Genomic DNA, 72,089 nt, shown 5'->3' with positions numbered 1-72,089 from the left:
TACATAAAGCTTGTGTCTCTGTCTCCTGAGACTTCCATTCTCCTAGAAAAACAAAGAAGTGGCAAAACAACGATATGAGAAAGGGTTTGCGGGAATTTTAACCACATAAAAGAATTTTCTTTTAACAATACATTTTGATCATTAGCAATTAGTGAACTTTGGTTCTTCTCCCATAGTTTGGCTTTTATCCTGTGTCTGTCTGGTCTATTCTCTTTCTTCTAACCCCAACCAGTCAGGGTGGATGGCTGCTTCTCCCTGAGCCTGGTTCTGCCCAAGATTTTTCCCTCTTAAAAGAGTTTTTTTTCCTTCCCATGGTCACCAAGTGCTTTCCCATGGGGGTTGTTGGGGTTTCTTTTTTATATTGCGGCTGTAGCTCAGGTGGCAGAGCAGGTCAGCCACTAATCAGAAGGTCGGTGGTTCGATCCCAGGCTGCATCCTGGCTGCATGCCAAATATCCTTGGGCAAGATACTAACCCCACGTTTGCCTACTGGTGGTGGTCAGAGGGCCCGGTGGCGCCTGTGTCCGGCAGCCTCGCCTCTGTCAGTGCGCCCCAGGGCAGCTGTGGCTACAATGTAGCTTGCTATCACCAGTGTGTGAATGGGTGAATGACTGAATGTAGTGTAAAGCGCTTTGGGGTCCTATGGACTAGAAAAGCGCTATACAAATGCAGGCCATTTACCATTTGCAGGGTCTTTACCTTATAAAGCATTTGACGTGACTGTTGTTTTGAATTGGCATTGTATAAATAAAACTGAATTTGCTTTTTGTGTTTCTCTGTAAAAAAAAGAAAGGCGTATGGATACCTAATGTCTCTCAACATAGGCTCTATGGAGGTTGGCTGTAGCTCAGGTGGTAGAGCAGGTCAGCTACTAACTGGAAGGTTAGTGGTTCGATCCCACTCTGTTCCTGTCTATATACCAAATATCCTTGGGCAAGATACTAATCATGTCGCTCTCTGATGCACCCATCTGGGTATCAATGATAGATAAGATGCACTTAACAGAAAAAGTGATTGGGTGAATGAATTAGTTGTATAAAATGTTTTAAGTGCTCAGATGAAGTAGAAAAGCACTATATAAGAACCAGTCCATTTACCGGTTTCTTTGTCTACTATTGCTTTGCTGAGAGCAGTAAATACAATAATCTTGATCAAACTGATACCAAATAAAAATAAAACAAACTGCACAGGTCATAATTTCCTATAAAACTCAAAGTAGAAGAAGGCCGGAGGCAGACTAGTTGATTTTCACTAGCTTCAGTTAATCTGACAGCAGGCTGTAGCCTCACGAGACCATAACAATGTGGTATTGTTCTTTTCATTTGATTCACTACAAAGTGTAATTAGTCACTTAACTGAAATGTGTTTGTAAGTAAACCATAATCATGCATCTCTAAAGGATATAAAGCACAGACTTTACATAGTCTATGCTCCTAACATACACAGTGTTCACAGAGACAATCCAGCAAAATGGTTTACTCTCTGACCATTTTACCAGTTTTTCGTTTAGAGACATCAAATATTTCATTTAATTTAAAAAGAACTGATATATAATGGGAAATACATTATAAATATGGTAAATGGACTGATTCTTACATAGTGCTTTTCTACTCTCCCAGATCACTCAAAGCGCTTTACACAAGCACTTGTTTTCCTTATGGTTTTAAGTGCTTTCTAATTAAAATTCACGCACATTCACACTCCAATGGATGCATTGGAGAGCAACTTGGGATTAGTATCTTGCCCAAGGATATTTGGCATGGGGAGCCAGGGATTGAACCCACCCCTAATTATCATCTGGATTTAGTTTGACAGAGTTTGTCTCATTCAGTTTTTAATTGAAACATTGCACTCCAGGTTATTCACATTTTTAAAAGCCAAAAAACCCAAAACAATCATTATTATTCTTTCTTTGGAAATTAACAACTACAATGTCCAAAAAAGTATTCAGTCCAACAACCTGCACTCCTTTTCTCTGAGGTCAGAGACCAAATAATATAGAGACATGCACTGTCTTTTCATGTTTCATCTTATATGCTCTCTAACAGACTGTAGAAGAGAATATGCTTGTTTAGAACTGATTATATTTTCCGTATCCAAACAATCCTCTGCATTATGTATTTACTAATATGCTTGCACGCTCCGAGTATTGCAAATGCAGATGCATATTTACCATGTCAATAAACCCATTACAATAGATTTTAATTCCCTGATGCTGATAGAGGAGAACGAGGGAGAAGCAGAGAGGACACACTGCTGTAGCATGGAGATCATTAATTGCCCATGACTCTGACTGTGTCCTCCCTTTACTAGAGTGGCCTGACACTGGCAAATCAATACTCACTGTTGGCTGATTATAGCAGGAACATCCTCCTTTTGCACACGTCTGTGCCTCATCCTGATCAATAGTTTTGGTGAGGGACAGCTGTCTCTAATATATAAAGGTATTCAAAGGGATAATTATAAGGTTGTATGCAGATGATTGCAGGAATACAGAGAGTACATAGCTAGTAAGACATTTATGTATAGTTATAAATGCCTTTTGTTTTGTGTATATATTGCTTTATGGATGCTTTGTGAATTTAGGGATTGCATATAGAGACTGTCATCACTCTGTTTGTGTGCATCGTCGTGTGCATGTATTAAATTTTAATTGTAGCTGTTTGTGTTTTTGTAGCAATTATGCAATGCTATGTGTCATTTTATTTCTGCCAAGCATGTCAGTGTTAATGCCTGTAGCATTGGGAGGGCAGCAGGGAGACGTTCATGGTTTGATTGAGGAGTTGAAGCAGCATCTCAGCCTCTTTGTACATATTTCAGTGGGGCAGTTTGAACTCTTGTTGGCAGAGTTGGCACCACATCTAAGGAGGCAGAGAACTAATTTCAGAGCGCTGATTAACCTGGAGTAGTGTCCAGCTTTGTGTCCGAGGTAAAAGAGTATTATTTTACTGTTTCTATGTTCAGTACTGGTGGGCTTTTTGAGCTTTGAGTGCATTTGTTGACAAATGCAGGGGTCTGACTGGTTGGATCTGTTTATTTGTATTAAAAAAAACAGAAAAATGACTCGTAGTCTGAAAAAATTAATGCTGCAAATTTGTCCAACCAAATTACACGGTCGGTGTGTAGGGCTGAATTAATAATAAGTGAGTCCAATAAATACCTTAACACACAAAATAAATGGATGATTCTACACATCTGTTGCGTAAAGGTAAATAAATAAATGTTAAATTGAAAGTAAATCTGGAATGTAATGCTTTACAGTTAGTGCAGTCGGCTTTTCAGTCGTGTCATGTCACAACAACAGCTGCAGTATGTGTACTCAATACTGTTGAAGCCCTTAATAATCATCTGCACTTTTCATAGATCTAATAAAAAAGCATTTGATCCAATAGATCCATTGAGTAGATTTATTTTATTCGAAAAATTATCTCAAATTATCAGATAAACAGTCCCTCATGGTTTCATGATTACTTTTCTGAACTCAGACAGTAGTCTCCAAGGGTCCCAGGTGTTCCACAAGGATCTATTCTTGGACCGCTTTTATTATCTCTGCCACCCAAAACTGCAATGTACATTTTAACGCAAAAGACACTATTTTATATGCAGGAGCTCTTTTCTTGATTTGGCCATTGCAAATCTAGAATTTGCTTATGATACACTGCAAAATTCTCAGAACACACATAAATTTAATTTTAATTCTGATAAAACTAAGTGCAAAAGTCACCTATCCAGCCTACAGTCCATATCCAAATCCTTCTTGGTCATAAAACTGAACCTGTTGATTGCAATAAATTCTTAGAACACTTCCTGGATGCTAGACCCACTTAAAACATCTGGAAGACCCTTCAGAAAAATTAAAGATGAAGATTAGATTTTCATGTGCTTTATTAGGTGGCTGTGGCTCGGGAGGAAGAGCACATTGTCTACTAATCAGCAGTTGGTGGTTCAATCCCCAGGATTCTCCAGTTTGTGTACCAAAGTATCCTTAGGCAACATACTGACCACCAAGTTGTATGGTGAGAAATATGCCTCATAGCTGTTCCATAAGATCAAGAGTGTAAACTAAGATTTACAAAGGTGACCTGTGTGAAACTTTTAAGGTCTCACAAATGTGTTTCAATCCAAACACAATTACAAAGTAATTTGATCACATGAAAAACTATTTTAAAAATGTGTACATCCAAACCTGAATAAATACAGAACATTTATGCACAATTTTCAAAGTTCAGCTTCACAAATTTGATCAAATTCTCCATCAAAAAGCTTCAAAATTATTTCTGACTTTCATTTCACTCACAAAATTTTTAATTTGTGTGCATAATACTTAAACACATATTAGCTAACCCCGGGTGGGGTTTTGAGACAGATTTGATGCTGGAAGGGTTACACTGATCCACAAATGTAAGGTGTGTTCAAGTCCCAGTGGAAAACTGGGACACCAGGGTTCTTCTGTTTTCCTGCATTTAAATGAAGCTGATGTTTCTTTTTCTAAATAAGCAGAACAATTTGTTGCCCCTCTACTAAAAAAACATAGATTTACTAATTAGAGACACTAGACTGTAGGAAGGAAAAATTCCCTTTTAACAGGAAGAAACCTCCGGCAGAACCAGGCTCAGGGAGGGGCTAATGATTAAATGCAGAGTGGTGTATAAACTCCTTTCAGTATCCCTCTGGGATTAATAAAGTTTCTCTGATTCTGAAAGACACAGTGAGTGAAAAAGGTGAGTGAAGAAATATTCAGTGCATTATGGGAAGCCCTGAGCAGCCTAAGCCTATTGCAGTGTAACTAAGGGAGGTTTCTGGTTCACTTGATCCAGTCCTAACTATGTGCTGTATCAAAAAGGAAAGTTCTGCTTGTGACTTGTCAGTCAACAGAATATTTTCCCGAAAACTATTTCCCCAAAAGTCTTGTTTTACATTTGTTTTTTGGTAAACGTGAGACAAGCCTTTGTGTTTTGGTTTGTCGTCAGCAGTGTTTTTCCTCTTCGAGACTCATGGAAGCCATTTTTATCCAGTCTCTTGCTCGTTGTTGAATTTTGAGCACTGACCTTAACTGAGGCAAGAGAGGCTGTAGGTCTTTAGATGTTGTTCTGGGTTCTTTCATGATCTCCTGGATGAGTCATTAATATGATTTTGATAGCTGGGCACTCGGTTCACTGCTGTTCCTAGTTTTTTTTCCATTTGTGGATAATTGCTCTCTGCTTAAGTCAGAAAGCCTTTGACATGGCTTTGTAACCTTTTCCAGACTGATACATGGCAATGACTTTGTTTCGCAGCTGCTTAGATTGTGGTATGATGTGCTGTTGAGCTCTTTTCAATTTGAAAGAAGTGTTCAATTTAAGAGACTACTTGATTCATCAGATAATCAGGCCTGGGTTTGGCTAGTGAAATTGAGCCCAGCTTTCCAAACAAATTCTAGTTAGTTTTTTTCCAATATTAAAATTTGTTTGATGATCTGAGACATGTTGAGTGGGACAAATATCCCAAAAAATATAAATATGTCACCACACTACAGTTTCTCCTGTTAATAATGTGATGTGAGGGCAGCTGGTCGATAATCATTAAGCTCTTATGGTGTCAGCTTCTTTAGTAGACAGGATGTTTGAGATCACAAACAGCTGGTTAGCACAGGACAGTAGCCTTGCTCTGGTGTAGTTTCTCCAGCTGTCTGGTCAGAGGGTTACGAAAATATGGGTTTATTTGCAGTAGCTTTCTCCTTTATTTTAGTTGTTTTTAGTTGATTTTATGCTGTTTTATCTTGTTTTCTTTTTTAATATAGGTCTGTTTTAATTTTTGTTTCAATTTTTATGTATGATTTATTTATTTATTTACTTATTTATTTTTAGTTTTTAACTTATTTTCTGTACAGCACTTTGGTCCTGTGCTGGGTATTTTAAAGTGCTTTATAAATAAAACTGGAATAATAAACTTTATGGTGGCATCTAATTTTAGTAGAGTTTATGCTGTAAAGCTCAGTTTTCAAACACGTGGTACACATTTGCACACACTCCCTGCATGCATTGCATATTTGCCTTGCATTATACTAAAAAGCTGTAGAAACATGAAAAAACTCCACTGCATTTTTCTAATTAGTTTATTATTTTCTACATGGCATCTACACATATAAATTATAATTTAACTAAATAAATAAAATCTGTGCTTTATGTTTCATTATAATTTAAATTAAACGGTTAAAAAGAAGACTAAATGCAAATGTAGTCTTGACAGCATGTTTTATTTATGACCCAGTATCAGGTTTGCTACAAAGACTCACACTTTTATTTTTTTCATGCAGACTTCAGGCTAAGTTTGTGACAAGAACAGCCTCTTTTGTCAAATTAAGAAGGTACCAGAAGGCAGGAGGACTGCAAGACAGGCAACACGAGGGTGAAGAAGACTCGCTGCTCTCTCTCGCACACACACTCACCCATAAAAACACAGCACATCTGTGTGTGTGTGTATTTTCCACATGGCAAAGGGTAGGGTTCCAAACTGTAAGAGGATTAGCGACTTGAAAAAGGTAGCCGTCATTTAATTGAAGGCTTACCAGCAACCGTAAAAAGGCTAGCAGTCAAAGTGAAGGTATAACCCAGCCCAGAACATCCTGTTGAGACCACATTTGCCAAAGTCCATGTGTTTCCCTCCGCCCGCTTTGCCCGCCTTCCTCTCAACCTCTGAGGCACGCATCATGTTTTATCAGTGAGCCTCAGCTTCTTAAAGACGTTTACACGTTTGGCAATTTTTAATCTCTTCAGCTCACTAAGAAAGGTGCCTTCAACTCATATTATTCAAATGCTATGATCTCTGGAAATGCTCGGACCGCGAATCCCTTTTCCTTTTGCCTGGGAGGAAACTGGGGCCTTGTCAAGAGTTTATGATACATTAGGAGCCATATCTTCTCTGTATCACTTTTACTGGGATTGGAGCTACTCAGCCAAACAAGCACTGCCAGCCAGTAGGGCCGGTTCATTGTATGGACATTCTTCAACACGGTGCAGGATTTTGACATTGGGTCAACAGTGGGTCCTCGGATTATTTTTGATTACAAAAAGAGAGATTTTAACCTGCTTAAACCAGCTTGAATATGGATGACATCAATTACTCATAAAATTAAAATGTGAATGCCCTTGCTGCGTATGCACAGTACGACAGTTTAATCTAGTTGGCTATTGCTCAAAATGATGAAAGTGTAGTTGAATGTGAAACCACGAAGAAAAGAGAAAGCAGTTGTACTAATCCTGCAGGAAAGGAAAATGTGTTATTGACACTGTACACTATGTGAAATTTTATTTTCTATCAACTTAACATCTTGCTATATAAATGGTTCCTTTGTTAAATGTTGTTCTTCAGAAGATATCATTTCTATTTTCTACAGCACTTTGATATTTTTATGACAAAAATATCTGAACTAATTACTGAAACTCTTGACAGAACTCATAAAATATTTACAACTTAAAATGTTCGTTGTTGTCATGAAACAGGTGTGGACCCAGAATGGGTCTCACTCAACGTCATAGCTTTATTTGCTGGTATAAAGGTAACAAAAAACAACAGAGGGAGAGGCAAACAATATTTACACAGAAGGGAAAATTAGGACTAAGTGGCCTAAAATCAATCAATTTATTTATAAGCACATTTAAAAACAACACGGGCGAACCAAAGTGCTGTACATAGTAAAAATGTAAAAAGAACAAAGACACACAAAGAGCAAAACAAAAACTCTGTCACAATTAAAAGCTCGTGAGTAAAGATGTGTTTTCAGACGGGTTTTAAAGATGTCAAGTGTTGGACAGGGTTTGGGCACAGCAATAGCAAAGGCCCGGTCTCCTCTGTGTTTTAGCCTCCTTCTAGGGTCAATCACAAGCAACCTATCACCTGACCATAGAGTTCTATACATACCTGGGAGGACAGCTGAAAAGAAATAGTTCTTTTTAGAGAACCGGATCTTTCAGCTCCCAACCGGCTCTTCAGGTTGTTTTGTTGCTTTAATTAATTTATTATTAACAATAATATAAAATTATGCACAAAAGGAATACTAATGTAAAAAAAAAAAAGTGGTTTTATTTATATATGTTTATATATAAATATATGCGGTGGCCCCTAGAGACAAAACACGTACAAACTCCAAAACACATTTCTAGCATGAACTGAACTTCCATAACAGAGCTACCTTGCTCACTTAAATTACACAATTGAAAGCATGTGTGTATTGTTTGTGTATTTATACACAAGCACTCATATATATTCAAATAATTTAAAATATGTTCATTTACCTGTTACAACCACACACCAAATCCGGTCGTTGGTACTTCCTTGCTTGTGTAGCCACGAGGTAACAAAAGCTCAACACTGCGCCCAGCATCCTGGGGCACTTCTGTTGTCTTTTATACGTGCTTAGGAGTTCGTACGTGTTTTGGAGTTTTTACGTGCTTTGTCTCTAGGGGCCACCGTAAATATACTTTTGTGGAGGTATGTAATAACGACAGGAGAGGTCTCTGTGTCTCACTCCAACTTTTTTAACTGACTCTCCGAACTTCACATATAGTGAGCGCCAAAATCTCCACCTCAACACTTCCGTTCAACTTGGGTGTGTGTGGAGCCACCTGGTGGTCCGCCACACATACCCCCCCCCCTGAACACACAGTTAGGTCTCTATTCAGTCCAGGACCCTGGGTCTAAGCAAACGACCCGAACGACTGAACCTGGGAGGGAGAGAACAGGCAGAGGAAGGTCCATCCTGTGAACGAGGCTGGTGAAGGCGAGCAGGAAAGGCAGGAGGAGGCTCAAACGCCGGTGGTCCGGGGGTAGTCCTGGGGGGAAAACCAGAGTCTGTCAACCCCATCGAAGGAGGGCGGCCACGGCGAGGGGCCTGGGCCGGCACTACATTACTGTCCGGAAGAACATGTGCAGGTTTAAGTCTGTCAACACACACAGTCTCCCTTCGACCCCCAAAATCCAAAACAAAATGTTTCTGGCCCGGTTCAATAACCCTGAATGGGCCGTCATACAGCAGCCGCAGCGGTGTCCTGTGGGCATCGTGCCTGACAAAAACAAACTTAGCAGTCTCTAAAGTCTTTGGAACAAAGGTGTCAGGCACGCAATGGTGCACAGGACCAGGAACCCGAAGCGAGTGCAAAAGCGGGTTGAGAGATAGCACTGATGGATCAAAGCAGGGAGGAGGATTTTCGGGCAAGAATTCTCCAGGCACGCGGAGGGGCTGACCAAACACTAGCTCAGCTGGGGAAGCGCCGAGATCCTCCTTAACCGCAGAGCGCAGCCCAAGTAAAACCCACGGGAGGCGGTCAACCCAATTGCCATCCTTTAAGGAGGCGCGAAAGGCAGCCTTCAGCGACCGGTGGAACCGTTCACACATCCCATTAGCTTGCGGGTTGTATGCGGTTGTGCGGTGGACTTTAGCCCCCAGTCCATCAGCCATGGCCAACCAAAGCTCGGATATGAACTGGGGGCCTCTGTCCAAAGCTCGGATATGAACTGGGGGCCTCTGTCTGACGTAATGTCCGCGGGTGGGCCGAAACGCGAGACCCAGCTTGACAAAAATGCCTTGGCCACCACTGCTGCGGTAGTGGACACCAGGGGGACCGCCTCCGGCCACCTGGTGGTCCGGTCAACAACAGTCAAAAGGTGCGTAAAACCTTGTGACTGCGGCAGAGGACCCACCAGATCGACATGCACATGATCGAAACGTTTGCCGGGTATGAAGAACGGCTCCAGGGGCGCCTTGGTGTGTTTATGAACCTTCGCACGCTGGCAGGGAATGCACGCCGACGCCCATTCCTTAACAGATTTGCGAAGGCCTGGCCAAACAAATTTAGAGCTGACCAGTTTAACAGAGGCCCGGACCCCTGGATGAGAGAGAGAATGTACCGAGTCAAAAACATGACGACGCCAGGAAGCGGGAACCACTGGGCGAGGGCGGCCGGTGGAAACGTCACAGACGAGGAGGGGACCACTGTCCTGCATGGGTCTGTCCTCTAGTACAAGGCCCGTCTGGGTGGATTCAAGCGCGAGGATGTCCGGGTCACCGCTCTGATCGGCAGCCATGGTGGAGTAGTCTATGCCGAGAAAGACGGGAGAAACCAGCGCACGGGACAAACAGTCAGCCACATGATTGGATTTACCAGCCACGTGCCGAATGTCCGTGGTAAACTCAGAAATGGCTGCCAACTGGCGCTGCTGGCGTGCACTCCATGGATCAGAAACCTTGGACATGGCAAACGTCAAGGGTTTGTGGTCCACGTATGCGTTAAAGTGACGACCCTCGAGAAAAAACCGGAAATGACGAGTCGCCAGGTGGAGCGCCAGTAGCTCCCTGTCAAAAACGCTGTAATTGCGTTCGCTGTCACGTAGCGTACGGCTGAAAAAGGCGAGCGGTTGCCAGACACCGGAGATTCACTATGTCCGACGCATCGGTGGTCAACGCAATCGGCGCTGAGGGGGATGGGTGGGCCAGAAGGGCAGCATTAGCTAACGCTGACTTAGCATCAGAAAACGCTTGGATGCTTTCCGGAAACCAGTCAACGGAGTCATTAGCTTTCTTACCTTTTAACGCCCCATAAAGGGGCTTCAGCAGATGTGCCGCTCTGGGGAGAAAACGGTTGTAAAAATTCACCATCCCCAAAAATTCCTGCAGCGCCTTAACATTCGTGGGACGCGGAAATTCCGAAACAGCTCGGACTTTGTCAGGCAACGGAACCGCGCCCTCGGCAGAAATACGGTGCCCAAGAAAATCGAGAACGGGCAACCCAAACTGGCATTTAGACGGATTAATAATCAGTCCATGCTCCGCCAAACGCTGAAAAACCTGCCGCAGATGGAACATGTGCTGCTCCTTCGAGCTGCTGGCCACCAGTATATCATCAAGATATACAAAAACAAAGGGCAGCCCGCGCAAGACCGAGTCCATCAACCGCTGGAAGGTTTGGGCGGCACCTTTCAGGCCAAACGGCATGTGCAGAAACTCGAAAAGGCCGAAAGGTGTAATTACGGCGGTTTTGGGGACATCCTCCGCGCGCACGGGAACCTGGTGATATCCCCGTACCAAATCGATCTTCGAAAAAACCGAGGTCCCCGCAAGATGGGCGGAAAAATCTTGGATGTGGGGAATGGGATAACGATCGTTCTCTGTGACATTATTAAGACGGCGGAAATCCCCACAAGGTCGCCACCGACCATCAGATTTAGGCACCATGTGCAACGGAGAAGCCCAGGCACTGTTCGAACGCTGCATGATGCCCAGACGCTCCATGGTGGCAAATTCTTCCCGAGCGACAGCCAGTTTGGCAGGGACGAGGCGGCGCGCGCGCGAACACCGGGGGCCCTACTGTAGTTATGTAATGCTCCACCCCATGCTTCGTCACAGTGCTCGAGAAAGTGGGGACAGAGAGTGAGGGAAACTCAGAAAGCAAACACTGAAAAACGTCACCCGAATCTACTGAGTTAGCATGCACCACGGGCTGAGCACCCCAAGTCAAACAGGGTAATGAGGAAAATGACACAGCATCAATTAAACATCTGTTAGCAACATCAACCAGCAGTCCGTGAGCACAAAGAAAATCAGCGCCTATTATAGGCACAGAGCTAGCAGCAACAACAAAGTTCCACTGAAAGTCACGGTCGTGAAAGCAAACAGTCACCAACCTTTCACCGAAGGTTTTGATGGGAGAGCCATTAGCCGCTGTTAGCAATGGCCCGCAGCCCTCAGCTAGCCTGTCCGAGCAGCTAGCCTGTGCATCTTCTTTTTGAAAACAAAAAGAAGATGCACATTCTCTGTCATATGGACCTGCATGAATAAACTTTCTCAATCCTTTATCATTTGCAACCGAAAATAGTTGTGGATGATTACTATCCGGTTGTTCAGTCTGACGTCACTAGCCGTGTCTGGGTCTAAACTCCGCTGCAGGTCCATATATCCAACGATCACTATGGCATTACTGAGAGTTGAAAAACTGTCTAAAGTCTTTCATCTTTAATAAAATGATCAGCGTTCTGCTCTACCAGGTGTAACAATTGAGTTTAACATCCAGGCATCCATGAAAACGGAATTTATGACATTTAACGGAGTTAGAAGTTAGCAGGGAGTTAGCTCGCTAGCTTCTATCTAAATACAATATAGAATGTCCTGACTGCGGGGTTTTGGAAACAAATTAAAACATACAGCTTTCTTATCACTTCCAGCATAAATGAAGGCAGAAAACTAAACAGCAGTGACGTTTGTAGGGTTACTGAAGTTTGGCTAGCTGGTATATAATGATGTGCTACGTGACCGCTAGCGACATAGCTATGTTAGCATAATATAAACAAGCTAACTTTTTTTCCACTCGATAAAAGTTAACGTGAGTTTTCTCGGTGGTCAGAAACAAATGAAATCGCATGGCAGGATGCTGTAAAAGGACCAAACTTCAGCCAGGAGAACAACTGAGATAATTCATCCACAATACAAAGTTAGTCATTCATATACTGCTGCATGGGCTGGGTTGTAGTTACATCCTAAGGTTTTAAAAACTGAGCTTAAATAAATGATTAGCAGTAATAAAAGCCGAGGGAGGTCAACAGGGATCACTGACTGTTTTAGGAGCTTTTTGAGATCAAATAGAAGAAAATACAAAACATTAAACATGTTAACAACATAAAAGCCATATTAAACGCAGACTACTTTAGACCCAGAAGTAGGATTCGTCGCGTCATCACTGAACAACCGGATACCTTTCTAATGTGACATTGTTGTCCCTGCTCTCTTTCTCTCTCCCTCCCGCTCTGTTCCTGTGCTACTGCGAGTGTAACTACCGCCCCTCCCCGATCTCTTCCCAGCGCAAAGCACAAGGCTCGTGTGCGGAGTGAAGCGGAAAAAAGTACGAGAGCGAGAGGGTGAGAGAAAGAAAAAAAGAAAAAAAAAACATGAGCCGGCTTGCGTCGTTCACGTCAAAGACTCGGCTCCAAGAGCCGTTTCGTTCGTGAACGACACATCACTAAAAAGAAAGTAACTGACCTGACAGAGGAAAACTGAACATCATGCAGACAGGAAATGGAGACCAGAGAGACACGAGGACACGACTGGGGCGACAGAAGGTAAACAAATACTGAGACACAAAGAACATAATCAAACAAGAAACCAAAAAATATAAATAACAAACTTAGAAACAGAAGTGAAACACTGAACTTAATAAACAAAAATATACTTGAGAAAAGTCCAGAAAAAACAGCTGGGTCAAAGACCTCGGACTGTTACAGTTTTGCTGTTAAAATGTGTCTGGAGAAATGTGTCTGAGCAAAAACTGCACAAAAACTAACGTGTAAATATGTAGAGAGCTCCATAATAGGATTTGCCATTAGTTGTGTAGGATGGCCAAACTTTAGTCTTGTATCCACTGGCTTAACCCAGAGGAAGAGTTCCAACTCATTTTAGCACATTTTTGTTCATTATTTTGTGCGGCTAGTCACAGCACAGTAACTATATTTCAGTAAAAATGCTCTTATAGAACAACTGTATAAACTGTTTACAAAGAAAAATAGTTTGTCACTTGGCCAGGAACGCCCCTCTAAATAAGTGCTACAGTAATGTTACTTTGTGTCTGTTGGATGTGGAAATAGACGACTGAGAGCTAACTCTGTCTGACAGCGGTGTTTGTCATTTGCGGGCTGAAATCCTATTAAACCTCTTTAACTCCCACAGTATTTATTTAGTGTTGTAGAGTAAGAAATCCTGACGGTCTCCACCATGAAGAGCAAAGTGGATTACGCGTTGAGTCACTCATTCCCCCACATTCATGTTTTTAAGTAAAAGGTTAGTAGTGGTGAGAATGCGCCTTAAACACATACACAGAATCTTGAAGGCAGAAACTACAGTAGGTGGATGAGAATAAGTCTGTGAAGGTAAACCTCCAAACACACAGTCACAAACCTTACTGTAACAACACTGTGTTTTAATTTAATGTGGTCAGCACACAGTACAATGCAAAGAAAATAAACATGATGAGGGTTTATACCTGTATCTTTAATAATATGCCCAGTGTGTTTCAGTTTGTGTTATAATTGTACCATATTGCATCACGAGCTACTTATTTATGTGTGTTACTGCTCACCAGCCGGTACTGTTTGAGCACATTTTTAATAGAAAACAAATCAAATAGAAACTCATATTTTCATTTTATGAATAATGACATTATTTTGTTTTCTAAAATAGCATTTTGTATATTTTCCTCAGCATATACAGTACATTCCCTCCATACAGTCGAACAGTACTGGAAAATGTGTAAGTTTCTACCGTATTTTAAGTGATCTGAGGTGGTTTGAAGATACCTCTGCATGTTTTTGGAGGAAGACAGAGCATCCATGCAGGCACAGGGAGAACATGAATCTTCTTATTGAGAGACTACTGCACCACTGTGCTACCCTCAGTTGTAACCATTCACACAAAAGTATAGTTTTAAGAGGCATCAGTTTATATATTTAATGATATAATTAGCAATATTAAATATTCTGAGTATTAACTTGCAAGCGTTTAAATGTTGCTGATACACCAGTTTGGCAGAAATTTTACGACACTAAATCCAATTTGATTTGAGAGGAGAAGAAGTACATCATTGCGTGTTCACAAAATCTGCAAAAAAAACCTGTTAGCGCTGGTGATTTCCCTCCAGAGACACCAGTGGACAGCCTTTGTTAGCTTGCAACCGTCAAAAACACTTAGCAGAGGACGTAAAGATGGCCAGGAGGGAGCGTTATAAAAGATGAGAGAAATCTAGAGTTTTTAATAGAGAGAGCTTCACAATTTGAAAGGCTTCAAAAGAGACAGCCATGTGGCGATCTATTCCTATCTGTATCATAACCTGCCTGCTTACTATTTTTATGACCTTAGCATGCTACGTAGCATATTGCTTTGTGTAGTAGCAACACTGCTAGCATAACCCATGTTGTTAAACATGCCAAAAATTATTTGCGATCTCAAAGCAAACAAGAAACAGCCACAAACACTGACCTGTGATTTCTCTTTCTGGGCTTGAAAAAGAAAGAACATTTGTCTGTTGGTATCCATCATGCCTAATAACAAATCTAATAATATTAGCATGCAGAACAATTAGGATCCAATGACCTTAATATATCTCTGAAGTGAGAATGGTTATTTCTTCCCTGTTCATCTCTTCAGGTTCACGCTGCAAAGATACTGGTCATGTAAACATGCTGCCAACTCTGCTACTGCTTAAAAATGCTAGAGGGTCATCTTATACAATGTCACTTTAAATGCAATCTCAGGTGTGACATGTGCCATGAAATTGAACATCACTAGTCAAATCCAGGCCTTTCTCAATTTAGCCTGCATTAACTGAGGACAGAATAAGTTATTTTGTTGTTTGTAGGTTTAAATGCGCAGCCATTCACGCACAAAGGTGAGGTACAGTAAACCATATGATCAAAATTATTTACTTTTAAAAATATTTCCCACAACCATCAGGTTGTTGTGTTCAAACCTTTTCAAAACAGGTAAAAGTGAAATTTAACACTGATTACTTTGCTTTTATATTAACGTATTTTCCGCACTATAAGGCGCACTTAAAATCCTTTAATTTTCTCAAAAATCGACAGTGCACCTTATAATCCAGTGCACCTTTTGTATGAGTTCTGGTTGTGCTTACTGACCTCGGACCAATTTTATGTGGTACACGGCGCTCAAAAATCTGTCAAAATGTTTTAGCACGACTTTTGTAAGCTACGAAGCTGCTTGATGGATTGTTGGAGATATTACAGCTACCGTAGTCAGGAGCCTCGCGGATTGATACGTACTGTGCTTCAACATTATGTTGTTGTGTGTCTACAATGGCACACACTCAAACTCAATTTCAAACTCAAAGCTGTCAGTCACTTTTTGTTTCGCTTAATACAACTTCTAGTCTGAAAAATAGAGTATGTATTTTGTTGTTATGTGTGGATTTTGGTACAATCCTAGATTCTCTATCTAGCCATGAAATATGCTTTGACATTAATAAAAATCATATTATAGTGTAGACTGTAATACAAACAGTAAAGCTTCTTTTATCCATTGTAATTTAAAAATCAAAAATTTAATAGTAAAATACAATAGTAATAACAATGATAATACAATAATTTAAAGTAGTTTGCTTGAGTAATGATGTGCATTGTTGTTATTGATGCATACATAAATGCAAAGTGTAATCACACAGTCTTATCACAGTTTTATTTGACCCACATATTCAACAAAACACAAGTATTTAGCTACATTTTAGTTCTAAATAGTTGTATGTAGGATATAACCCACAGTCGGGATTTTCAGTAATGAAAATTACAGTGTAGCTGTCTGTATTGATGCCTCTAACAAATCACCCAGCTCTGGCTGTTGGACCAAACACATCTGGACAGCCTGTTGAATGTGAGACTCCTCAATCTCTAAACCTATAATTGTCACCATGATACCAGCTATGTTTGCTATCAGTATTGATCCCACACATGTGCTCGTGAGAGGAGGTTCAGCCAATAGGAACAGATGCAGGCCCGTGACCTTTAACATTAGATCGTGACCGCTCATCACTCATTTCTTGGTAGAATAGAGTCCATGTTTTATTCATAGACATTTTGAGAGAGTGATTGAGATGGACAGATGAATGCTATGATTTAGTACTATTAACTCTTAAACACAGACAATCTTGTATGAGTTGGGGTTTTTGAAGTGCAGTGTTTACAGCTGAGCAGACGGATTGATTGCAGATAAATTCTCAGTGAAAATCAGGCGGCGGTGTCTCGTGCAAAAAGCACGAGGTGCATCAAGGTTTTTATGAAAAAATGACAGAAGAGTGCCACCATCTGTCCTGCAGATGGACATATTTAGACGAACACAATGAATATTTTATGAAAGCCACAAATCAAACTGAGGATAAAAAAAATCAGCTTTCTGTAACGTATTCCATATATATTTAAATATCTGTGGTTTGTTTGATTAAAAGTGTCATATTTAAATGATGTTTTGGAATAAACAAAGTATACAAAATCATAAAATATTAGCTTAGAAAAAATGTTAAACGCACAAGAAGTGGTAATGATGTGTTAGGCAGTCTGCTCAACAGGTGATACGAAAGCAAAGACCAAAGTGCACGAATGTTTGCTGGATTACTGTCGTTAGTTTGTTGTGTCTGAACCACTGTAAGTCAGGTATTTAATTGTTTACGCGTTAATCTTGAAGCACTGATATGATGAAACACGTTTTTATTGTAATTGCAAAAGGATAGCTACCGTACTGTTACATACTCTTCAGTTTGTAATGGAGAAACTTCTTAAATTCAGCTCTAACACCATTCAGTGAATGTTCCCAATGTGTTTATTTTTAGAATCTATTAAATGAAATCATTCTACGAACATCTCTGGTGTGCAGCACATAATGGAGACTTAGAGTCTGTATCCATCCTATCAAACAAACTTATGGTCCTGCAAAGCGACTGCGCTGTACAATGCATAGTATTTTACCGCAGCTAATTAGTTCACAATGCATTCAATATTAAGGGCCCCCTTAAGTACTATTCAAGCCCATTTTCTCAGTCAATCTAAGTAGAAACCGAGTCATTAGCCCAGGCCGGTAAGCCATTGGTTTCAAATGTAACAGTCCACAGGGGGTCTCATCGGTTTAATTCTGCAGCATTATCAGAATTGTTTTCACAACATTGATCAGATTATAGCCCAGTGGGAGCCTCTTACAGCGTGGTACACACAACTTAGTCCCCTGGGTGGTTTTCATATTTACTTGCTGAGGAGAAAATGGTGGAAGTCTGCAGTGTACATCTGTACATTAGTATTAGCGAGTTATCTTTAAAGGAGACATTTTTACAAATCAATTTATGAAGTGTTTTATGTCTCCGGTTTGTCCTAAAGGAACAAGCATCGTCCCAGGCTGGCAAATACATCCTCTATTTTATATTTCAAACAGTCTGTTTTTGGGGGCAGGAGGGGGTCCCTGGCTATAGCCACTGTTAACAGAAGTGATATTTGCTTCAGTTGCATGTGTTTCATCCGCAGTGTGCCAACAGCAAGCTGTTGAACTAATGCTTATTGTATGTTTTGCAGGAAAAGTCCACGCATGTTGCATATTAACAGTTATGTTTTAACTTTTAAGATTTAACCTCTGATTGGAGCTAAAGCTTAAATGGCTCTGATCTTGACATGAGATCAGCGATAGATTCAGTTAAAGAACGCTTACAGTAAAAAGGTATTTCATGTATTTTATGAAACAAAGAGTGCAGCATGAGTTCAGTGCTGCATGTTTTGCATGATAAGTCTCCAGAATGTAATCACGCTGTGATTTACATGTGATTACACATTTTCAAAAGATACATTCTTAAAATAATTTAGCTTCAGCATGGCTTTAAAAACACAAATATGAAACAAGATTATGTGGAAATACTTTAAAAGTCCTCCTGGTTTACATGTACCCCAGGGGCAGATTAATGGTGACCTGCTTAAATACGGGGTATTGGATAATCAATGATCACAGCTACAGAAAATTATTTGCATCAGAACTGATTTTTGTAAATGGTCCGATACTGTTTACAAAAACCAACCACAGAAGTGGGGGAATAGCATGGGTCCAAGGATTTCTTTATTTGTGACCAGCTTCAGGAGACTCTTGCTTTATTTAAGTGTAATCATTGTCAAAATATTCTATGATTTTGTATGTTAACATTTTTTATTTTCTTACGTGTTTCCTGTTCTGATGGGAAGTACCTCGTTCACTTTCACATTTTGCCTCAAAATATATTAATCAAAATATTTTTACATGGATTTACACAATAATGTCAAATCCCATGACTGGGCAACATTCATAATATTACGAGCAATTCCCTGCATTAGAGGATTTGTGACAGCCTGATGGCTCACCATCAAACATTAAGGAAGGAAGCAGATGGAATTGTCTTTGGAAGCGATATCTCGGACCAAGACAGGCAAAAATGTATCCTCTCTTTAGAGACCATTACCACAACGTCCCTTATCTGGCCACCTTGAAAGTCATAAAACATAAATGGTTGCATGCACTTGTGTGCCTAAGATGAGGTTGGACGTCAGGAATTATTTGCAATGCTGCAGAGTGTGTCAGCTGTACAAACCTGGAAAACTCCAACTAACTCTGGTCATCAGCCCACATACTTGTTATTCATGCAAACTTTTTTATACAAGGGGATTTAAAAATTAAAATAACAACAATGTAATAGTAAATATTTAAATAAATATTAAAGGTGAAACATACCACTGGCCACTGTTCATTCCTTCCTCTTTTTTGGTTGAGTTGCAGGTAAATTATGAGCAACAAGCTCTGGAAATGAAAAAAGAAACTATTCATATATTTCAGTTTGATTTGACCATAAAGAAAAATCCAATGAGTAGCAGAAGTTATAGCAGTGTTGGTAATAGTCTGGAATAAACAGTTCACGCTATCAATTTGATTCGGCCCTCGGTGTCTCCTGTGTTCACTTCAACTTTTTTCCAGTGTTTATAATTACATGGTTCTGATTGGCATAAACGCAGCCTGATCCTGCACATTTGTGTATTTTATTGGTTGTCAGTATGATGGGACAAGGTGTGAAATACAGTCCCAGCCGGTTTCTTGCTGTAATTTAACACCTTCACAGTGTTTACACTGCAGCAATGAATTTGAGCCTGGTTCTACAGGATGTGAGGATGTGGGTCAGAAGAGTAAATTAGACAACAGCTATGCAGGGCCAGTCTTGCCAGTTTATTGAAATGCTTGATTATACTTATTATACAGATTATACAGCATATCTTAATTCAGGGATCTGTGCAATTTGCCAGTTTCACTTGTAGAAGGCATAAAACTCTAGGAGAAAATACAATAATTAATAATTAGTTAAAAGACAAACTATCAAAATTATTGTCTATTCTATTATTCATCTTATGACTTAGATGTGTAGAAAGCCTTGCATCAATATACAAGGAGCCGTATAGTAAACATACAAAATATACACTGCTTTGAAAAGAAGCTGAAACCCTATTCATTGATGATAGGAGCTTTTCTGAATGATACAGAACAACGCATTATTTTATCATCATTTATTTTTCCATTTGATGTTTTGCAATCTTTTGTTTCCATCTTTGAAATACGTTTTTTAATTCAAGCGTATTTTCATCCCTTCTGGAAGCAGCTAATATTACAGTCTCTGTATAATTATTGCAGATGATGGTTTATAACCTCGGTGCAAAATAAAAGATTAAAAGACAAGTTAAGATTAATATTTATATATTCTAAGAAGCTTTTTGAACTTTTGCTGTCTTCGTTTTCCTCGATGGTCAGCTAAGGACCAGGTTTTACATCTAACGTGGTAAAACCAACTACCCACTAAATTATTGTAAAAGCATGACTTCACATCCAACTGTCATTGATTTGTTTAATGTGTAGGAATGTGGTGCAAACATGTATAACACATGACAGTATAAGCAAACATGTCAAATATTTGTTTTTCAGTAATTTCACATATTGATGTTGTATTTCTGTATTTGACAGCAGGTGTTTGTGTGGTTTCATTGGTGGCTTTTTGGACCAAGTCTGCTGAGAACTGAACTAGATTTCCTAAAAACCAATATTACAGTTATTTGTAATATTAACCTGTGATTTCTGATATATTAACCTGTGTTAATTAATTTTCAAAAGGAAGACATAAATGCTCTAACTCTCAAAGTTATAGAGTTACCAATGCTTAGGAGGTAGAGCAAGTTGTTTACAATCGTTGGTTCAATCCCAGCATCTATAAGAAGTGGCCTGTGATAAAGTGCTGCTGTATAAAATAGAAAACACTCTGTGAGTTTGTATGCAAATACATGAAGTCTAGAGAAATCATTTCTAACTATTTACTGTGGGACTGACTGATAAATGTTTTCTCCTTGGAGGATGAGAGCCATGAAGTAGCTGTTTGGGACACTGCTGATTTTTCACTGCTACAAAGTAATATCCACTCAACAAAACTCAACTTACTGCTGCTGACATCTGTTCCTGTTGATACTTCCTATACTCCCTGAACTGTAGCTGGTCTATATGCCAAATAGCTGAAGCTCTTGCATAATGATGTAGGCGTTGGCCTAAGAGGTACACAACTGACATTATGCAAAAACTAAAATGACTTTAGAGGACCAGACCTTGTATATAGCTCAGCTTGCTCCATTTCCATCATTTCAGTCCATCCATTTAATTTTTGATGCAGTATGAAGGATGTCTTTCTTTATTACAGCTACCAAAGGAATTTGTTTTTCAGGTTGACTAAGATGACAAAAAACGAGTCCGTTAGAGGCTCTAAAGGTAACGTTGGTAACCTTTTGAATGATTGCTCAGATCAATCGATATTGCGTAATTGTGCTGCAAATGTATTACACCACAGAGAGAGGACGATGGACGATTACAGCAAACAAAAAACAGCAGACGTTCAGCCACAAAGGACTAACTCAACAGCATTTGTATGTGCAAACCTTGCTCAGCACAGCCTGAACTCTATCTTTTACAAGTCAGTATTCTCCACCACACTCTCAAGCTTCTCCACCTCTCTTGCTCTTGTTTTATATGAGCTGCTCTTGCCTCACCACACTGCCTGCGCTGTCTTTCTAGTGTCTCCTTCAGATTGCTGCTTTGCATGCCCAGCGACAGCCGATCAATATCCCGCCCTCTGTGTCTGGCGAGCCAGGCGTCACCGCTGAAATAACAACAGATTGGCCTGTTTGTATAGAACAGTCTCTCAACTCGTCCCGGAGACTCAGGAAACTCAATGCAAAACAATCATTTACAACAACACGGCCAGCAGACAGGCACTGAGGTGGTGGAGCTCATTCATGTAAAAGAATAGATGCTTCACTGATGCTTAGTTGGCCTTTAAATGACAAGGGCGGTACATCCAGTGATTAGGATTGGAAAGTCCACCTTGGCATTCTTTACGGTACCAAAGAAAAAGGCTGCACATTGTAGCTGAGAAAAACATGGAGGCCCTCGAGGGATAGACAAGAGCCCAGTGGAATGGCTTCAGTGTTCCAGCATTTATTCTTAAAATTCAACAACATACTTCTGATAATGCAACCCAGATGCCAGAGCTCCAAACGCAGGTGCTCAGTGGTCTAGTGTTAATTGCTGCTAATTGGTGTTGCAACACATTGAGGCATATCCGGTCTGCGTGCATTTCAGTGAGAACAGAGGGGATTGTCAAGGGCTTCAGTGGAAGCCTATAAGATTATCCAGAAGCTCTGTGCTTACCGTTTCTCTACGTTGCATATACAGACAATTTGACATTTATCAGAACAAAGATCATATTAGTTACCATCGTCTTTGTCTTTTTTGGAAAAATTAGCTGAGTGTTGTTCTTTTTCTCTCACACTCAGCTTTCCTAGCTGAGTGTAAACACATGTTGTACTCCAGGTGAAACATTAAGCCTGTAAGTGATTTTAATCAGAGTCAAAGCAGTGGTCAGTAGTTACTGGTGAGCAGTATATTCGCATTTGAACATGCATTAGAATCTTTTTTAAGGCAGGTGCATCATCATCATTATTATTATTAGCAATAGCAGCTGTAATAGTATCACATCTTATATGTAATATGGAGGGGGTAAATAAATGTCATTAATACATAAAAAATGAATATAGTGAAAATTTAACATATATATCTTTTATAATTAAATGAAGCTAAACACCAAATTTACATTTGATTTTATTTTTTTTAATTCAATAAAACATTTTTTCTTTGCAGTTTATTTTTGGAAAATCTATTCAGTAAACATTTAACGTACTGATGGGATGTGTAACAACATCACTGTTTTATTATGGAAAATGTCATTATTTTTGCCATTGCTTGCAAATGCTTAATGAGATATACAGGAAAAAGCTTTTAATGTTCCCCAGGTTAACCATTTGTAATTTGTCAGTTTCAACAGACGATGGCTGTCTGAAAACCACAGCAGAGATGTTTTACTGCTCGAATGTAAATAGTGAAGGTTAAGCTATAGTTTAACTCAGAGAACACATGGGTGGATCCAGTAAACCCACCATGACTAAGTTAGTGGTAATGCTGAATTTAAGACATTGTACCATTAAAATGTTGTCTGATCCTGCACTACAATAGTTTAATGGCTGAATCTCAATCTGTGAACAGATTTCCTTTGTTAAGTGTTTAAAACACACTTTAAAATACATTTAGTTCCGTTTTAGAGTCTCTGTGATATTCACATCGTCTCCAAGATCCCTAATGTGACCGAATACTTGAGTATTTCCAATGTGGGGAAACTTGCTGAAAGCCTGAGAGCTTTATTATTGGTCATAATCAGAAATATGGTGACTGATTTTTTTTCCAGAGCTGATCAAATATTTGCAATGTAATGCTGTCTCTGTCATATTGTATTATTGTAGGGTCTACCTCACAATATAAAAAGCACCTTAAGGCGACTGGTTGTGATTGGGCTCTGTTTAAATAAAACTGAATTGAATTTAATCCGTCCTTATATTGAAAACTGAATGATTGTAAAAGCACCCACAGTGAACTAATGTCTTACTTACTCATTACACTTGAGTACCACCTAATGTGTGTGGGGTTGTTACAGCAACCCGACTGAAAGTCCCATGACGTCATTTTGTATGTGACACAAACTACACATCAACGGAGGATGTCAAGGCGATGGTATACCTGCTTCTTGGTGTATTACTTTTTGGCCATGCCATGCCATAGGGCAGGAGGCAGGGTACACCCTGATAGATTGGTAACCATCCAGTGTGTCCCCAATTTCTCGTCATATAACAGACTCCAGACCAACCAAAATCCTGAAATGGATAACTGCAAGATTTTGAATGGAAGGATGGAAGTTATATATGACATTATATTCAAAATTATACAATGTAATTATGTAACAATCTAAGAATGTATTGAATTCCCAACTTATAAAAGAAAGAACTGAACTACTAAGAGACCTGATTAACCAGCGGTTTAATATTACCAGAATGGAACAGAGGTGTGTAGATGGAAAAAAATAAATAAATAATGACCTACGCACACGGTTTTATTTCATCACAGTGTTTTGGTCCAACTGACTTTTGTCACAGCGTAGTATACTAAGTATTGTTAATATTCTCCAATTGGTTGATAGAATTCCACTTGGTGTCCGAGTGTGAACGTATATGTAAATGATTGTGTGAGTAATTATATGAACTGACTATCCACAAAAATGAAAAGTGCATCACACCACACAAATGTACAGCATTTCATTGCTACGCATTGCTGGTAAATATATCCACATTATTAAGACAATAATTGTCACATGGTTTACTGACCATACTAGAGTGAGACTCCAGCAGCAGAACAGATGCAACAAATCTTTCTGTTTGCTGCTATGAATCGACAATAAGAAGCAGAAGATATTCACAGTGTGATACAGAGAAAATCAGAATGAGATAGCCAGCGCTCAAGAAATAGATCCAACTTCATACCAACTCTTTCATTTGATCTTAATGATAGCCATTGTATTGATGCCTTTCGCGATTATTTCCGCTTCTTGCAACCTCCTTCGGCTCGCCTGGCTGCCGGCCTGTGTGCCCAGCTCCAACACATGACTCCTTTAAAGAGCTTGAAGGGGTCTTAGAAATGGAGCAAAGCAACAGCAACAGAGGAATACAAGAGGATAGAGTAGAGGAAGAGACAGACGAGCAGGGGGAGGAGGAGGGGAGCTGGACAAGATGAAAGAAACAGCTGTATACAAATGACAGGCTTCCATACCTCCCCACCACCACCAACAACACCAACAGATCCCCCCACCCCACCACCACCTGTGGTGATGTTGCCCTGTGCGGTCATCGAACAGCTTCAAAGAGCCAGGCAGGCGAGACGAGGCGAAGCGAGCGGGCCGAATCCTCAAAGAGACAGCCTCCCTCTCCTCCTCCGCTAACACCACGGCCTCTGACACACAAACACAATCTGCCTCGTCCACACTGCACACCCTCTTTACTCCCCACTCAGTACCCCCCACCCCCCATCACATGTAAATAGCCAGCAGAAGGAATACAGAAGGAGGAGGAGGAAGGCAATGAAGTGACTTTATCACAGCCATGTACTCAGTAGAAGTGACAGGCTCTGTTGTGGGGCGAGACCAGCAAACATGCAGCATACGTAGTTTCTGCATAAGGTATATTTTTATATACCTTATGCTTGTACACTATATCATTAAATCTAACCACAGGCTTATTTTCTATGTGAGACAATAAAAAATTGTTTAGAGAGCACTTTTTTTCAGATTTTTCAGCTACATTTTACATCCATTGGTGTAAATTATTGACAGATTACATTTTACTTCAACACACTTAAACCTTGCATAAAGGAGGCTTTGATAAACAGTGGTATGTTATAGACCTTATGGATAATGTGTAAAGAAAGAGTTCTTTACACATCCAGCAGACACAGAGGACACTTAACATTAATCTGAATTTGTATATACAACTTAAATATATTGCTCTTTAATGGCTAACTGCATCATTGTCTTCACAGGCTATTTCTTAGCTGCTAGCATACAGCATGCGTATGTAGGCAGAAGGGTAAAAGAATGATGGTAGCAATGATGGCTTTGTTTGTGTCCTATGTGGCAGGAGTGTAGTTTTTGGGTCCGGTGCAGGGGAAAGCACTGTATGCACTACAATAAATGAGAAAAAACACAGTCTGAATCCGGTGTGGGTCCTCGTCTCTTTGCATTGGTGCCAAAACCCTAAGTGGTCATGTCAGGACTGTAGCCCACGCAGCTCGCGCCGCATGCGCAGCCGCTGTGCCTGCTGACGCAAATGCTGGCGGAGATTTGCTGCAATGCATCAGAAGCAGGTAGCGGCACACAAAGCTCAGCTGGACTGGCTCCAGGCCTTCAAGGGAGGACTTGCTGCCTCCGGTGATTTGCGCCATGGAAGATTTTCCACTGAAGCAGTCTTGTATGACACCTTACGCCTATCCTTTGACCAAGTGATAGAGAATGGTGGTCACTTGTGGCGCCCTGAAGGCACGCGGACCTTCATATTGTTAAATGATAGGCTTTATCAAGTGAGTCATGACACTTGCACAGAGGAGAAACACACCTAGTTAAGTGAGCCACCGGGAATCGGTATCAGGGCACATTGTTCATGTCTCGCACACTAAAGGAAATGTATGAAGTATTGGGTGTTAAATCTGTTCGGACTAGTGTGTACCACCTTAGACTATCGGGTTGGTGGAGCAGCTGAATCAGAAGTCAATGATTTGTAAGTTCATTCACAAGGATGAAGACAATTGGGATTGCTGGTAAGACCCTCTGTTGTTTGAGGTGGAGGTGCCCCAGGCCTCTACAGTCTGCTGTTCAGCAGGAAGCCACGGGGGGTGCTGGACCTTATTAAAGAAAACTGGGCGGAAGGTCCAAGCCCAGCCAAAAAATGAGATTCAGTACGTTCCGGACCTGCGAGCAAGCTGCACAGTTAGGGGAGGCTGTCAAGGGAAAATCAGCAGTGGCAAGGACCCTTTGAGGGCACACAGCAGGTAGGCGATGTTGACCATGTAGTGGTACGGTTGGACAGGGTAGGAGCTATACAGATATATCACCTCAATCTCCTTAAAGCATGGAGAGAGGCTGAAACCGCTTCTCTGGTGAGCCTGGTTAAGGAAAGAGAGGAGCTGGGGCCAGAGGTGCCAAATTCCACCATTCCCACCTCCCTCCATTGTGAAAGCCATCTGCATTGCAAAGCATTTTGCAGATGTGTTCCCTCCCTTGCCCAGCCGCACGGCTTGTTTGGAGCCTCTGCCACTTTCCAGTGCCTCGTGATCTGGGTGCTGCGTGCACACGCTGCTGCCTACCTGGATGATGTTATCATCTACAGGGACACCAGGGCAGAGCATGTGCAGTGGATGGCTGCGGTTCTGAAGTCTCTGAGGCAGGCGGGGCTCACGGTCAACCTGAAGAAGTGTGCAGTTGGATAGAGGAAGGTACAGTATTTGGGGTACCACCTGGGAGGCAGGCAGGTGCGTCCACAGGTGGAGAAAATGGGCGCCATTGCATCCTGCCCGTGTCCTAAGTCCAAAAAGGAGGTGAGGTGGTTCCTGTGGCTGGCCGTTTATTTTCATGAATTTTCGTGCCCCAGATCTGGTCCAGTGGATGGAGCGGTGCCATTTGTGTAGGTGAAAAAAAACCTCTTTTCAATATTACCTCCTGGGACGCTCATTCACCCTCTGCTTAGACCACGCCCCGCTGTACTGGCTCCACCGCATGAAAGATGCCAACGCACCCAGTGGTATCTGGCTTTGCAGCCCTTTAAGTTTAACGTGGTCCATAGGCCGGGGGCGCACATGGTTGTGGCTGATTTCGGCCAGATGGGGCCCCTCAGGCGTGCATTGGGGGTGTGGTCTTTGGCTGGAGGTGCAACGGGTTCAAGGGGCAGTGTCGAGAAGACTGATGGGGCACTGTAAGCCCTACAACCAACAAGGAAAAAACAAAATGCATCCGGTGTGGATCCTCGTGTGTTCACATCCTATCTTTACATTGTTTATATACATTTTTACTAATCAATACTTGACTGCTTTTATTGATGTAATTTATTGATGAACACAGGAATGCAACAGACTACCAAGCTAAAATCTAACAACAGACGGGAAATCTTGTCAAGAACCCAGATGTTACGCAGGAGGGGGTAACACAACAACTCCAGAAACTCGGTACAAGTGTAATAACAAAAACAAGTTTAATGGCAGCTTTCTCACAAAAACAGTAACCCAAATTCATACATGCGGGGGAGAAAGGGACAGTTAGGTTGTGCCAAAAAAAAAAAAAAAAAAAAAAAAAAAAAAAAAACACCAAAAAGACAAAACCAAAACTTAGCTGAGCTCTTATCCTAGAAAATCAAGAAAAGGAAAAGACCCTAACCCTCAACTCAAAACAAGCTCAAAATTACATGGGTGGCACCAACCTACTTACCCTAGTGTTTCTAACAGAAAGGACTCTACGTGAGGAAGTGTATGTGGTCCCCAGACTTACCTAGTCCTCTTTACTCCCACCACAACCTTCAAACAAAAGAAAGACACCAGAGGCGTATTACATATGTGCCAAACAATTCTAAGGGAAGAGAGCCACACCCAGCCACAGGTGAGTCTCCTTATCAAGGTGTGCACTCCTGGTTTGTCCAATCAAAGCCTCCTTCCTCTGATTAGCTGGAGATCCCCAAATTGACACCAGCCTGCAGTATGTGTACCTGAGGAAATGGCAAACAAAAGAAGAGGGAAAGAAAGCATTCAGCCTGCAGACACGTAACACAAGAAATGTCTTTCACTTGTGTGAAGATGAGCAGCTTCAAAACTGACATTGTGACATAACATTTATATATTTAGTGCAACTTAAAAAGATGCAACAATGTCTCACTGTTTGGGATCTGCAGTAGAGTAGCTGGGCTCGACATGAAAGTGAAATAGTCAGATGATTTTAAACAGAGGCACAGCTATTGATATTAGAAATCTTCTCTATAAATCACCATTTAACCAAAAACGAAACCCTTCTTATATATAGTCATCACCCTGACTGACAAACTATCAGACTTTCTTATCCCTAAGTAGCTTAATACAACTTACACATCCAAACACGTTTACATTGTTCTTTTATGAACTTTATGTCTTTCTGTTCCTCACATTCAAATTAAGAAGTCCACATATGCAATGCTGTATAATCAGTTCAATCAAGCCAACACAATTATTTACTGTACAGATCAATTAAATTAATGTTGTTGCACTCACAACATAATGTTTTTTTTGTATGTAATTTGTATAGTATTTTTTTCTCTCTTATTTTCTTTTCTAAATGTACTTGTATATTGTTCACATGTTGAAATAAATTACCAATCAATCAATCAATCTTACTTCATCTTATTCTTTTTTTTCCATTGGTTAGTTTCTAATTGTTCTGTTTGGGGCTAGCTAAGAAAAGCTATCTGGAGCATGTACAAAGTGATATTTTAGTAGGGCTGTCAAAACTGATCTTAGTTATCTATCTTAGTTTGAGTGGTCACATGACTGCATCATGTGATTAAAATCCGTCATCATTTTCGAAAGGCTCCGGGTTCGCTGTCCACACTGCAACGTGAAAACGGCGTTTTCAAACGTATCCGCTTTGGAGAGCGTTTTTAAAACGCCAAAAACGGCGTCTCAGTGTGGACAGAAGGCCAAAACGGAAAGAAACAGATGCGTTTTCAAACCAAAGTTTAGTGTGGACATGGCCTGGATGAACCAGCCAGTCATCGGCATCACACCCATTTGCATGTATTTAATTCCATCCAGGTGCATTACAGAGCAAAATTGAAAAAGGTGATGACATTTTGAGATGGCATTCACGAATACAGTGTAAAAGTATAATGACCATGTTTAGTCAAAATAAATATGAAAAAGACATTTAATTATAAAACAAATAATCTGACACAAACATAAAAACATTACCAGAAATGTATAAAAAGTAACTGATTTGAGATTGTAGTGGAGAAAGCTGGCACAAGTGTAGGTGTGACAGACAAAGATAGAGATGGATGGGTTACAAATGCCAATTTGGCTGTGAAACAAACAACCTGAATTCACCTCAACCCTTCCCCTCCGCCATACCTAACTACCTTGATCAGGAATGACAGAGCTTGGGTGCAGGCCAGAGCCTTTTAACTGACACATGATGGATATGGACACATCTCTCCAAAGAAAAACATAGTAGGGTAATTCCAGAAAGCCATGTTGCTGTTCTTTTTCTCTTCTTCTCTTTAAAAATGTATTTCAGAAAATCATGTCCCATCCTCTTTTTTTTAAACCACACCACCTGAACCTCCTCAGTCTGGATGATGGAAGAGAAGGAACATTTTTGAATCTGAGAATGTCATCATCAAGAAAACGAGCTGCTGGATGAGCTCACACTACAACCTTCAATCACACACACTGTGCGCCTGCATGCACACACATGAAAACCAACCCCTCACTCACTCAGTCCCACCCTTTACTGGCCTGGGCTGGTAAATAGGGCCGGGTGTGTGAGAATCTCATTACCGCAACACAAAGCCGAGTTTCCTCTGAGGATTGGTGAAAGAGAGAGTGAGACAGTGTTTGTGTATGCAAAAGTGAAATAGAGCACAAGTGTGCATGTGCAGGCATGGCTGTTTCCAAAGTGTGTGTGCGTGTGCATGTGTACATTTGTGAGTGTGTGTGTGTGTGTTAGGCAAGCTCAATCAGCAGCAGGCTGATGGTGAGGGAGAGTGAGGCAGCTGGGGCCTCCTGCCCAGGCCTTCAATTTCCCTCCCAGTCCAGCCACTGGAGTGTGTAATTACTATGGGGCCGGCCTGGGGGCTGGCATGGAAGTGCAAACACACACACACACACACCATCTCTCAGTATCCACCCTACCGCAACCGCTACCACCCCCCAAGTCACACACCTCCCACTAATAGCCTCCACATACACAGACACACATACATATATAGATATATACACACACAGTTAAGAAACACATCAGCCTCCCTCCCTTGGCCTGTAGTTCATCCTGATGCCCCATGTTGCCCTGGGGTGGCTGAGCATCTATGATCCGCAACTGAGAGCACAATATGAAATCCCTCGCAGCTCCCACTTCACAGACACGCTGGAAAGTATCCACTCCTCCACCATGACACAAAGTATGGATTTCATATTAATCTATACTATATTTCTCCTTGTGATTTGCTGTGGCATTTAAAGCTATTTTTATTAGTTTTTTTGAATAAAAGTATAACAGTTTGTTCAGAAGATTTGTCTCTTGTCCAACCAAAAGAGTAAAAAACTTTCTCCTTGATTTAGTGGAATTAACATGTTACTGCAAGTATAACTGCAGAAGGACACCGTGGGATGGGAATGACCATATCGGACTACATCTGGATATCGTCACTTCTATATGTGATCACATCTCAGCCATGAGTAAATTCAGTATGTACAGCAGATCCACAATCTTCCTGCTTCTCTTGACAAAAGATGGCTGACCAGTGAATACTGAGGTACTGTCAATATCATAGACTGTAAATAAAAAACAGTCATCTTTGGGTTCTGTACTCTGCCGCCATGTTTATTTTTTGATTTTTGGTTAGCAAGACGCAAGGATAAACTGTACAGGTGAAATACGCAGACACAGATATGTGGTGATTAGTGGTAAGTAGCATACTAACAAAAATACATTTTCACTCACCAAGAAGTGGGCAAAAATTTGCTGTTGTGCAATTATTCAATTAAAAATACTCCAAAAGGAAGAAGCAGTACAAACACCGTCAGGAGATCCACTTCAGAGACTGCAATTAGCAAAGGTTATTCCTAACAGAGAGCAGTCAGCTACAGATTCCCATCAATGCAGCCACATCCCTTATTTTAGGCTTTAACACTATTCAAATGCATGAACTGCAAATCTGGCATAAAAATGAGAATTTTGACTCCAACTATAAAAAGAAGAAATGTCACACACAGTCTTGATCTTAACAACTTAGAGGAAATATTTAAGGTGCAGAGGTTCCATCAAGCTCCTCATTTTCCTGAGACAAACTGCAGGAATCTCCGAGGCGATGGTGGCACTCGGCTGGTAGGTTGGAGGTTATAAATCCAGACTGTCCTTTGTCAGAGCATTGCTCTCTTCTCTTCTATGTTCATGTTTTTTGGACGACAGGACGACGAAGATTCTTGTTACTTTCTGTTAGATTTCTGATCCCATGCATTTTGGATTCAAACTCAAATAAAGGTCCATTTTTACATTCACCTGTTTATCCCAAGAGTCTGGTCCTTAGTGGCAGGTACCTAATAGGTTGTTGATTTCTTCTGCGTTGTCTTTTATAATCCAAGACTTACTCAATGGTATTAAGATCAGAGCTCTGTGAGAACCAAACCTTCTGTCACAGGATGGTTAGTGTTGTAATTTTTATCTGCAAGTTGTTGCTATATTCTACTTAACCAAAATAATAAAGTCGTAATGCAAAAAAAAAAGAAAACCGTTTTAACTTTAAAGTATGAACACAGCCTTTGTAATGTCACACATCAGTTTTTGACGTTTAATATTTGAAACCATGAGCAAAGTGTTTTTCTGGGGGATATTTAACAAGCTGCGCTTCATGCTCACATGGTAGATAACCTTTCAGTCATAAGGTAGGCCCACCCACAACCATAGTTTTTATTGTCTTTTCAGACAGTAATGACAAACAAACGTCACAAAATAAGCATCGTGTCGTATTAAATAAGATTAGAATTGTATGAACTCACCAGAAAAACATTCAAAGACGGCATGGAGCTCAGGGATCTCAGTCTGGTAACATTTGCGATCAATCCAACCAGGCAAGATGATCTCAAGATCATTTCAGGGATTTCTTTTGTACAACCAGTTCTTGTTAATATGTAAAGGGATTTTATGGCATGTGCATTGAAATGATGTTGGCACAATGTTGCACTGGTCATCTTCTAAACATGCAGATAAATACCTTAGGATCTGTACATTTATTCTATTCCAATTTTTTGGATTAAGAAATTCGATACCATGTGCATGATTAAAGATAGAAACTAATTTGTATGTAGTGGCAAATCAAGATGCAGCATGTCTATTACTAAAAAAAGATTTAGAAGAAGCAAGTGCAGACTTAACACTCTGTGTGATGGTTGATTCTCTAGTTGCTGGTGTGAAGCTGCAGTTTGTAAATCTGCGGGTGGGATGTGTGCACTTGTTTCAGCAGCCTTAAAACAATAGGCAGACTTGAGAGAGGCTCTTTGATATAACCACATTTTAATGGGACACACACTTATAGCGTGCTTGACAGTATCTGATTGAGACACTGTGGTTTTCTCCATATCGTGATGCACTCACTTCTTGTGTCTAGCTTGTGAGTGTGCATATGTGCACGTGTCCTCCTCGACGCAGTGGGAACACGCACATTCGCTCACTGGTGGGCCCTGGGACAGGCAGACAATTAAACAGGTCAGCGTGGGGTAACCGTGGCCAGCCTGCGGGGGGCGGTAGACGCGCAGCTGGAGGTAGCAGGACAGGCGAGAACAGCAACACCTCCAACGGACATGCTCTCTGTTTCACAGGCAGACACTGAGGGACACACACACATACAAACACACACACCCAGCCGGTAGGAGAGAAAGATGATTAAGAAGTTAGAGTGGAGGAGATGGAGCACTTCTGGACAGTGACATGAACTCTGAACCTCTAAAATTACACAAAGAGGTGATTTCACAATTTTGCCCAAAAATGCAACAAAACATAAAATTTAACAGACAATCATTTCTTCTCCTTTAACCATTTCCCCCTGAGGTTTTACAGTATTAATTCATAGTTATGGAAACAGAAGAGCACTAGATGAGGGAGCTGAAGCTTTCTTGACCTGTACATGCAAACTGAGTTTTTATTGTCCTTTTGGCCTTTACCCTGCGTTGTTCTCTAACTCCTGAATGCTATTTTACATGTTTTTCTTTAACCTTTGCTCCACTGAGAGTGTGGGGGGGTTTTTTGCTGCAGAGATGTTACAACAATTAAGAAAACAGGTGCCTCACAGTGTCTAACAAACTTCAGCCGTGGCTCCTCTGTGATAAAAGCAGATTAAAGCTTTTCTCTATGTTTGCGTGGTAACTGATTGCCAAGGCAGTGCTATTCTTGTTTGCTATTGCAGCCGAGGCGGAATTACCTCGATTTTGTACAAAATAGTCAATTAAATTAACTGTGAAAGGCTATTTATTTTGACCTGGGGATACATTTTTTTTCTCTCTTTTTCTTTCCTCTCATACGCGTTGTAAATGGGGTGGGGGAGTGAGGGGTGGTGGGGACAACAGAAGATGAGAAATTGGGAGCAGAACAAAGACAGAGGATTCGGCTGAAGTCCCAGAGTTGGAGTCACACTGCCATCAGGTGGACATCAGCTAACACTGCAGATCTGACAGGAAATGTGTAAGAAAGTATTTCTGTGAAGGAGAGTGCAGCCACAGTGCTGTTTTCATTTATGCATCGTCTCCACATTCAACAATCTTGTTCTCATGATAACCATAATTAAATATTTGTGTGCTGTGCTTCAGCAGTGTCACGTGGGCCTACAAGTTTTCTGCATCACACTGCACCTGGTTATATCGATAGTGTGCAAATGTTTTAATGATGAAAGATGTAACTAGTACTTTAATTTGACAGGGAAAAATTCAAATAGAAAAATACTCAAAACAGACTAGATTTGCCATTAGTTAGGAGTTACTGCGGCACGGTGGTGCAATGATTAGCAGCTCGCAGCAAATGAGATTTCGTTGAAATATTCTAGCTGACTGGAACTTTAATGTTTGTGGCATGTTCTCCCTGTACATGTGTGGGTTTCCACTGGGTACTGCAGCTATGCCACACAGTCCAGAGATATACACGTTAGGTTAACGATGGTTTCAAATCGTCGTAGGTGTCAGTAAAGGTAAAATAAACAGCTTGTTGTATAAAAGCACTCTGATGGCCTACTAGTGCCATTCCATTCCTTATACAGTAGAAGTCAAAGTGCCACTTCAATTCACTTTAACGAATAGAAACATATATTTATTACATCTAGCTTTGGTGCATGCAACCAGAGCAAAGCATTCTGCTTTCGTAATTGTCTCTTTTCCTTTGCAAAGGACATTAGAGTTAAGATGGGTTGGGTTATCTTTACTTAACCTTTCATTTACACTTGGCTAATATCTGGACGTGGACTATTCAGTTCATTTCAGTATTATTTATACAGTGCCAAATCACAACAGCAGTCACCTCAAGGCGCTTTGTACTGTAAGGGTAGACCCTAGAATAAAATAATTCTTCAACAAGCAAAAATCTAAAAGGCGTTTTGTGTGATGGTTTTTTGCTATTGTTGTTGTTTTCTCCTTGTTTAACGTTACAGTTTCACACTATACATGAGAACCTTTAAACTTGATCAATTTAAAATAAAGAGGAAATCTGTAATAATGCAATCAAAATGAATATCCAGTCATTTTACTGAAATTACCCAAAAAATATATCTGTGTACAATTAATACCAGCAGTGCAAATGCAGACTAGTCAGCCATATATGGTTTTGCATCACCAACTGAATGCATGTAAACTCCCTGTGGTAATACAATTCTGACAGTGTGAGCTATGGCAAGGCTTTGTTTTTTGTCTATATGAGACGCCTTCCCTCACCTGAGAATCTGCAGTGCTCTTACAGCATATTGTCAGAAAAAAGGTGAATTTATTCTGAAACTCTGACCATAACCTCCACTGGAGGGTGTTAGATGTGGAAATTAAAGTTAACACGAATTATTCTTTTTTGTACTTTCACAACAAGAAAAAGTCCAGTACTGAAAAATATGGTAATGAAACACAAACTAACAATTCTACAAACGTCAGATTGTAAATTAAAATGCTATTAAATTCTGGTTATTAGACATATGTCACATGTGTCCGGACTGCACCGAGTTAGTTAATTATTCTAAAAAAAACTGTTTGACTTTGTCAAATTAAACATGAATGTTAAGAAATGGGTTTTCAGGGCCTTCACTTGTCCCTCACTACACCCAGCCAAACAACCAAACTTTACCCATGATGTAGTGTGGAGGCATGTCACAAAACAGGAAGGATGTGGTCACAGCTTTTATCCAAACCAGCCTATCGATGATTTGAAATTAAAGGACACAATGCTGCGTTTACAGTAAAATGTATTTTCATACAGTTGTCTTGATCCAAATAAGATGTCCACACACACACAAACACATATCAAAACCTCATTCCAGGTTTAAATAGGATTTAAAAGAATGTACAATACAATGATGTTTGTTAGTACAGCTCAGCATGAGGGAGATTTATCTTCTAACAGATGCATCCCAACACCAAGTGACATCCCAATGAAAACAAATAGACAAAAAACACAATACAGCAGCAGAAACATAAGGGTTTGCACACATGCATGCGCACATGGTGTCTAGTTAAATGAGGCATGTGATACACTGTAGTGGAATGTGTGTGACAGTAAGACAGAGAGAATAATTGTGACTGCGAGATAGAGCAAATGATGAGCTGGAGGGGAAGTAAACAATGCCAGTTCCTGTGATAGACTGCAGAACACTTTCCATCTCATTGACTTTGAATAATTTTTCACATCAAATGAAAAGTAATTACATCACAACAACTCATGCTGAATGGTTTCCTCTCACTCTATCTTTGTGTATCTGTGTGTGTAAACCAAGATGAGTATTTATGTTGGTCAGTGATTCAATTGACTCATTCATTATGTCGAATAAAAGGTGATGGTAGACTTTGCTGTTTGTAGTGTACCTCGTGTTTTGAGAACGAAACCCTTTTGAGATGCTACATTGTGTCTAGGACGAGAGTCACAAGAGTGAATGCACAATGAGCAACATATGCTAAACTGTGGCATGTAAAAATGCAGCAAGTACAACATTGGGATTCTTTCTGTGTTTATGTATATTTTACCCTAAAATTTGCTCAGCATTTTGAATAAACTCTGTTTTAACTAATGACACACGAGCCATGTTACTGTTTCTACCTCCATACTGAAAACATCATCCACGCATTTGGTGTTGATGTCTCATTTGGAAAACAAACTTGCACGTATGAATATGGTTTTAGCAGAAAATCATCCAATAATTAGCTTATGCTGGTTATAAAGAAATATTACACCCAAGTTTAGTCTAATGCCAGACCTGAAAGGCTCCCTCTCTTTGCCCTCAGTTTTGCAGTTATGTACAGTATGCCTATCATTTCCACCCTTGTAATATAAGGTAACACCTTTCTCACTGAGGTCAGCCAGTTCTGTCTTTCAGTTTAATCTCACTTACTTTGTTAGCTCAACATTAGCTAATCCCGATTACACCTTCCATAGTGCATGGATAATATTGGATAGGAACTACAGTATATAAGGCAAAAACAGAGTTCGCACCATTTTAACAAGCTTGAAAGTTGACATTTGGCATTTTCTTTATTCTTCAAACCCGCCCAAACTCTCTTAAGCACACCTGTTTTGGAATTCCTGCTTCCTTCTAGTGGAACCAGGTCACTAGTGTTTAATGATGTTAATAAATATAACAGGGTATTCTGGATCTCTAGTCTTCTTGAAGAACATTCAAAGATGCTCTTTTTTATGTTGGCTGCCTTTTATTCTATTCTCTGTTAAGATGATCCCACACGGCTTCAATAATGTCGACATCTAGGTTGGGGAGGCCAGTCCATCACTCATAGGCTCCTAGTGTGTATTTTTCTATCCAGGTGGGTTTTTACTTCATTGGCAGTGTGTTTGGGATCACTGCTATACAGAAAAATGAAGCTGTTGCCAATCAGATGCTTCCCTGATGGGACTGCATGGTGGATCAAAATTTGACAGTATTTTTGTGTTTAAAATGTCATCAGTGTTGACAAGATTCCCAAGATCACTGGCTAAAATCCAGCTCCCATCTGTGAAACAGCATCCCCTGTGTTTTAGAGATAATCATAAACACTCACTGTTGCCTCTGTCCTGACCTCATTTGCACATACTGATGGCAGTCTGGACCAATTCTAAGTCCGATTCATCCCTCTATATGCCACTGATTTTCAGTCCACTTCTTGTGTAACTTGGCTCCTCAGGCTTTTCGTCCCGCCTGCCTTCCTTAAGAAGAGCTTCTTGACAGGTAACCTCAAACAGAGGTTTTCAGCAGTTGATCAAACCAACATTTGAAAATGAGTGAAAATGCAGCTAATGTCCAAAGAAAAACTATGAAAGAACTTTGGAAGCTTTGGAGAACTGCTGCTCAAGATCATGTTTAAAAACTACATGAAGGTCTGGCTCCCTGCAAGCAAAATATAATTAAATGACCAATGGTTCAAGACTTGCACAGCATTGCATATAACAAGCTAAATGTTTCAAAATCAGCAAAGCAAATCAGAATTTTAAATGTCTAATTGTTAACATAAGACATGTGTATAGCATGAAGTATACATAAGTCTATAATTTGTTGGACAAGACACTTTTCAAAAACTTTTTCTCTTTACACCACCACAATATATTTCAAATAAAACAATCAACATGTGATTCAAGGCAGACTTTCAGCTTTAATTTAATTTAATGGTTAGGAAGTACAGCACTTTTTATACAAAGATGCTGGTTTTCTAATATTTTCTAATACTTGGATGAAAATCCTTAATATCAATGACTGTCTGAAGAAGCCATGGACATCACCAAATGCTGGACTCCCTCCCTTGCTCTGCTAGGCATTTGCTGCAGCCACCTTCAGTTGTTCATCGTGCTTATTTGTGGGTCCTGCTGACTTCAGAAACTGAAAAGCACACTCTGAGATTAGGTGACTGACTTAACCATTACAATTATCCCAGATATGACAGAACTTGTAAAAACAGTCTTGACCTGGGGAAACGGGAAGGCTTGGCAGCAGTTCCTGTCAAAGGCAAACAAGGAACACGAAAAGTGTCAGGAGAGAGGCAACATCATTGGGAAGGTTACTTTTCAAATGTATTCCACTACAGATTGCAGAATACATGCCCTAAAATGTATTTTGTAACGTATTCCGTTACGTTACTCAGTGAGAGTAACCTATTCTGAATACTTTGGATTACTTGAGATATTATCATGCTTTTTACAACTACATGAATGTACTATTGCTGTGTGATTTATTACTATTACTGAAGGTACTCACCATTTTTGCAGCGATCTCATATAGAAAATTATTCCGTGCTTATATAAAACAGGTCAGCGGCCGTAGTAAAGGGACCTCTGGCTAATACGTTGGGTTCGTGTCGGGCTCGTAGCCGAAAACTAGCTTTACTGTGTTGTCTGGGTCGACTTTGCTAGCGAGAGACAGAGAGAGGCGTTGAAAGGCTGCTCCAACAAAACTTATTGTTTCAGAGGAAAACACGAACACAGCGTACAGTCGAGTCTTAATAGCTTACTTACAACTGGGCTCGTCAGGCACTCTTTTCGGCTGCAGTGGTTATTATTATATTTACATGCTTCCAGCTCCCGTTTCTGCTCAGTGACAGCTCATACTTTTCCACTCTCCTTTTTCTCCCTCCCTCGCTCACAGACACATAACGGGTATGGCAGTCCATTCTCCCTGCAGCACGGACTACACTGCCCACGAGGCTACATTCTTTAGGGCGATGCCTGTAACACTCTGCCTATTGCCTTCATATTAAATAATTTTTTGCATAATAATTTTTAAAAATATTTCTTCATGTCATTAGAGGTGACATGGGCCACGAGATTGAGACACAGGCATTAGAGCCTCTTAATGCGTGTTTTGTTTGGGTTTCCACCAGCGTGGAATTACCAAAAATAGAGAGGGCAAAAGGAAAAGGCCGCCGTGTAATCCCTTTATTTCAACAAAGTAACTGTATTCTGAATACCACCTTTTTAAACGGTAACTGTAACGGAATACAGTTACTCATATTTTGTATTTTAAATACGTAGCATTGGTACATGTATTCCGTTACTCCCCAACACTGAGTGTAACACCATGCAGCTTGCTGCTTTCCACGTCGCTCCACTCAAGCCCTCTCTCCACAGCTCTTCAGCTCTGCAGCAGCAGCTTTGGCAAAAGGACACCAAGGTGAATTTAAGCAAAGTGAGTATGCAAGCGAGGGAGCCAAGGTTGAGTAATGAGTCCAGTGCAACGATTTGGCAACAACTGAGGAAACAGGATAGGAAACAGGAATGTAGCCAGAATGAAATCAGCCTGGCTGTATTCAGGTGTGTAGTTCGGTAGCCGGTGTATAATTAACAATGGGCTAGACTAAACTGGTGTAAGTTGTCAGGTGGACTAATAAAGCAATGTAGCTGATAGTGTGAAGCACCCAGATACTCCAGATTACATAAATAGTAAAATGTTGTGTCAAGTGGTGTAACTAAAGCGTAGTTGTTTGTGAAGAACGTGCAACATTTGAGTTTAAAAGTAAATCATATCAAAGATATAATCATGCTAGAGACAACAATGTTTTTTAAAGCTGTCATTTCTAAACAGTTAATGCACCAACTTTGTGAAAGCCCTAATGTGTGACACCTTAATAACTGTATTTGCATCTGTTGCTGCTTCCTGTATTTTTGAATTAAACAACCATGAGGTACAGAAATTAAAACAAAACACATCTCTGTTTATTTCTGTTCCAACCCACGGTCTGCTTTTCACGGAGCACGTCATCACTTTGTCCATTTTTACTTTTTTTTTTTTTGTCCTAAAACAAGCCGAGCCCACCAGCATTCTGAATGAACAGTATGATGACCAGGTCCGCGTCGACCTCATTGATAAACTCTTGATTCCAAATGTGCTCTGCCCAATCATAGGCATTGGTTGCTACCGACAACAAGAAATAAAGCAGGGCTGAACCATTTTCTAATAGGGGAGGGAGGATAACGCTATGCAATATATTCATTTTTTAGAATTTATATTCAACGTTAATTGCAGCTAGGCTCAAAGTGTTAATGCTAGCTTATTTTAATAAACAACATGTCATATGCAAACAACTAGGGTGTGGCAAAGATTATTTTAGGGTGGCACATGCCCACCCCATGCCACCCTTGTAGATCCACCCCTGTCAGTACTGAACTTGCTGTCTCAGAAAGTGAAAACCAAACTAGAGCTCAAAGTGGACCTAGAACAAGGCTGAAAATAACAGGCATAAACACTGAGTTTGTTCTTAGAAAATCTTTCTGTATTTACAGGTTTGAACAGACAAGCAGGTACAGACAGAGTGCTTATATACACAGCAGCACAAGATGTTAAAATGAGTGCTAAAACTATACGGTATTTACAGATGGACTACAGCGGAAAGTACAGACTAAGAACAAGTTTTATCACAAAACGTCTGGTACTCTACACAGTATCACAAATTCAATGAGCTGTACAGTTAAAAACCAAAAAATGGCAAATCTACATGAAATCCAATGTTTCTCCAATCGAGAGGCACTGAATTAAAATGTATTTACATTATATATACATGTTATAGTGTATAAGCATGTATGTTTTCATACATATATAGCTACCTGTGGTGCAAAAGCAGCAAAAGAAATTAGAATGTATGGAATTGAATACTACAAAGAAAAAAAATGTTTGTGCTAAATGGGCTGACTGACAAAAAGGTTACACCATACATAACTAATATACTGGCAAAAACAAAGATTGAGCCCAAGGAAGTAATGTTTGCTCAAAGTCCTAACGGTCCTAACGGTTACGTCAGTCATTTAAAAGAAAAAAGAAAAAAAGAGATTGTCAATAATACTTCAAGTTCATGCAAAGATATAAACCATTTAAAAAAAAGAAAAAAAAGAAGAACTTTTCCCTGTTGACCAACCAGCTGTGCAGCTTTCCCTTCATCGTGACACAGAAGGTGCAAAATAAGAGGGAGGGCGGGGCTTCCTGTGCGGATTATGGAACAGAGTTAGAACGCAGTACGGGCACTTGGTGGGGAGGTACAGTCTCAGAGTCAGCCTCATCCTGGTTGGAAAAGCCGCTTGTTGTGGCAGTGCTGGGTGGTGGTGGTGTGGAGGTGTTAGCGGTGGTGCTGAGGGTGGTGCTGATGACACTGCTGCTGCTGGTGGTGGTGCTTGTGCAACTGGCAGCAGGTGTAGTGGCCTGCTCCTCTTTGGGCTGCTTACTGGCAAACTCAGTGATGCTAAAGACAAATTGGAGGCAGCCCAGTTTGATGTAGCTGCCATGGTGGAGCAGGGCCGTGCCCTCCCAGCCCGCCCCACTGCCTCCAATTAGGCTGGAGCTACTCGCTTTGCAGCTACAAGACGGCTCAGCACCACCCTGACGTTGGCTACTCATCACTCCTCCTACTGGCAACAACCCCACCATGGAGTTGGCTCCCTCGTCCTCTTCCCGTTTCTTACTGCGACCTACGCAAAGAAGAAATGCAGCAGGTCTGAGAAAGACGTCTGTACAGACTAGTGTCACAGTAAACTCCATTAATGTGGAGACAATGCAACCATGAAAAGATTTCACTGATTACATTTTATCCACAAAATAAAAATGAACACTTTGTTTTGAAAATGAGACTAAAATCATGTGGAAAGCTGAACTCTGGCAAACATGTTTTACACTCATCATCTATAAACAGTTTCAGAGAAATTTGATTTAATGCTGTTTCACACTGCAGCTCTTTACTAATCAAACATCTGTCCAAATGATCTTTAATAACAGATTAAGACTGGAAGCTTTATGTGATACAGCAACATTCAGACTTTACATAACGTGGTCTGCCACAGAACAAGTATATCTGACTGTAGGGCTGCTCAATTAATCGAATTTTAATCACGATTACGATCTGGGCTTTCAACGATCATTAAAAATGACTGAGCCGATTATTAGCCCCTCCCTCATTTATCCGCGACACCTTAAAGGCCGGTCCGTGAAAATATTGTCGGGCATAAACCGTCCGTGGCGCAAAAAAGGTTGGAGACCGCTGATTAAGAGGACCCGAGGGAAGCTCGGAAAGCTAAGCAGAAGTTATTTGGAGAGGAGAGTGACTGCCGCTGGTTGAAAAGAGAGGTAAAAAAACTTCAGTGGTGTTGCACACTATTTTATATTATTTTTTAAAGTCATTGTTAACCCTTTAAAGCCGGTCAGAGCAGCACGCTCCGTGTTGTGTAACTATTTTTAAATCCCTGTAGAACCGGAACCGTGTAAGCTAGCGCAATAATTTGTTTTGCATATGAAACCGGAGGAGTTGTACTTACATCTGATGCCATCAGCTTGTCCTCGGTCACGGTTTCCTTCCACATAAAGCTTTGCAAAAACTGCATGAAAAGCTCTTGCAGGAACAAAAACATAATATTCCAGAAACACGCTTTGCCGATCTGATCAGCTGTTCATAACACTTCCCACAGTGAAACAGACGTCAGCGCGAACGATCGCATGTCCGCCATTTCCTGCCCGAAACCGGTAGTGACGTCATTTTCGCGGAAATTGTAGTTTTTTATTTGTAGGCCTTAAAAGCCTATACTGGTCATGTTTGACCTTTCTGAATAGTTGCTGGGATGCTTAGAACTCGAATTGCACAGCTGGAAATAGTTTATTTTGATGCACCTGCTGTTTTCTTTGCAAATTTGCATCATAGGATTGTTTTTTCGTTTTTCCTGCAGTATATAAAAATTGGTGTATCTCCAAAATAAAACTATGAAGACACTCAAAATAAATTTCCTGTTGTTGTAAACTATTTTTTGCAACTTTTTTGTATTTAAAGTTTTGAGGGATAAACCTCTTAAATTTCTCCAAGTAGAAATACATGTAAAAAAACAAAAAAACAAAAACGATTTTCAATTTTTTTGTAGTTTATTGCACTTTTTTGCAATTTATGTAGTTACTATGGACTTAATGCATACATATTATTAAAATATGGGCTATAACAGTTGCATAGCAAATTGAAATGCTCCCACAAACGGCACTACAACATGTAAAAAAAATAATATAAGCTCTGGCGGACTTGGTTCTATAGTAGGTCTTAAAGGGTTAAATAAATATCGTCAAATAATCGCGATCTCAATTTCAGTGAAAATAATCGTGATTATCATTTTTGCCATAATCGAGCAGCCCTATCTGACTGCTCATTTTACACTTTATTTATTTACCTTTCTCATTGCTACAATGCCACATGCACCAAGTTTACCACTGTACTGTACGTTTACTGCATCCTTACTTTTACTTTGAAATTGCAATAGCTAATAATAAGCCAGCCCGTTCTTTCCCATTTGGTGTTTTCTCTACCAGCAGGCTCGCTGGCTAGATCGCCATTATGGATGGAGATGAACTCCAACACCAAACTCATGGTTTGTTTTTTTCCTGCACTTCAAGCTGGCACTCTAACCAGAACCTACAACAGACGGAGAACTGGTTCTCTACTCAAACTAATTACATGTACCCATTAAGAATGACAAATGTGACCTTGAACACAATTTGGATGAAGAACACTAAAAGCTGACCAATACTGCAGGAGCAGTGTCAGCGTAACAAACAGCACACTGACATTAAGCACATGGGGGGGGGGGGGTACACTTCCTGAAATTCTAGCCAAACTAAAACTGATTCTTTTCAGTATTAGAGTATAAATTAAAGTATTCCTGTAATTTACAGACGCAATGATGTTATGATTTCTTCACAATTAAAATTTTAACTATTTTAACCAGAACACATACAGATGAGTGGCTAAGTGGAAGAAGATGGATGGATATTCATAAAAGGTTCATACAAAATCTATGAGTGACGACCTCATCAGCAGTCCAAGTCAAACTGGGCACACAGACCTGGGTTCCTTCAAGCCAATCCAAACAGATGACGGAGATGTACTTACGAATGATTCCTTGGACTTTGGCTACCAGGCCACCGGGTGGACATGGTGAGGTCTTCTCAGAGAAATCGCACGAGTACAGGACATTATCCACTGTGGTGCCATGCTCGCTATAGTTCAGAAGCTCATAATGCTTGGTATTCTGAAGGACGACAAAAACACACACACAATTTACATCTTGGTCACTAACAACCACAGGAGTGCTCTGCAGAGTGATGTAGTTTAATAGCCTCACCTCGTCATAGAAAATACAGGCATGTTTCCCCGATACGTAGTTGCAGTGACCGTAGTTTGTAAGGCACACATCCATGTCAGCACCTTAGAGAAACAGTTAAAGACTTAAACACCCTTTCCCACAACACAAAGAATACAGATTTGCAACATGGATTTTTTTTCTGCAATATTGACGTGTCAAAATGTATTTTAATGACCTGCACTCCAATGTGACATATTGTGTTTTTGTTCAGTAGTTTTTATTCCACATGGTCCTGTTGTGACCCTCACAGGTCTAAGAACTTACTTTCACAGACAACTCGCTTAAAATACTCTGATTTAAAGATGACGGTATCAACTATCACTCAACCTGACTAATGATACAGAGATTGGGAGTTAGTACAGGCTCAGTATATTATTATATTATATTATACTCTGTTGTGTACTGCTGCATGTCGTGCAGAAGTACAGTCATGGTTAAAAGGATACCTTCTGTCAAGGTTTACATATTAGGACAAAATAAAAATTATCTTGTTTTTAGCAGGTCTTGAAATTAAATCTTGATATATAACCTCAAATGAACTATAAAATATGACACTACTGTCATGTATTTGACAAAAAAGAAGCCAAAATGCAGAATTAGTGTATGAAGCACTAAGCAAACCCCTGTTGCTTCCATATAAATAAAGATGACAAGTAGCAGGTACATACTGCTGATCAAACACAACTGATTAACTGATTATCAGCACGAGTGACCACCTCTATAAACTCAGAAGCATTCTGGTGTCTGTCGACATAATGCCAAAGAGGAAAGATGTCTTAAAGAATAAATGAGTGCTGCATGTCAGTATCTGAAGTTGCATGAAGCCAGTCCCAAACATGCTCATAATTCTACCATGAGAAAGATTATTCACTATTCAAGTGGAAAACATGCAAGACAGCTGCAAAATATTCCCAGGAGTTAAAGTCCAAAAACTGCCACCAAGGCTCAGGCAGTGCAATGACTCCAAGCACGTCAGCAAATCTGTCTGGTGGTTCTGCAAGCTGATGAACGATGGGGTGTTGTTAGTTTTTCCACACACTGCTTCTGCATCACTTCCCAGTTTTATATCTGTAGGAGTGATTAGCTCAGAGCCAAGACACCAAACCAGGGGCCCTGGTATACCTGCTGTGTTGGCAGCTTTGCGTGTCACCAGTAATACCATCACACAGCTATATCCATTCATGCTAGCTGTTACGGTGCATGTACGTGCTGCAGTATTCTTCTGAACAACAGGTGTTGCCCGTCCTCCAAATCAGCGCTGGTATAGAAGGAGAAGAAGTCAAAGTTGGAAGACAAGGAATTTTAAAGTTTTTGCCAAGTTTCAAAGTTTCAACATCTCCCTCTGTGAAACCTGTGAACCTCTAAACTTCTGTACTGATATGATGTTAGGATGCCATTAAAAACAGACTTTAACCCAGCTGCAGCAGCAATGCAACAACACACCAGATTATAAAAATGGCGAAGTGCATGACCAGCAGAGATGACAGCTTACAACATGCAACATCAACTTTGCTGTACGGTGACATTTGCCAGGCACCACACAGCAGGTATGATGGGGTCCTACCTATGTTCTACTTCGGTCTTACTAAACTTTAGTCACAAGGCAAGAATATAACCTAAATCAAACATGATTAACTGGAGTTTGGTGAACTGGTAAAAAAAAACTACGTGAGACCAGCTTTAATGCTGTTCTCCTACGTGAACCTTTCCCACATCACAGGTGAAACCTAAGAGTGGCTCAAAGCCAGGGCACAGAATGCAGCAGGGTCAAAGTCACAGCAACTGAATGTCCTACCTGATCCTATGTGTAACGTCCTATAACACATGCTGACAGCTGCTCCTCTTCCTGTCAGAGGGTAAAAGACCGCTCTGGCTTGCACCTTTTTCTGACCTGGGAGGAGGAGAGTGTAGGTTTTAATAATTCGAACAAAACAGCAATCAAACAGCAGAAAAACTGACTTCTTGACAAGTAAACAGACTAAACTGTAGTGCAAAGGTGTCTTACTGTTTGGGTGGGGTGCTGAGGTTTTTGGGGTAGTGCTGGTGGTGGGGGGAGGTTGAGTGCTGGGCACTTTGGGAGCAAAGAGCTGCTGGATCCTCTGATGTGCCAAGAGCTTGATCATCTCTGTATCCAGTTTGTCCAGCTCGATCGATGTGCACAAAAACACAAACACACACAACCGCTGAAAGCTAATTACATCTTCGTGTGCTTCATAGCAGAACACAGCAATATGAAGGCTCTTAAACTGTCACATGTGGCCGCAGAGTGACAAACTCACCCCCATCCTCCTCTTTTCCATCCTTCATGCAGCTGGACAGGTTGGTGATGGAGGGCAGTGTGTTGGGCAGCAGTGAGTCTGTCAGTGCAGGAGCAGCCTTTATGTCTGAGGGACAGGAGAGAAAAAAAAACAGACAAATTGATGAGATGAGATAAAAGAAGGACCAGAAAAAACACAGTTTTTGATAGTTCACTATAAAGGAAAAAAGTGCACAGGAACTATTACTGAGATAGAAGGCAAAGCAAGTTGTATCTGAATACCTTTTTTTTCTTCATAACTCAGTAACTGAAAATAAAATGTGCTCTTAAATGGCCATGTATCCTTTGGATAAATGGGGCTGCACGATACAAAATATGCAAGAAAATTGTTAGCACTATCGATTATGTCAGCAGTGAGTATTCAATTAATAGCAACAGTAAACATTCAAAAGAGAGAAAACTCAGGTCTTTTAAAATGAACTTTTCATTTGTTTCCACTTTAGAAAATGCTTGTTTTGATAGTTTAACAATACACAGTATCTGCCAAAAGAGCTCAACTCTTTCACTGTATTTACATCCCATATCACAATCACATTTCCACTTTCTTGAAGAAACATTTTCCTAAAGACAAAAACTGATAAATTATTAAAAGTAGAAGTAACAGAATCACAATTTTAAGTGATCTGCCAAATAAAATAAGCTATGCATCCTAGACTGAGGCATGAAATAAAAAGGCCTTCTTCCCATCTGCTTGGAGCTCTTTCTTACATTATAAGGGGAAAAAAAAAGAGTTCTGACAGTATTGCATCTCCTGGATGAAGCAGAGTTGGTCAGTGTGCACGCGTGTGAATGCATGTGTGTTAAAGTGTGCGAGTGAATGTGTGTAAGCCTTCAAACAAGCATGTAGTGGCTGCAGTGAAGAAAGGTGAGCATATAACCATTCTCAGTTCTGAGGCATTCTCTGTGCTTTAATGCAAAACAGACGTTATGAAAGTGGAGATGTTAATACTAATAATAATTCAGCCTAACAGCATGACTATTAACACAATTTCTTAAAGTTAAAAATGTATTTATATTAATTTAAATATGTAAAATAATGTTGCTATAGCCTCAAATTAAATGTTCTCTCATGCACACCATGGTCCCCGTTACACGTATAATGAGGAGAGAGTAACATAATGATTACTTGAGTATATTATTACTATTATTATCATCATTATTATTATTAGCTGTATAAAGTGATACATTTAGACTGCAGCTTTGACATTTCTGATGTGTACCTGGAGTAGGTGCTGATCCAAACTTTACTGTGTCGTGCTCCTGGCTGCCTCTAGATGGTGCATCTGTGAAGGAACTGCTGGTGATTGAGGAGGGCTTTTCATCGGTGCTCACACACTCCTCCTGGGGCTCTGTCTGGCTCCTGTGGTTCTGTTGGCCACTGTGGGGCCATATCGTGGGGGAAGTGGGGCAGTTCTGTTGGGCACATGCATTTACAGTGCTCTCGGGTTCCTTCTTAACCGTTTCTGTTCCTATGTGGTTCACCAGTCCAGAGGCAGAAGCTGATGGCGTTTTCCCAGCCTTCAGTCTGTTCTGTAGCTCAGCCTGCCTGCAGGAATCTGAGGCACTGTTACAGTCTACAGGTCCATTGGCTCTGGGAGGCTGAACCAATTCCAGAGGCCCATTAGGTTTCCTACAGTTCTGACATGGTGTCACGGTGCATTTGCAAAGAACTAGCCCTGATGGGCTGTCCTTGGAAAGAGAGGCCCCCTGGGAGTCACTGGGTGTACTGCAAGCTTTAGAGCAGGGGTCAGGGGAAGAAGTCCTTTCTAATGAGGCCTGAGTTTTCATGTCTTCTGATGCTCCACTTGATTGTGTATTTGCTTTCTGCTCAAAGTGCCACTCTGTTGATGAGGCCTTCTGTTTGATGGATAGGTGTCGCATGATACTGCACTGGAGAGCGATGACATCCTGAAGCCACTGTTCAACACAACACATGTATGTTTTTATAAAGAAGCAACCAGCAGTTCTGTTGAGAGGCCCTCCCCTTCATCAAGGATTCATTTATATCACACAAACAAACAGATACCAGAATTTATCTTTTGCTGCAATTTTCAAATTACTCAAAGCTCTACAGTCTGTGAAAAAAACAGACTTTCTAATGCAACTGTTGCAAAGTGCCGTGAAGCAGTTGGTTCAGCTTTCAGAACTTCTGATACTGAATTTTCTGTTACTTTCTGATAAACACAGTACACAGGATGTGTCAGTGTTTCACTCATCTACACCAAAAATCTAACTCTCTAAAAACTTCTTGTCCAAACTCTCATCCAATCATCCAAAATGAAAAGGAAAGCGATCAATCATCCTTAACCTCCTAGGACCTGGTGTCCACATATGTGAACATCACATTTTGGGTTGGCTAGACCAAAATACTAAATGTTGCTCTACAAAGGCCTGATTTCCACATGCGAGGACGTTATACTGCCACTGTTCTATTGAAATTTAAATCGAATGTCCTCATATGTGGATCTCATTTTTCTCAGAAACAAACATCAGGTAAAAAATAGAATCTGATAATTCTTTGGTTTTACATTCATCAGGTCCCAATCAGCCCAAATAGCAAAGAGAAATTAAAAATGCATGCCATGAAAGAGTTTGGGTCTTAGGAGGTTACGCTGCTCTCCTATTAATCTCACATCCTATTACATCAGATGACACAGATTGTAGCACACAAAAGCCTGTTTCGAGGGAACTATCATTACAATCTGACTTAAAGAACATGTTAGGCAGCTGCTGGTTTCTCTTGTGCCTACCTCCTGCTGCTCAGCCTCTGTGGTGAAATGCTTTGTGGGCTGATGGTCAGGAATGCCACTACAAACCAGCTCCAGCTGGCGCACCCCTGCAGGAAGCAGCATGGGCGGAGGATTCTGGTACTGGGACTTGATGGCATCTGGCACCTGAATAAAAACACTGACTGTTAGAGACAATTTTTTTTTTTTTTTTTGCCTGTCCCGTTTGGCTCTTTTGCATCAGAATTGTTGTCTAAAGGCAAAGAAAGATGCCCAACGGATTTACTTTACCAAACTGACCATCCCAGCCTTGCCATAATGGTCCATTTGATTCACCTTTTATTGTTTATTTTATTTTCACTTACTGAATACGGGACAGACTTGACTGGGGGAAAGAAGGGGAGAAAGAAAGAGGGAAAGAGAAACAGCTGAGAAGAGGGACGGGGGAGAAGGACAAAAGACAAAAACCAACAGAACGGGCAGAGAAAAAAAAAATGCATCTATCGATCACCTGGATCACCTGCTGAGAAAGAAAAAAGAAAGCAAGCAGAAGAGAACAAGAGTAATAGAATAAACAACATCACAATGATATATGGGAATATGACAGTAAATACTAAATGTTAAACATTATTGTGCAGCACATAAGATCAACAGAACACAGTGTGCTTTGAGGTAGGAGCCAAAAAGGGTGTAGTTTGTGGGTGTGATCACCCGTGTGTACACCTGTGAGCATGGACGCGCTTGTTTTTTTTAAAAGGTTCCTTCATGTAATAATCTGCTAGAGGGTGTGGGGGGGCCACAGCCCCGTCCTCCAGGGCATGAAGCAGGTATGGAGGAGATCAAAACTCCAGACATCCAGAGGCCCCCAGAACACAAGAGACCAAGGAAGACCAACAGAGGGGCAGCTGCGCCACTGTCCCAGAAAGAGCTGAGGAGAGTCCCAGATGAGGGCTCACTCAGCAGCCGCGGAGCAGAAGCCAGGGGGAGTTGCAGTGACGCGCTCGTGAGCTCCGCCGGCAGCCAGCTGCGCCTGAGTGACCGAGCCCCAGGCCGAGAGGCCGGGGGCACCCCACCTCCGAAGTGGCCCGAGCGAGCCCCAGGCTCCAGGCCCCGATAAGCGGCCGCCAAGGAGTGAGCCGGTGTGTACCTGGACGCCCATCCCCGGACACAAAGAACCACCAACGCACTGATGTCTGAGGGGGTCCGCCACTGGCAGGGGAAGTGGTGGTGGGGGGAGATAGGCCTCCATACCTTGGAGGGCCTGAGATGTCCCCAGAGAGGTGGCGCCTGACACCCAACCTGACATATAGACACAGACATACAGGCACACACAGATACAAACATCCATTCCCACCCTCATGCTCTCATATGCACTTACTCCACACTCAACCAACGTGGAGACAGACATAAAGAGACGTTGTACACATGATCACACTCCCCAAGCGTACTCTACAAACCGGGTCTAGGTACCCTTGCCCCTGGAGGGGGGAACTGCACCCAGACCCAGGTGGTGTTTCCCTTTTCCCTGCGGTGGGGGGAGGCAGACCGCCCCGACTCCACAGCAGCAGGAAGGCTCCACACTCCAGACCGCAGTCGGACGGCCAACTCCTCCTCCTAGTCCTAGCCCCCCTGCTCCAGCAGGTCGCAGAGAATGGGGGTGAGAGAAGACTCCAAACCTCCTTCCACCCGCTCATTGTAGTGTTGATGCATGTGTGTTCTAAGGTGCATTTAAAACCCAGGAGGGCATGGAGCTACCTGCCAGAGAGCAGCAGGTAAGCGCATGGTCCCTCCTGCTAGCCCTCAATGTCTACGTGTATTTAAAATTGAGAGGTGGGCAACGATGCCAGGGGTGAGGTGTACACCCTGATGGTACTTTGGACTCCGTGTATCGTGCCCACCCCCAAGATCCTATATGTATGTGTAATGAGAGTGTGAGTAATGTGAATGTCTAAGTTGTGGGATAAAATTGAGGCAGAGGCAGCCAGAAGGGGACAGAGGGGGGGGGGGGGGTAGCCTCCTCTGCACCCTGGTGACATACCCCTACTCCAAGGCCCTGCATGTGTGGGTGGTTGTGGTGGAGCGGGAAGAGGGAGGCAGCTGGAGATGGGGAGGGAAGGAAGGGAGGGGCAAGTGACCCCTCCCTGGGGCCAGCTCCCCCGCTGACCCCAGTAGGCACCCCCATACTCCGCGACCCGCCAGGGAAAGGGGGCCCAGGCCCATCCAGACTGGGCCCAGTGCAGCAGCGCCGCCTGGCCCCACAGAGCCCGGGACAGTCCACCCAACCCCACCACAGAGAAAACTGCACCCACCCCACCATCCACTCATCTTCCAGACTACATAAGACAATAAACACCCAGGCTGAGATCTTCCTCCACCTCTCCTGTATCTCCCCCTCCTGCAGAGGGAGCTCCTGAGGAGAGGAAAGCTCCTGCAAGATGTGACAATCTCCCCCACCAGTTGAAGAGCCCCCCAGGTGGCTCGACGCACCGGCGGCACCCTGCTCCAGGGCTGGGCCCCCATGCACCCACCCGCCCACAACCCCGGCAACACACCAACCAGGACCCAAGCCCCCGAGGCCCGGTCCGGGTCCCAGCCCAGAGACGGAGCGCCCCCAGAACCTCACGCCCATCCCGGACCCACCCAGGGGCAGCCAGGCTACCAGGTCAGTAACCCACGTCCGTCAGCACAGACCCTCCCCTAGCCCCGCTGCACGCAGCCGCGAGGAAACAGTCACCTGAGAGCCAACAGAGCCCCTAACCGGACATGACCGCTACCCCGGGTTGAGCCCCCCAAGGAAGATGCCTCCGGGGAACCCCCCGACGCCCTAAGCCTGTCCCTACCCCCACACCAATCACAACAGTGAAGGCGGGACCAAACTATGACCCCCCACCCCCACTAGGTGATGGAGCTGATCAAAGGAGCCCAGAGCAATTGATCTGATGTGGTGGCAGAGGCTGTATCAAGACTAATGTAATCTAATAGATAATTTCTATATTGGTTAGAATTAAGATTATTTTTATTTTTCCAGTTCATGAGGACTGTTTTCTTGGCTATGCATAGGGCAGTGAAAACCATATGGGCGATATTCTTTTCTGAAGTGACATTATCTAAGCTGCCCAACAAACACACTAAGGGGGAAGTTGGAATGTTACATTTCAGACACTTTGATAAATCTTCACATATCTCGCGCCAAAACTTCTGAACTGGTGGACAGAACCAAAGAGCGTGGATATAATTGTCCGGTGAATTGGTTTGGCAGTGTGAGCAGTTGTTGGTAGACGTAAAGCCCATCTTGAACATCCGATGACCTGTATAGTGCACTCTATGTAATATTTTGTATTGAATTAATTGAAGACTGGGATTTCTAATTAGATGAAAGGTTTTTAAGCAAATCTGAGACCAGAAGTTTAGGTCTAAGTTAACTGATAAATCCGCTTCCCATTTTGCAATAGGAAGTGATATTGATTCATCTGTTTTAGAAAGCATTCTGTATATTTTGGATAGTAATTTGGGGGGTTTAAGAGTAAGAAATTGAACCACACTTGGTGTTAGAGACAATTTAACACTTTCTAGCAAATTAACCAGTACGTTCAGATGTGTCTAAACATAGCATCACTTCATATACAAGTGCACAACTGCTTAAATTTCAGAAGCTGAAAAAAAGACAGTATGTCAGTATCTAGGTAGAGCAGGGCGATATGACCAAAAATATTTCAATCAATCAATCAATCAATCAATCAATCAATCAATCAATCAATCAATCAATCAATCAATCAATCAATCTTTATTTATAAAGCACTTTTCATACAGAAAAAATGTAGCACAAAGTGCTTTACATAGTTAAAAGCAGCCCACCCCACCCTCCAACTCACTCCCCACACTCTCAATACACATATATCCCCCCACCCCCACCCACACACACATACACACACGCGCACACTTAAAGAGTAAAAATTGGGCTGGGCTCGCATGAGCCAAGTGAGGAAACACTATAACAGAGAGCCGTCTGCACCGGGAGCCGGTCACAGACCGCAGCCTCCGGGCTGGGCACACAGCAGGAGGGAGGCCAAGGAGCCCCCCAACCAGGCTGAGAGGACCCCAGAGACCCAGCAGCCACGGTCAATAACAGCCCCGGTGCAGAGAGCGCCCTCCGAGGAAACACTGGAGATATGACGCAATACGATATATACAGGGTAAAATGATAAAATAAATAACAACAGGATACAATATAAATATAAATATAAATAGAGTAAGAAGATTAAAAAATGAATAAGAATAAAATCAAAAAATATTAGGTAAATCCTAAATTAATAATAGAATAACAGGATAGAATAAATAAGCATAAAAAATAAATAAACGCTAAGTAAAAGCTAAATTAAAAAGGTGGGTCTTGAGCCTGTTCTTAAAACTTATCACAATATACATTTGAAAATTTGCGATAACTATATAATTGACACTAGACAAAACACTTTACAACTCCTCAACTTTATTAGTGCAAAGAAAACCCCATCAATGTATTTTCACTTAATCAAGCAGCTGTTTTTTATGTGCATTAAAGTTATATAAAAATGTAACAGTGCAAATTCCTTGCTGACAGTTTAACCAAAAAGACATTTCCAGTGGAAATTGGCCGACATATCCTCAGCATAACCATGTATAATATCCACAAAACTTAAGAGGTTATACACACAGTGTACGGTAATATTATGTTTAAGCACAGTACATATCACTCCGCGAGGCTCCTGCCTACGACAGCCGTAACGCTCCGACAATCCATCAAGCAGTGCAGCTTCGTAGCTTAGCAAAGTTGTACTGAAACATTTGACAGATTTTCGAGCGCCGTGTACATAAAATCGTTTCGAGGTCAGTAAACACAACCAGAATTCATACATAAGGCGCACGGGATTATAAGGGGCACTGTCTATTTTGAGAAAAATCAAAGGATTGATTTTAAGTGTGCCGTATTTTCCAAAAAACACGGTAATAACGTCGGCCCGCTAGCATGCGCTACCAAAAATAGTGCTTTGTTGTGTATCTGAGGGACGAAAGCTAAACCAGTTCCACCACTGAAGTTGCAGCATTTTTACAAACCAGTTCTGGTTCATCCGTTTCATTTAACAATCCGCTTTCGCCCTTCTCATTCTGCGTCGCCGCCATGTGCGCATGTATCAGAATCAGAATCAGAATCAGAATACTTTATTGATCCCTGGGGGAAATTATTTTTTGTTACAGTGCTCCATTTTAAACCAACATTAAGACAAGACAGACAATACACTAACTATGAATAGTACAATATATACATATATATACATACATACATACATAAGTCACTTATAAATAAATAGTTGGAAAAGAAACATGTGTAGCTGTAGCAGCAAACAGTGTGTTAAGTGGATGCGTTGTACAGGGAGATGGCCACAGGCAGGAATGATTTCCTGTGTCGTTCAGTGGTGCTTTTCGGTAATCTCAGTCTCTCACTGAACGAGCTCCTGTGACTGACCAACATGTCATGGAGTGGGTGGGAGGTGTTATCCAACATTGTCTTTATCTTGGACAGCATCCGCCTCTCCGACACCACCTTGAGGGAGTCCAGCTCCATCCCCACAACATTGCTGGCCTTACGGATCAGTTTATTAAGTCTGTTGGCATCTGCGACCCTCAGCCTGCTCCCCCAGCATGCAACAGCATAGAGGATCGCACTGGCCACAACAGACTCATAGAAAATCCTCAGCATTTTCTGGCAGATGCTGAAGGACCTCAGTCGCCTCAAAAAATAGAGACGACTCTGGCCCTTCCTGTAAAGTGCTGTGGTGTTTTTAGCCCAGTCCAGTTTATTGTCAATGTGTACTCCAAGGTATTTATAGTCCTCCACAATGTCAACACTGACCCCCTGGATTGAAACAGGGGTCAAGTGTTTCCTGGTCTTCCTGAAGTCCACGATCAGTTCCTTGGTCTTTGCCACGTTGAGCTGCAGATGATTCTGCTCACACCACGTGACAAAGGAGTCGACCACAGCCCGGTACTCTGTCTCATCATCCCTGCTGATGCATCCAACCACCGCAGAGTCATCAGAAAACTTCTGAAGATGGCAGGTCTCTGTGCAGTGGCTGAAGTCTGTGGTGTAGAGGGTGAAGAGGAAGGGGGAGAGGACAGTCCCCTGTGGTGCCCCTGTGTTGCTAATCACCTTGTCAGACACACACTGTGGGAGACGTACATATTGTGGTCTTCCTGTCAGGTAATCAACAATCCAGGACACCAGAGAAGCATCCACCTGCATCGCTGCTAACTTATCACCCAGGAGGGTCGGCCTGATGGTGTTGAAAGCACTGGAAAAGTCAAAAAACATGACCCTCACAGTGCTCGCCGGCTGGTCCAGATGGGTGTAGACACGATTGAGCAGGTAGATGATGGTGTCCTCTGTTCCGAGACGAGGCTGATAAGCGAACTGAAGGGGATCCAGATGTGGTCTTATTATGGGTCGCAGCTGGTCCAGGATGAGCCTTTCCAGGGTCTTCATGATGTGGGAGGTCAATGCCACAGGCCTGTAATCCTGGGGGCCACTGGGACGAGGCGTCTTTGGTACAGGGACGAGGCATGATGTCTTCCACATCACCGGGACCCTCTGCAGACTCAGACTCAGCATAAACAGTTTATGAAAGACTCCACACAGCTGGGGGGCACAGGTCTTGAGGACAAGGGGACTCACTCCGTCTGGTCCAGCAGACTTGCCTGAGTGAAGTCTCCTCATTTGCATCTCAACCTGGTATTGAGTGAAGGTGATGGGTGGGGGAGGGGTGTCAGGAATCTCACAGGAGGCAACATGTGAAGAGAGAGGCTGGCACAGTGGTGTGGCTCTGGATTCCAGGCTGACTGCAGGTGAGGTTGTGGGGGTGGGAGCAGACACTGTGGTGTCGAATCTATTGAAAAACAGATTCAACTCGTCGGCTCTATTCTCACCTCCCTCAGCTCCCCTGCTGTTGGTTGGCCTGAATCCAGTGATGGTCTTCATGCCCCTCCACACCTCTCTCATGCTGTTCTGCTGGAGTTTCCACTCCAGCTTCCTCCTGTAATTGTCCTTAGCCTCTCTGATCTTGTCCTTTAGTAACACCTTGCACGTTGCCTGGCGGAAGGATCGGGGTTCAAGAGTGGTATGTTGGTCACATGTCCGTCCGCCAGGCAACGTAGTCCCGTACGAAGTAGCGCGAAAAACAAACTTCAAAGTAGCGCTACGCATTCAGCGGGAGGCGTGGATGACGAGCAGCGATAAACTTGCGAAAAGCAAGTTATGCTCAACTCCACCGGTGGATTCTGACAGCGTGGAAAAGTGTGAAAACATCCACGATCACCAACGGATTTTGAAGGGCTGGACTGCTGCATGATGGAGAGGACACTGCCACGGCCCTTCTGAGGGTGTTCGACTCTGACACTGACAACGAGGATTTCTTTGGTTTTGAAAGTGACAACGAAGGAGAGAAGCGGAGAGTGGATGACGAAGCCATCCTGAGCCTGTTTGTATCCGACACTGGAGAAGAGGACTTTGGTGGTTTTAGAGCGCAGGAAGAAGAGAAAGATGGTGAATGACTGACTTTTCTTCTTGTTAAAGCCGTGTCGCTGCACCTGAGCCTAAAAGGTAGTCCGGATCTATTTTTCTGGTGTGCTGTAGGTTACTGTTATGTACTACATGTGCAAATATGTACCCATAACTTGTTTTTCAAAATATTAATAAAAGGGGTGTGTCTCCAAACAGCCATCTCTTTCCTGACAATTCCCTTTGTGCATATTCTCTTACATATGATAAGTCAACATTGAAACACCTGCGGCTTTTAGTCAGGTGCGGCTAATGTATGTACAAAACAGGATTTTCCCCTGATTTTAGCTTGTGCGGCTAATATTCAGGTGCGCTTTGTAGTCCGGGAAATACGGTATATTATTAAAGCCATTCATTTCCTAGATCTCCACCTGTGTTCCAGTGGCCAAGAAAAAACGATTATATGAAATCCAACACACTGCACCGTCACACTGAGACGTACGTCTACCTTGATGGTTTTCTTGTTGCCCTGGTGAGTGGTGCGCCGGTTGGGAGCATTTTGTCGATGTACTCTACGCAGGAAGTCCAACTTAACTGCGTGCTGGGACATCCTGTCCTGGAACTGATCGAAGAGCTGACAGCGGCTGGACAGGCTGAGGCTCCTCTGATTCAGCTGCATAGCAAACAAAAATATATCAATACAAATTTACATCAATAAAAGGAAAGGGAAAGCAGCTTTAGCTTAGAATCAGCACAGTGCATCTTACTACTAAGTGCTCCACATGGTTTGGACACATCCATTTGCCGGCAGGTAAAGCTGTGAGTGGAGGGTCCAGACAGTCCATGTGGAACAGGAGGGGACAGTGATCGCACTGGATCAATGGAGCCAACCTGCAACTCCTGAGAGACCAAATAAATAGAATTAGTACCTGCTGTCATCACTTCAGGGCTTCGTCTACCTCTTTGCACTGTGCTCCAGAACTCCTGACCTGTTGCATGAAAAGCAGATTTTGACTGGCAAAGGGACTAGACCATTGGGATCCAGTTCATGCTGAGGCCGCCTGAAGGGCTTTCCAAGCAGCTCTTCTTTTTTCCTCCGTTTACTGCTGCCTAGAAATCCAAACAAAAGAGCAACATTGAAGAAACAGTCTAAATTGCATATATAAAGAGGTATTTTAAACTTAGGGTGCTGAAAGAAATCATATTTTGGTAGTCATTATGACTGACTGACCTGGTAGTGCAGTGGTGCACGTGAGCTCACTCGGCAGCTGAAACTGAGTGGGGTTTCTCTCCATAGCAGCCGCTATTAGGAGCTGAAAGGGCCTCTTGAGGAGTCGCGGGGTCGGAGCAGAAACTGTAGAACTCTCGAGCTCTGCACCCTGAACTTCATCCTCAGGCTCTGCTGCCTCCTCTCCATCGTTCTGCTCCTCTGAGGGGGTTGGGGTGGATGAAGTGTTGGAATTTGTCCAGGTTAGCTGCTTAGCCTGCTGCTGGTTCTGCGGTCCAACAGTTGTACCTGGGCCACTCGTAGACAAGGGCCTGCAGCTCCGGCCCCCGGAGGAAGACCCTCAAGCCGCAGTGGGCCAGCGTTGAGCTCCAGTTTCATGGCTGGAGAAGCAGAGCGCTTGGAGGAGGATTTCTCTGGCAGGCCGCTGGTCTGTTCAGACTTCTGTTCTCTTTTCTGTACATATTCGCAAACAAAACCCAAACACGGATTTAAAAAGCCATCTCTTGACCCTGCTGTCTTAGCAAATTATAGATGAATCTCTAATCTTCCTTTCATCTCAAAAATTCTTAAAAATAATAATTTTTAAAAAGCTAACAGATCAAACTAAGGGCCCTGGTACACCTGCTGTGTTGGCAGCTTTGTGTGTCACCAGTAAGACCATCACACAGCTATATCCATTCATGCTAGCTGCTACGGTGCATGTACGTGCTGCAGTATTCTTCTGAACAACAGGTGTTGCCCGTCCTCCAAATCAGCGCTGGTATAGAAGGAGAAGAAGTCAAAGTTGGAAGACAAGGAATTTTAAAGTTTTTGCCAAGTTTCAAAGTTTCAACATCTCCCTCTGTGAAACCTGTGAACCTCTAAACTTCTGTACTGATATGATGTTAGGATGCCATTAAAAACAGACTTTAACCCAGCTGCAGCAGCAATGCAACAACACACCAGATTATAAAAATGGAGAAGTGCATGACCAGCAGAGATGACAGCTTACAACATGTAACATCATCTCTGCATCCAGTTTGTCCAGCTCGATCCCTGCACACACACACACACACACACACAACCGCTAGAAGCTAATTACATCTTCGTGTGTTTCATAGCAGAACACAGCAATACGAAGGCTCTTAAACTGTCACATGTGGCCGCAGAGTGACAAACTCACCCCCATCCTCCTCTTTTCCATCCTTCATGCAGCTGGACAGGTTGGTGATGGAGGGCAGTGTGTTGGGCAGCAGTGAGTCCGTCAGTGCAGGAGCAGCCTTTATGTCTGAGGGACAGGAGAGGAAAAAAGAGACAAACTGACATTGAATATGACGGCCCAGCTATGTAAGTGTTTCAGTGTCTAAAAAGTCACTCCAACTGGTTGATACACTTGCAAAATTTCTACAAAAAGACTTCATTTAACACACTTCAAAGAGTCACGAGAACTTGTTGCAACATTATTTCATCTCCTTTAACTATCATGAGTGTGTTTGGGGTTTTGGGAGTCAAGGATCCCAATAAAAATCAACAGCACATCTTACTGCTGTGTCTACTGCATGAAGAGTTACAGCAAACTGACAGAAGCACTGTTATCAGAAGTAATTTCTGACCACACCAATGTCCACGTTTTTCCCAGTTAATGCCAGTCGTTTATCTGGACCTCTCTCCTATCACATCGAAAATGAATCAAAACTCAGAACCTCCGATCGATACGGTCTTGCCCATGTCAGTTATTTTGGTTTGTAAAATCTGTCAATAGTCCACCCATGATTTACTGTCCCCTTTGAGACAGACATGTATGTTGTCACCTGACACTGCTCTGTCCAGTCTGTGGCAAGTAAACGTAAAGAGATGTCAGATACCAAGTCAGCTTCCCACCTGAGCAGTCTGTACCAAATAAAAATGCTGTTTTTTGTCTTACTCTTAGTAAACTAAATAAATAATTCACTGACCAAACACCATCCACTCTGATAATTTTGCATCTGCTGGTGAAAGAAACTGATCTGACATCAGTGTTAAGTTAACAAGCTCTACGTGACAAGCTCTAAAGAGTCATGCATTAAATGAAACAGCAGGAGTATTTCTTGTAATCAAATTACTCGATGAATAGTTGCAGCCCTGGCTAGTACTACAGGCAGAAACAACAAGCCTGTATGATGACTTTAGAATTACAAGTTTAGTTTACTTTAATTACTGTTAAACTACAGTGTTATGTTTTTACTTGTACTTACAATTTCCAGAGAAAACACTAAAGGCTGTTTTTGTGCTTAGATTTAACTCGTGCTGTGTCACTAATATTGCACTGTAATACTATTGGTACCATAGCAGTGACAATGGATTCACACTTCGGTCATCTGTCACCATCCCAGAAATGTACTAGTCAGTACTAATACAATAGAATTATGCAATTCTCAATACCAAAAAAAATGATCATCCCATGTACATAAAGGCTGCCAACCGACACACTGCTCAAAACCCCCACAACACCTCCTCCAAGTGGTGAGCACATGGGGGGTGGGCCTATGTCATCTCTTTAGCCTGTACACAGCCAGACTGCATGGGCTAAAACACAGTCTCTGGTTAGAATCCCTTGAGCTCTTCCCCAGGCCTGGCTCCAGGGTGGGGCCCTCGTAATCACTATGGTTACTGTACATTATCTCTTACACTTTAAAGTATTATTAGAATAAATTATTATTATTATCATTATTATTATTATTAGCTGTATAAAGTGATACATTAAGACTGCAGCTTTGACATTTCTGATGTGTACCTGGAGTAGGTGCTGATCCAAACTTTACTGTGTCGTGCTCCTGGCTGCCTCTAGATGGTGCATCTGTGAAGGAACTGCTGGTGATTGAGGAGGGCTTTTCATCGGTGCTCACACACTCCTCCTGGGGCTCTGTCTGGCTCCTGTGGTTCTGTTGGCCACTGTGGGGCCATATCGTGGGGGCAGTGGGGCAGTTCTGTTGGGCACATGCATTTACAGTGCTCTCGGGTTCCTTCTTAACCGTTTCTGTTCCTATGTGGTTCACCAGTCCAGAGGCAGAAGCTGATGGCGTTTTCCCAGCCTTCAGTCTGTTCTGTAGCTCAGCCTTTTTCATGTCCTCTGATGTTCCACTTGATTGTGTATTTTCTTCTCAAAGTGCCACTCTGTTGATGAGGCCTTCTGTTTGATGGATAGGTGTTGCATGATACTACACTGGAGAGCGATGACATCCTGAATCCAGCTGAAACTGAGTGGGGTTTCTCTCCATTGCAGCCGCTATTAGGAGCTGAAAGAGTCTCTTGAGGAGTCGCAGGGTCGGAGCAGAAACTGTAGAACTCTCGAGCTCTGCACCCTGAACTTCATCCTCAGGCTCTGCTGCCTCCTCCTCTCCATCGTTCTGCTCCTCTGAGGGGGTTGGGGTGGATGAAGTGTTGGAATTTGGAGTCCCAGGTCGGCTGATTGGCCTGCTGCTGGTTCTGCGGTCGAATAGTCGTACCTGGGCCACTCATAGACCAGGGCCTGCAGCTCCGGCCCCTGGAGGAAGACCGTCAAGCTGCAGCCGGCCAGCGTTGAGCTGCAGCTCCACAAATGGAGAAGCAGAGCGCTTGGAGGAGGATTTCTCTGGCAGGTCGTTGGTCTGTTCAGACTTCTGTTCTGTACATAGACACATAAAAAAACCAAACACTGATTTAAAAAGCCACCTCTTGACCCTGCTGTCCTACCTAGTTAGAGGCGAATCGCCAAACTTCCTTTTATCTCAAAGATTCTTGAAAAAATAATTTTTAAAAAGCTAACAGATAATTTTCAGAGGAATGGCTTATTTGAACAGTTTCAGTCAGATTTCAGAGCTCATCACAGCACAGAAACAGCTTTAGTGAAGGTTACACATCATCTTCTCATGGCCTCAGTGCAACGTTCAAAACTTTTGACCGTAATATTTTATTAAAGCAATTAGAGCATCCTGTAGGTATTGATTTCTGCAGTGGTTTGTATCATATTTATCTAAGGTTAATTATGGATGTGCTAGGACCAATTCTGTTTACAATTTAAATGCAGTATCATCAGAAGGCATAGCATACATTTTCACTGCTATGCAGAGGACACCCAACTTTATTTATCCATGAAGCCAGATAACACACACCAATTAGTTAAACTGCAGGAATGTCTTAAAGACATAAAGACCTGGATGGCCTCTAATTTTCTGCTTCTAAATTCAGATCAAACTGAGGTTATTGTACTCGCCCTGAAAATCTTAGAAATATGGTATCTAAGCAGATTCTTACTCTGGATGGCATTACCTTGGCCTCCAGTAACGCTGTGAGGAACCTTGGAGTCATTATTGACCAGGACATGTCCTTCAACGCACATATTAAACAAATATCTAGAACTGATTTCTTCCAATTCCAATCTTTGTGTAATATCTCTGAAATAAGAAATATCCTGTCTCAGAGTGACGCTGAAAAACTACTTCATGCATTTATTACTTCTAGGTGGACTAGATGTTTTCTAGTATTTTGGGACATCATTTTAGAGACAGAACATTACTTTTTACTTACCACATTGTTCATTCTCGCCAATGTCTGAGATGCAGAAGATGATAATTTACACTTTGCACTGTCTTCATGGATTATTGGTTCATTTTACGCAGATTACATAATAAAGTCAGTCTTGTAGTCCTTGCAGTCATATCAAACACACAGGCCAGCACCAAGAAATAAAGAAAAGTGCAAGACGCACTGAAAACGCTGACCTGTGTATCTCAATAAAAAAAAAAAACCTATATACATATGTACAGAAATAACTCCTCAGACTAGCCGCATCATGATGGTCTCTGTGTAAGATGGAGAGATGTTTCCAGCCTTTCCAGACACATCGCAGACATGAGGAGTTAGAAAGTTTGCTCCAAAGCACGAGGAAACATCCATATGTAACATCCATGTTCCATATGTCCAGGAAAGGCTTCATTGCTGATCACAGCCGGAGACGTTTCCTTGGTGGAGTGGGGCTCCTGCTGCTGCTCTCCTCCTCTGCAGGCTTCCTCTTTGCACCCTGTGTAAACCTCTTCAGAAACTGGCAGAGCACCGACATGATTACTCTGCCGTCAGAGGTGTAGTCTGTAACTCTCCATCGATTTGTCATTTCCCTTTCCTCTGTGCAATACACAGTGGAAATGACTCTGGTGATGGTGTCGCCGTCGACATCCAGGGTGCAGACGCAGTTCCTCTGATCTGCCTTGAGGACAGAAAGATCTGCTTTCTCTGGAAGCAGAGGTGTGAGGAACCATGAATGGAGGTGGGACCCTGCAGGCAGCACCATTAAACCAGCTGGTGAGTTGGTAGGAGGAGATGGAGTGGTGTTCTCCAACTGGCTCTCTGGCACATGGGTGAAAGGTGTCGTCAGCAGCAGTTTGTTAAAGAATCCCCTGAAGGCAATATAAGGAAACGCCTTCGTCCCCGTAACCAGGTTGTGGTTTAATGAGAGGACCAGATTTTTCATAGAGTCCACATGGCTGGGGCTCAAAGGACGGTTCCTCAGGTTGGAGATTAACATCTGGCGTACGCTGACAGGACTCACCAGCTCAGCTACGAGAAAACAAAAAGATCATCTGTGTTAATCGTGACATAATCAGACAAATTACGGATTTAAATGTCAAAACATGGCTTTATATCATCATATGCTATTTCTACACACAGCAATGAGAGGCCCGCAGCAGCACTCTTTATGAAAGCCTTAAGATTGGTAGAAGGTGAGAAAAATGGTTTTGCACTGTAAATGACTAAATTTCATGTTTTAAACCAAAGATCACAGCACCAAACTCTGCTTGTTAGCATGTTTAAACAGTAAAAATGTCCTGCTGATAGAATTCATTTGCAAATTCACATTTTAGCTGCATGTAAATTAAAAATGTACAGCTCATAGTAAAGAACAACTTTGCATGTTCTTGGTGACTGTGAACAAAGTTTTGTGATAAATGAATGCAATCTATAATATTTGTGAATCATGAACACATTGCCATTAAGCTTGCATAGAGTTTCAGTGATGTTTAATAATGAATTCGTGTTCAGCACTTATTCTTATTTTATTTAAGCATCAGTCTGTTGAAAATAAAACAGCTAAAGTCAGGTGAGAAACCTCCAACCTGCTTATTGCATGCACACAGTTTCAATTTCTCACCGAGCACATAACATACATCTGGACACCTGTACAGACACGGCAATACACAATGCACTCACATAAATATGATATACTTAATTCAGCATCAGTAGCTATAACTGATTTTGCACATAATGCATGCAAGATCAAATTTTGGCCACATCTCCGAGGACTCCCTAACCTCCCTCAAAATTTCCCAGCTTTATAAATGCAACGAGTGCCTCTGTGAACTCTCACAGCTCCATCATGCTTCTATACAGATTCGTAATTTATTAACTTTATCGCCTAATTCAGGGCCAGTTGCTAAAACATGTAAACTCAAACCCTCCACATACAAAAACAGGACTCCAGGATGACCGCACTGACGTCAGACGTCAGCCTCCCGCAGGTTCTAATGACTGACGTCGTTTCCATGGCGCGTGCATTAAATTGAGTGTTTTTTTGTTTTTTAGCATTTTTCAAACCAAAATTGAAGTTTCTAAAGTTTGACATATTTCACCTGAAATGTTCACACTCATGAAATCTTCCTCACTTTAAAGTAATAAAAGGCCAGTCTAAGGTGTATTTGTTTGCTTAAATATTCTATTATACTTATTAGCTCACTAAGCTTTACCATAGAGCTCATCCAGAATACGGGTGACACCAATGGAGAGCAGGTACTGCTCACGCCATACTCCGCCGGAGCTCATTTTTGGGGTGTTTGAATCCTCGTTTCAAGCACTAGTTTTAAAACTTTGGAAACAAACAGATTTTCACAGCGCTATTAAACAAACCTCCTGCTCGCACTCTCATGTGAAAACCAAATTCGAACGTTGGCTTCTGCTTTTATACCTGCCGCGCTACACGTCATCCTCATCACCTTGACTCCCAGGGTCACGCAGGCGACGCGGAGTGATTCAGAATAAGTTTCCTATAATTATCAGATTTTTAAAAATAATAATTCTCATTTAGTTTCGCAGTTTCTAATCATAAGTATTTTAATTATTGAATATGTAATATGTAATGTTTTTTTGATCATGAATTCGTCTCTTTATAAACAACAAGTAACTGAAAGCCATAAAGAAAATTCATCACGTTAATTAAGTCTGCTTATTTCCTTTGTTAAAATGAACCGAGTTAGTCCCTCCGTTTAAAAAAAAAATATTTAAAGAAAAGAAATCACATTTATTCGGGAAAAATAAATAAAAATATTCAAATGAATGAATAAAAAATTAATATATAAACAAACGAAACGTGTATAATAAAGTCGTTGTACTGTGAAATATGTCACTTTATTTAACTGTGCCTTTGATAAAAAGGTTTCCCCTTTTCCCCGTTGTAGTTGTACAGAGTGAAATTCACCTGAAATTTGTTTCAAACTCTTGTGTACAGTGATTTATGCGCAATTTTTGAGGACTCTGACTTTAAACTATTTTACAAACGCGAATTTGAAACTTGAATAAATAGCGATCCCTTGAGCTTTTACAATAGCCTATGAAGCAGAGGTGGGACCAAGTCATTGTTTTGCAAGTCTCAAGTAAGTCTCAAGTCTTTATCCTCAAGTCTCAAGTCAAGTCTCAAGTAATGTCAGGCAAGTCAGAGTCGAGTCTCAAGTCACTGGTGTAAAAGTCCGAGTCAAGTCACAAGTCTGAAACTTTGAATTTCAAGTCCTTTCGAGTCTTTAAAAAAAAAAAAGAAAAAAGAATGTTGCAGTTATGCTAAATGTAAATATTAGACCATGTAATTTTAAAAGCTGTGTTTTTCTCAACACATGACAAAATAGTGAACTTAGAAAATATACACAAATTGTGAAATTGCACCTCTTTAAAATGCAGCTCAATTAAACCTAGCTCCTAGAATAATTTTCACCGACAGTTCTGAGATAAGCTGCATGTTATTCTTGGATGCGGTTGTAGGACCGGCTTTAAAATCGCATGACAAAAATTCATACACATTAAAAAAAAACTGCATCACCAACGTAGCCTGGACAACATTTGCTAGTTAGATGAAGTCAGCTATCTCATCTTAGCATATTTATATGCATATTTATAATTATATGGTTCTTGGAGTGAATGCACACACTCATGAAGTTTAGTAACTTCCGGTCACTGCAACAAGCCCAGGTACAGTTTACCGACGGATGGGTGCAGGACCTTGAAATGCACCGTGTAGAACGAAAGACCATCGTACGTATCATAAGTTTACCAGTCTCACAAATTGTCTTCATAAATACACATTCATTAACCGTTTATTAATAGGACCTTTGAGCTCAATGGTAATTAATTAGTAGGGGAAATAATTTCTGGTAGCATTACAGAAATGTAGCAGTGACAACAATATTGTATGCTGTAATCGTACTGGGCAATTAGTGATACAAAAAACTGTTTTATCCTGTGAATAAAAGTATATGTTTTTGTCAATGTACCATAATAACAGAAGCGAAACGCAATATTGTGTCAGGACAATTCACTATTTATGCACAATAAACAAAGGAGCATAGCGCGACAATTTCTGTTCAGCGCCAGACTTGCTTGTAACCTATATCACCAGTTATGTTATGAAAATGACGCATTAACTACAACAGCAGACTGACCTTCGTGTAAATGCTTGGAGCAGACTAACCTGTGAGCTGGAGAGTTCTGGGACGTTATATTTGGTCTTTGAATGGCTGCAATCCAGGCCATCCGTCGCCTCTTTGTTACTTCGGAAACATGGTTCAAACAATTTCTCTTCAACGACGTAATCCGATAACAACCGATCTCTTTACCCCTCGGCTTCCCGTGGCTGTCATGCGACCGGCTATTGCAGTTAATAATACAACGGCTTCTTGACATTTTTGTGTTTCTTTTTATCGCTGTGTGACTGATTTCAATTGAAAGCCTGCGTGCGCTAGTACCTCTTGCCACGAGTTCCCAGAATCCTTTGCGGTTTACCCCTGAATGACGTCACATTTTCAATCTCTATATAATATGCATGTTACATTTTATATTTGGGGTGTCTTTTCAAGTAAACCGGTTCAAGTCCAATTCAAGTCCCAGGTCATTGGTGTAAAAGTCCAAGTCAAGTCACAAGTCTTAGAACATTTTTTCAAGTCAAGTCTAAAGTCATAAAATTAATGACTCGAGTCTGACTCGAGTCCAAGTCATGTGACTCGAGTCCACACCTCTGCTATGAAGGTTAGTATTTAAGCTCAATAAGCTGCTGCATTTATAACATTTTTATTGGAAATTTATCTCCGTAAGCACAAAAATAAATCCATAATAAAAGAAATTTTACCGTTGAAGGAACTTCAGTGTTGATCGTAGGTCCACATGGTAATGCATGTAAAAGTAGTAGTAACTGTTGTGTGCCCACCTTATTACTGAATTAGGCAGAGCACGCTGAATTAAATCAGGACATAAAGCACGGTCTTTCTCTTGCTTTATTGAATGCTGTCGATCTGACAACTAGCCATGTAACGGGGCCTCCTTCGGACTACCACATCCAGTTTAAAAGTCATCACATTAAGACAGCCATATTTCAGTACATGACATCCCCCTTTTCCTTAGATTAAAATTTTTAAGACTAAAGTTTGAATGTCATTTTTTTTCTTTAACATTGAACATTCTTTCTTGTCTTACTTTGGAACAATCATATTATCTAACTGCCTCACCACACACACTGTAAAAAAATTCAGTAAAGATACAGTACAATCTACTGTATAAACGTGAAGGAATTTTCCGTATTAGTCATTTACAGGTATTTTTCTGTATTTCTCAACTACTGCAATGCATTGTGGGAAAAAGAACCTGAAAAGGAGGGAAAAGTAAGCGCAAGAGCAGCCATTAGGCTTCTTTCAGGCTTCATCTGGATTTTGGACTCTGAAGTTGGAGAAACTGCCTTCACATTTCTGTGGTAAGTATTAAAACTCATGTTTCCTTTTATTAAAATAATGTTTTTCAAAAGACTCCGCGTTTTTATTTAGAAAGAATTGTTAATTCTTTCTAAATTGTTAATTAATGCCACTATCGTGGCTCAAGAGTTGGGTGTTCCTCTTGTAATCGGAAGGTTGCCGGTTCGAGCCCTGGCTCGGACAGTCTCGGTCGTTGTGTCCTTGGGCAAGACACTTCACCTACCGCCTACTGGTGATGGCCAGGGGGGCCGATGGCGCAATATGGCAGCCTCGCTTCTGTCAGTCTGCCCCAGGGCAGCTGTGGCTACAACTGTAGCTTGCCTTCACCAGTGTATGAATGTGAGAGTGACTGAATAGTGGCTTTGTAAAGCGCTTTGAGGGGTCCCGAAAAGCGCTATATAAATGCAATCCATTATTATTATTATTAATTTATTTGTTAACTGGTTTCAGCTGTCTCCAGACAAGTCAGGAATATTTTGCTGACTCATTTTTTAAAATAATTGTTATTTAGGTTTAACATGACTTAAGCTTTATTTTAGTTAATGTTAAAATAATTTTTACTGTGATACCACCAGTTTTGCCCTTCAGTGGCTGAACCAGTTTTCATAAATATTATAGTTAGTTGTCTGTGTCTCTCTGGGTATTACACAGCTGTGACTGCTAACTAGCTGATTAGCGAAAGTCAGCGATGTGGATAACTGGGAAAAGGGAGAACTTCATGGTCCTAGAAATTATTCTAGGACTCTAATAAGTACTGTATCAATACCTGTGTTTTACAGTTGGCTCTACTGTACACTTTAAAGGGTTTCAGGGAAAGTTACACTAACCCTAGTTTAAGCCTCAGACCTTCCTGGCTGACGCTAGCAAATGCTAATGTTAGCCTCTGATTTGGGCTGCTAAAGTAAATACTTTTAGCTAGCTGACCAGCATAGATTATTTTGGTGGTTAACAGATTGTAGTGGTAAAATTATTGAAAGTATAGTTTCACCTCAGCACATTTACAATTATGTCTATTTTGTAGCACATAGAAATGTTTAGTTAATATTTACAGACAGACACATTTTCCCTGTAACTGTGTTGTTACTCCAACATTTGTTGAAAATGTATTTTATGAAATGCTGAGCAGCATTTCTAGTATGTGGAATATTTTTGTCACTCCACTGTGCTAATGTGATTAAATACTAATAATGATTACTAAAAAAATTCAATAATAAATCAATAATAACTATTTCTTGATTGAACTATAATGTAAGCGCAGTGCTGGTGTGCAGGGGCTTTATATGCCTTATCTATATCAAGCTTTTAGCCAAATATAAGCAGAGATATTTGTATCTTTCTTTTTTCTTTTTTCTTTTTTTTTCTTCTTTTTTTTTGCCTGTCCCGTTTGGCTCTTTTGCATCAGAATTGTTGTCTAAAGGCAAAGAAAGATGCCCAACGGATTTACTTTACCAAATTGACCATCCCAGCCTTGCCGTAATGGTCCATTTGATTCACCTTTTATTGTTTATTTTATTTTCACTTACTGAATACGGGACAGACTTGACTGGGGGAAAGAAGGGGAGAAAGAAAGAGGGAAAGAGAAACAGCTGAGAAGAGGGACGGGGGAGAAGGGCAAAAAACAAAAACCAACAGAATGAGCAGAAAGAAAAAAAAAGAAAAAAATGCATATATCGATCACCTGGATCACCTGCTGAGAAAGAAAAAAGAAAACAAGCAGAAGAGAACAAGAGTAATAGAATAAACAACATCACAATGATATATGGGAATATGACAGTAAATACTAAATATTAAACATTATTGTGCAGCACATAAGATCAACAGAACACAGTGTGCTTTGAGGTAGGAGCCAAAAAGGGTGTAGTTTGTGGGTGTGATCACCCGTGTGTACACCTGTGAGCATGGACGCGCTTGTTTTTTGTTTTTTAAAAGGTTCCTTCATGTAATGATCTGCTAGAGGGTGTGGGGGGGGCCACAGCCCCGTCCTCCAGGGCATGAAGCAGGTATGGAGGAGATCAAAACTCCAGACATCCAGAGGCCCCCAGAACACAAGAGACCAAGGAAGACCAACAGAGGGGCATATTTGTATCTTTCTTAAAAATCCAGATCCTTACAGATTATTTGAGAAATGGATCAACAGCTATCACTACTTGAAGCCCTCTAAGTCCTGCAATGGAAAAATATCCCTTATTTCACCTTTGATCACACACTTTGGTTTCCCAGTGCAGAGCAATGGCCAAGGAAAGGACAGACTTCCCCCCCCCCCCCAAAAAAAAGATGAAGATACAAGCTGGTGATGATCCAGAGCAGCTGGTCTCAGGAAATGAAGAAAAACCCTGATCACCTTCTCTACAGAAACAAGGTATAATCTACGGAGTGTGAACATTCTCAAAACTGTATTGTATATAGTTTTTTTTTTTATTGTGTAAATTAAATTTTTGTAAAACTAAGGTTCCACGTGTCACTGTTGAAGTGGGGCATTAATCAGTGTGACGCCACTTGTAAACATGTTGCATGTGTGGGGTTTCCCAGCCAGAGCTGCATGGACTCCACACTGGTGAGGCACACTTTCTGTAGCTCCTCTCCCTGTACTAAATTATACGTTTAAATTTGGTGTATTTGTCTTTGCTAAGTATTAGTTCTTATGGCTAAAAGCTCCCAAAGTGTTTTTGATTGCTTTGAACGAGAAAAATAGTAATTGGAACTGCATTTTATCTGTTACACCATCCGTTTATGTGTTCCTTACTTGTGCTAAACAGGGATGAGGAGAGGCCTGCTGTTGCTGTGTGACACTGATTTTGCTGCTGCACTTTGTCTTTTAGGTATGTGTAAATGTATAGGTTTTGTTTTATGTGTATAATGAGTTCATGACCTGAGGCTGCACACTGAATAGTATTTTCAGCCATGTTGGGAAAAGTTAAAGTTGTTTGAATATGTATTGTGTAATTGATCCATCTTACTGGGGATTTAAATATTACAAGTTGTTATTAGTGGCTGTTGAGAGAAACCACACTGTTGTTTTGATGGATTGTATTTTCTTTTATATATTGTAAGCAGTGCTGCATGGACTCCACACTAGGATGAGGAGAGGCCTGCTGTTGCTGTGTGACACTGATTTTGCTGCTGCACTTTGTCTTTTAGAAATAAATCCAGTTTCCAGCCAGTCTGTGTCTGTCGTCACAACGCAGTCAACCATTTGAAATCTGCTACATAAAAGTGGTGCCGTGACCCGGATTCATCTGATCAGCCGCTGCCGATCGCTGAGGTTGAGCTGGACACTTCTGAAACCTGCGATATCAGCCAAATTATCTTGTGGATCCTTTTCAAAAAAATCCTCAGTGTTTTGTTAGTAGGCATTTCTCCAAGATACACGTGTTAGAGTTTAACTGGGCTACATTTACATGTGTTGTATTTTTCTGGGTGATAAGCACTTTCGTATTTTTCTTGTTTCCAATTCTTTTTGTAGTTATTGTTAATTCACTGTAAGTAACATGACTGGTAGGGGCCAAGGCTCCTTTAACCTTTTCACACCAGTTGCTGGGAGAGGTTGGAGACTGTCTGGGGTAGATGAAGTTAGGGACAGATCCATAATGTCTCATGATGAGCCATCAGAATCAGATGACATTAGCCAAAATAATGCTCATGGGCGCCAGTTTTCAACCCCTGCTTTGAGTGATGACAGCACACACAAGGAGCTATGAGAGCTTATTGGTG

General features: G+C 41.5%; 2 protein-coding genes across 4 annotated transcripts; both read right to left on the bottom strand.

Annotated features, from left to right (window-relative positions):
• Positions 1-40,676: 40,676 nt before the first annotated feature.
• LOC113035741 (PHD finger protein 12-like) lies at positions 40,677-58,723 on the bottom strand (the record flags this gene model as incomplete). The annotated part of the gene is made up of 12 exons (XM_026191386.1): positions 40,677-41,884; positions 44,335-44,473; positions 44,567-44,649; positions 46,383-46,478; positions 46,593-46,731; positions 46,859-46,971; positions 48,125-48,821; positions 49,655-49,798; positions 57,667-57,831; positions 57,926-58,058; positions 58,148-58,268; positions 58,390-58,723. Coding segments are annotated over 12 exons (2,637 nt in total), but the record flags the coding sequence as incomplete, so codon positions are not given.
• Positions 58,666-67,139, bottom strand: LOC113036744 (uncharacterized). Of its 3 annotated transcripts, XM_026193197.1 has the most exons (5): positions 65,121-65,237; positions 62,911-63,936; positions 61,139-62,008; positions 59,549-59,653; positions 58,666-58,839 (listed from the first exon to the last, which is right to left on the bottom strand). In XM_026193197.1, the coding sequence occupies exons 3-5, from the start codon at positions 61,467-61,469 to the stop codon at positions 58,820-58,822; spliced, it is 456 nt and encodes a 151-aa protein (XP_026048982.1). In that variant the 5' UTR covers positions 61,470-62,008; positions 62,911-63,936; positions 65,121-65,237; the 3' UTR covers positions 58,666-58,819. The 3 variants fall into 3 exon arrangements, 1 of the variants encoding a protein (XP_026048982.1); XR_003274494.1 differs by lacking the exons at positions 58,666-58,839; positions 65,121-65,237 and adding an exon at positions 67,109-67,139 and having other exon boundaries at positions 59,448-59,653; XR_003274493.1 differs by lacking the exon at positions 58,666-58,839 and having other exon boundaries at positions 59,448-59,653; positions 65,121-65,283.
• Positions 67,140-72,089: the final 4,950 nt, after the last annotated feature.

Source organism: Astatotilapia calliptera, chromosome 14 (genome assembly GCF_900246225.1).
Source record: "Astatotilapia calliptera chromosome 14, fAstCal1.2, whole genome shotgun sequence".
Classification (NCBI taxonomy): domain Eukaryota; kingdom Metazoa; phylum Chordata; class Actinopteri; order Cichliformes; family Cichlidae; genus Astatotilapia; species Astatotilapia calliptera.
The sequence above is the reverse complement of the archived record's forward strand: the minus strand, read 5'-3'. Positions and strand labels throughout refer to the sequence as shown.

Coding starts and splice junctions, on each gene's coding strand:
- LOC113036744 (XM_026193197.1), bottom strand. CDS start 61,469: ATGAAAAAGGCTGAGCTACAGAACAGACTGAAGGCTGGGAAAACGCCA. Junction 59,654..61,138: donor TGGATCAGCACCTACTCCAG/GTACACATCAGA, acceptor CCTGTCCCTCAG/ACATAAAGGCTGCTCCTGCA. Junction 58,840..59,548: donor TGGAAAAGAGGAGGATGGGG/GTGAGTTTGTCA, acceptor GAATATGTACAG/AAAAGAGAACAGAAGTCTGA.